At 45.0% G+C, this 50,765-nt stretch overlaps 2 protein-coding genes across 3 annotated transcripts; one reads left to right on the forward strand and one right to left on the reverse strand.

Annotated features, from left to right (window-relative positions):
* The first annotated feature begins 2,349 nt into the window (after nucleotides 1-2,349).
* LOC115100397 (nmrA-like family domain-containing protein 1) lies at nucleotides 2,350-14,767 on the forward strand. The gene is made up of 7 exons (XM_029618844.1): nucleotides 2,350-2,474; nucleotides 2,914-3,122; nucleotides 3,386-3,548; nucleotides 4,425-4,691; nucleotides 10,048-10,303; nucleotides 10,605-10,798; nucleotides 13,480-14,767. The coding sequence occupies exons 4-7, from the start codon at nucleotides 4,428-4,430 to the stop codon at nucleotides 13,675-13,677; spliced, it is 912 nt and encodes a 303-aa protein (XP_029474704.1). The 5' UTR covers nucleotides 2,350-2,474; nucleotides 2,914-3,122; nucleotides 3,386-3,548; nucleotides 4,425-4,427; the 3' UTR covers nucleotides 13,678-14,767.
* Nucleotides 14,768-25,997: 11,230 nt separating this feature from the next.
* On the reverse strand, nucleotides 25,998-32,104 carry ARPC5 (actin related protein 2/3 complex subunit 5). 2 transcript variants are annotated; one of them, XM_029618496.1, is made up of 5 exons: nucleotides 31,785-32,104; nucleotides 28,636-28,708; nucleotides 27,969-28,109; nucleotides 27,427-27,603; nucleotides 25,998-27,142 (listed from the first exon to the last, which is right to left on the reverse strand). In XM_029618496.1, the coding sequence occupies exons 1-5, from the start codon at nucleotides 31,922-31,924 to the stop codon at nucleotides 27,080-27,082; spliced, it is 594 nt and encodes a 197-aa protein (XP_029474356.1). In that variant the 5' UTR covers nucleotides 31,925-32,104; the 3' UTR covers nucleotides 25,998-27,079. The 2 variants fall into 2 exon arrangements, with proteins under 2 accessions (XP_029474356.1, XP_029474357.1); XM_029618497.1 differs by lacking the exon at nucleotides 27,969-28,109 and having other exon boundaries at nucleotides 31,785-32,096.
* Nucleotides 32,105-50,765: the final 18,661 nt, after the last annotated feature.

Below are 50,765 nucleotides of genomic sequence, written 5' to 3' on the forward strand. Positions count from 1 at the left end.
TCCTCTGGGTACAGCATTTCGAGTTACAATGTTTCTAAATTGACATCCCTTATCCAACTTACAACACTTGTTTTGACTTTGACACCCAAGCCTCACGTTGATGTGTTGATGACCATGAGGCCTGGCGAGGTGACGTCAGGGACTTCCTCACCTCAAAGCAGCGTCAGTGTTTAACCAGTCCTAGCTGCATGTAGATATCTGAGGGGAGGTTTTCTCCTGGGCCCTTTGCAGTGGAATGTGAAACGGCAGAACTGACCCCAAATACTGCCGATGATGTGGGATCACTTTGTACTACACCAGCATATATGCGAACAGTTTGCACTCAGCCATACAATGTGCACACATCGCAGGGGGGAAACTCCCCTCAAAGGGAGACCCATGAGAAGGCTGAGGAGGATGCTCTATACCCTCATTCAGTGGTATTACAGTGAGAGAAACTGCAGGAGGAATTAAACCGAATAACCAGAAATTGTCCAAATCCTCCTTCCTCAAAAGAGAGCTGACTGTTGGGTTCGGCAGCCCGTGAGTTGCCCCATCAGACCTCTGCATTCACCCCCGGTCCTGCGACGCAAGCGCCCCGTTTCCCAGTCCGGGGATTGATGTTCGGCGTGCTGCGCAGCCACGCAAGCCAGGGCCAGTGTGGTGCGCGGCTCCTCAGGTCAGGGAGTCCCTTGTGCGGGCCACCCTCGGCTCTCTCTGCCCTTCCCCCCATTCGGCACGTGTGCAGGACAGCCTAGCCTCTTAAAGGGCCACCAGCAGGGGGATGGGACCTGAAGTCCATCGCCCTTACTGATGACCTCATCAAGTCTGGGACTATTTAAGGCCAGGCCCTGCCTTCAATCAGGGCCTTGGCAACAGGTCCTACTCTCTGAGTGTGTGTTGCTGCCTGTTCTCCATCCGTGGTCCCTCTGCTCTTGGCTCCTTGCCCCTTGGATGGTCTTCTCAGTTCCGACTTTGGATTGGCCTCCTGGTTCCTCCTTTTCTGCTGCCCGTCCTGACCTTTGGCTTGCTCCTGGCTTCTCCAAGTCTGCTGCCTGCCCTGACCCTTTGGCCTGGTTCCGTGTCCTGCCTGCTCTCTGCCTGCCCTGATTTCGAGACTGCCCACGATACTTCTGTCTTCAGCCTGCCTCGACACGGACTTCCTGACGCTTATCTGCTGGTTCGCCCTGCACCAGGAGACCCCCCCCCCCACCTAATTCCTGTCGGCCCCGGCACCCAAGGGCTCAACCTGAGGGGAACGGGGTTGGTATAGGTTAAGCTCCTGTTGGGTCTCCTGGACCTGAACCACCTCCCGGCTACGAGGCCCCCTGGGGGTCAACCTCGGGGGTGTTACCAACATCTGTGCCGGCCCAGGTGTCCACAGAGCTAACACTGACAAGGCTAAATGTGTCCACATTCCAATTAATCAGAATTGGCAAAGGTGTATACTAGTGGTTACAGCAATAGACTAAGAGTCCACTTGTAACATGCTGCCGACCCCGGGCTGCTACACCAAGGTTGACATCCTATACCTTGCAGCCCTAGGCCCAGCATAGTGCCGTGACCTCTGCGACAATGCCCCGGCGTGATTCCTGGCGTCTTGCTTCAGGGCTACATCCTGTAGCCTAGACTGAGGGCAGAGAGCACTCACTGGTTTTATAGGCCCAGGACTTCCTGTGATGCAGACTAATTACATCACTACTAATCTAAACTAAAAGGAGGCACAATTCCTTGGTAAGTGCCTGAGCAATAGGTTCTGATCGTTGGTCCAGTCTATAACACTAAATGGAACCAAATCCTTGGGCAAGTCACTTAACTCCCATTGCCTCAGGTAGCCACCTAGACTGTAAGTTCTTTGGGGAAGGGACTTATACCTGAATTCTAATAATGCTGTGCTTCGAGCATCCTTTGCAAAGGTAGGCTAAAAATCTCTACATTCATATTAACTAATCACACACACACACACAAAATCACAACTTATCCAGGCCCAGTCCAGAAGCACCAGCAGCAGAACTGCTCTCTATTTTTGTCTTTGACCCTTTAGAAAAGTCGCAGCCTTAGATTTCACTGGAATCGTCCAGCTTCCCCATGCAGCTTGGACTCACAGTTCTTTAGAAAGGTTTGGTTGGCCTGAGGCAACAGCATCCTCTGGGGAAACCACTTTACTTCTCCTTTTAGTAGAAAGTGGAGGGGGTGGGGGGAGTGGATTTCATCTTCTTCATCAAGAGATTGACACAAACTTCTGTCTGCTCTGAGTTTCCACCATCAGCAGGAGCCCAAGAGACTCAGGAGGGTGGGGGCCCACGCCGAAGAGTGTGCTAGGATTTCTTTGCAACAGTCGGGGGGGGGGGGGGGGGGAGGTAAGAGGGTATGAAGTCATCTGACTTTGGTTGACGAAAGCAAGTATCAGCGAAGGTGACTGGTGACGAGACCGTGCAGCATGGAGAGTTGCGAAATAGACGTCAAACAGATTGGAAGGCAGGCAGGGACTGCGGGTGAGGGGCGTTCTGGGCTGTGGCCCTTCTTCGGGGTAGCAGGAGAGAGACAGAGTACTGGGGAAAGGACACTTGGAAAGCAACTGGTAGCCCTTGTTAACGTATTGTTCTGTGGCTAAGAGAAATGCCAACACTCAAGGAAGTCCTCACATCACTGGAGAATTTAACATTTTAAATGCAGCAATGTCTTAACGTCCCCCAAACCTCCCTCCCAAAAGAAACCAGGCTGATAAAGGGCTGTTTCACTTTCAGACAGGCAGTCAAAGCCTAGTTATGTAAGAAAGCGTCTGGGTGAACCTGATCATCTTAGTTCTTGCTGCTATGTTAGTTCATTTAGTACACTGCATTACTGTGCTGTTGAATTGTGTTTGATGGATATTTTATTGTTCCAAGATTGTATTTACCATCTATTGTTATTTATTCGGTACCTCATCTTCAGCTGCTTGGAAAGGCGAGAAATAAATGAAAATAAAGAAATAATTTGGATACCCAAAACCCTCCATGAGCTCCGATTACTAAGAGTCCTTTCCAGCAAACAGTCCCAGCTCAGGCAGGGTCGCTATAGCAACTCCTGGAAACACAGACGGCAAACCCAGTCGGGACCTGCAAAGGAGAAGGAACAAGATTGATGCCAGGAAAGTTGAAAATGTGAGTTATGAGAGGATCAAGCAGGAAAGGTGGCATGTGCTCACAGCTGTGTGCTTAGCCTATTAATCTGTAAACTTTCAGCCCACAACTCTTAACTCACTCCTTCTAGTTCCTGCTTCTATTCTTATTTCCCATGTATTCATCTTATTTTGATTCTCTTTTTATTTTTTCTCTTCAACTGTTTTACTTCCTCTGTGTTTACGTTCTTTGGAATGAGAGCTGGTGCTGAGAACCTTTTCTGTGTGTGGTTCTTTTTTTCACAGACTTTGGTGATCAGGGTCCACCACATGACCGGAACTTTCTTGGCAGGGCATTGCCTTCTGCAGCCCGCGGCTCGTGGGCCTCCTCTCAGGTGGTCTTAAGGCCAGCTTGGGAGAATCGACAGGTGCAGGCTCACTTGGGGTGGCTTTGCTGGGGAGATCAAGGGTAAGCCTTCTTTCCTCCAGTCATCACCTCACTATTTAATGTCCCCCCCCTTCCTCTGAGGTTACTTTTCCAACCGGTGAAGCTGTTTTTTGTGTGGTGGGAGCATGATTAGTGTACGGAAGTGGTGGTCCTGGAGAGAACTGGACCCTGTGCAGGCTGTGTGGTACCTTTTATTGGACCAAGAGAATGGAGATGTACAGGAGGCTGTGAGACTTTTTTGCCTCTGGGCAGGGGACCTGCATGGACTCAAAAGCTTCTGCACATCACCCTGAGTAACTTTTATAGGGGTCCAAGCTTGCAAAGAGTAAAATGTATATGGTGCCTACTTCTCTGAGGAGCAAGACAGAAACCCACCAAGGAAATAGCTGCGTACTGAGAAATATATTTCTGGGAATGCAGTGCAGGGGTGTGCAGAGCTGGGGACCTGGGACTATCGGGTGGGCGCCATGTGAGCCTGCTCAGAGACTGAGGAGCTTCAAATAATACTTATTTAACTTTGGATTAAAATAGAATGAGAAAGAAACGGCCATTTAAAGTAACTTGTTCATTCTAGCTGTGGATTACTTTTAAAAGATATTGATCAGTAATGCCACTTTGCAAGAAATTCCCAGCATGGGAAAACTGACAGCCTCCTGTTATGTCCAGCAAGAAACCATGTTTGTGGCAGCACCAGAGTCAGATCCCTTTCGTTTTGCTCAGACAGTGCACTGACCTGATAGAGAGGGGCGAGGTGAGGGACTAGCAGTGTATCGCAAGTGAGCGCACAGATAGCAAGGCAGCACTGCACTTCTTGGCACAGATACCAAAGTGGCTAGTGCTCAGAGGCTGCACTGCACTGCCACTGCTCCGAGTGTTACCTCTTTTCATGACCTGCAGGGGATGCTGACGACTGTCGTGGTGACTGGAGCAGACAGTGAGGAAGGGAGAAGTGTGGCCACAGCACTGCTCCATGATGGAGGATTCAAGGTGACAGCTGCCCTGAGAGACCTCGCTGGCCCTGCCGTCATCCAGCTGCAAACAGCTGGTGCAGATACCATCCTGCAGGATCCCAGGAACCTCTCCTGTGTGGAAACAGCTCTCAGTGTGGCCCAAAAGTGTGTGGTAATCACTACCACTGACTTCCATGATCCTGATCCCCTGAAGGTAAGGGACACTGTCCACGATAACAGATAGTAAGCAACAACCCTCACTGCTTTTTTTCTCTAGAAAGAAAAGGGCTGGTATTCAGGCGTGACAAAGGAGGAGTGTGTGGGTTGGTGGGGAAGGGGTGAGTGAGTGGGGAGGAGTGTGTATGGGGAGGGAGGAGAGGAGTGTTATAGGTGGTGGTCCCATACTCTTCCACTACCCAGGTTCTCTCTCCTGTCTTGCACTCTCTCTTCCTCTTTCCTAATCCACTCACCCATGCTCTTTTCCCTCCCCAGGCTCACACCCCAACTACTCCCCATATTCTCTCCTTTCACTCCTTCCCTTCCCTCACCCCCCCCCCCCATCCTTACCATGCAGGTCTGGATTTACACATAGGCCTACTAGGCCTATGCCTAGGATGGCAAAATTTGGGGGGAGATGGTGAAACATTTCCTGTCACCCCTCCCATGATGTCATGTGTATTTTACTCCAGTGTTTCTAAAATTCCTGGAGTATCCATAGTCAGTCGGGTTTTCAGGATATCTACAATGAATATGCATGGGATAGGTTTGCATACAATAGGGGCAGTGCAGGGGCAATTCTATAATGAGGCAGGGTGAAGCGGCTGCCTTAGACAGCGAGATTTTGAAGCAGCAAAATGTGTCCCTCAAAACCTTCCTGCTGCGGCTGCCTTTCCCTGCATTCAGGCCTACACCAGGACGCAGCTTCAGTGAAGGTGTCCAGGGAGCTCCCAACCCCTGTGAGCAGAAGAAAGACTCCTTGGCAGACCGGGGGCGTAACTCCAGCAAGATGCCCGCAGGGTTCCTAATTCCACTGGGCAGAAGAATCTGCGGTGTGTCAGTGAGGCCTCCCAGATGGCATAGCTTCAGTGACATTTCTGCAACGGCCAGAGGAAACTCGATGGAGCCTTCATGAACCCATCCTGTGGTGGCTGACCAAAGGCTCAGCGGAGCCACCATGCACTAGGAAGAGGCCCCAAACCACGGCATCCAAGAAGACCCCGCAGGACTGCTTGAAGAGGCCTACAAGAGGAGGAGACCAGGGGCATAAGAACATAAGAAATTGCCATGCTGGGTCAGACCAAGGGTCCATCAAGCCCAGCATCCTGTTTTCAACAGAGGCCAAACCAGGCCACAAGAACCTGGCAATTACCCAAACACTAAGAAGATCCCATGCTACTGATGCAATTAATAGCAGTGGCTATTCCCTAAGTAAAATTGATTAATAGCCATTAATGGACTTCTCCTCCAAGAACTTATCCAAACCTTTTTTGAACCCAGCTACACTAACTGCACTAACCACATCCTCTGGCAACAAATTCCAGAGCTTTATTGTGCGTTGAGTGAAAAAGAATTTTCTCCGATTAGTCTTAAATGTGCTACTTGCTAACTTCATGGAATGCCCCCTAGTTCTTCTATTATTCGAAAGTGTAAATAACCGAGTCACATCTTCTCATTCAAGACCTCTCATGATCTTAAAGACCTCTATCATATCCCCCCTCAGATTGGCCTATCGGGGCTTCGGGCATGCCCTGATGGGCTGGTCAGGCCAGTCACGTATCTGGTGTTTGATCGCAGCAGTCCCATACCTGTGGAGCTGCTGCGATCAATACTGGGCCCCGCAGCAGCTTTCCTGGCAGAGCGGGAGCCTCTTTGTTCACTTTTGTTGTGCCTTTTGGTTTTTCTTTTTATCCCATGGCTCCATGGATCTACCCTTTGGTTTTTTTTTTTGTTCCTCAGCTCCATGGATTGCCTTTTGGGGTTTTTTTTTTGTTCCCATGGCTCCATGGATCTGCCTTTTTTTTGTCCCATGGCTCCATGGGTCTGCCTTTTGTTTCTCCAGCCCCCACCATGGCTTCATTGGCCTGTCTTCCTGTAAGTGTGAGGGAGAGAGAGCCACTGAGTGACAGAGTGCCTTTATGTGTGAGGGAGAGCCACCGATTGTGAGCCTGTGAATTTGTGTCTGAGGGACAGACAGCTACTGAATGTGAGAGTGTGTATGTATTTGTGTGTGTGTGAGGGAGAGAGAACCACTGCAAGACAGGAGAAAGAACCATTGAGTGTAAGAGAGTGTCTGTATGTGTGAGGGAGAGAGAGCCATTGAATGTGTGTGTTAGGGAGAGAGAGCCACAGAATGAGAGAATGCCTGTGTGTGAGAGAGAAAGAGAGCCCACTGAGTATGAGAAAGTGCCTCTGTGTGTGTGTGTGTAGGACAGTGGCTGGAAATAAAAAGTTCCCAGGTATGGAGAATGGAAGATTTTTTAAATATCCTTATTAGTTTTAATTATTGGATGTTATTTGATGTGTCTGCTGTTTTGAAATATTTTATTGGTGTTTGATAATTTTTTTTTAATTTTAATATGTGTTTGTAATTATTGGATGTTGTTCTATTCATTAGATGTTTTGAAATATTCTTTTATTAGTATGGTTGATGTACTATATTTCTTGATTTTGTTGTTTGATGTTTTATGAGACATGGTATGTTTCTATTTTTCCATTATTGCACTGTATACAGAGTCTGGCTTGTTGCAGTTTCTAGTTCAGTTTTTGTGTTTCTGTTTCTATTTATACTTTATAGCTTATTGATCTATTTGGCGAAAGTCTATCTGTGTTCTGTATGTGTGACCAAGATGAGGTATTCTGCTAACATGTACAATAGTTTCTGTGTAGGGCTCTATAGCAGCCTGGCTTGTCCTGTTTTCCTAATAGGAGGTGTATTGGTGTTTTAAGACCTGGGGTACTATTTGCAGTGTTGCCTTTTCATAGATAGGCTGTTTGCATGCTGGCAGTTAATGCTGTTTTAGTATGGGGGGGTTTACTGTATTGTAATTGTAATTCAGAGGACCAAGCCCACATCCAATGTGCTTTACCTAATATCATATGGGTTCCAAGTGTATTTTTTGCAAGGTTTTCTGGTTGGTACCACAGCAGTGCATGTAAATATAATATTCATGTTGTAAGGGATATTTTTATCTCAGAAGACCGTAATTTGAATGCCATTTTTTCATGTAAAATCTCCCTTTTTGGATTGGGAAAGTGGATAATAAGACATTTAAAAAAAAAATGCGTAATTTGTAATTGTGTGTGGGGAGGAGGACTGGTGATGCAAAGTTGTAAGGGTTCACATAAAGCTCCTAATACCCTTGCACTGACCCTGAGAGAGTGGCATATGGTAGGGTTCCTGGGAGTGTGGCAGGTTCCCTAGAAATATTATCACTGACCCTTTATCTGCCATTCCTTTAGGAACCCTGAGCCCTGCTTTCCCCTGTTCCCCAGCATTTCAAATCCCTGATTGGGGGGGACTCCAAAGAAGACCCCTCCCCCAGCTCCCTCAGTAATGTGACCAGTTCGGCAGCAGTGGAAGGGGGGGGGGGGGGGGCGTTCCATCTCATTCCTTGCCTCAGGCAGCAGATTCTCTTGGGCCGCCCCAGGGCAGTGCCTCTCCATTTTGGATACTCTGAGAAAAAGAGATTGGCCGGGGCTAATGGAGGACCACCTTGAGAAACGCCGCTTTGCAGGGTGAGAGAACACTTTTTCACTTGGCCAAATTGCCCGGCTCTGGCTTTGGAGAAGGTGCAGAGGAGGCACCGTAAGTGCTTGCAGCCTGGGTGCCCCAACCTGGTTATGGAGTTATCAAAAGACTTCTTTTACAAAAGGGCAGAGTGTTAAAATGGCCTTGGAGAATGGTGATGAACGCATAGAGTAGTTAGCTAATGTAGGCAAGAAAAGGCTACCACGTCTCTAAGAAAGCTGGCTCAGGCAAAATGAAATATTCAGTTTCTTGATTTTTTTGTAGTAGATTCTTTGTCGGTGGTGATTTGATCAGTTCTTAACTACTTCTGCTGCACAGAGTGGGACATAGTCCTGGGTTCATTTGCTGATGCCATATCTTTGCAGCTCTTGTGTACAATAAAGCATGCCTCCTTTATGTTAGCTTAGTGTTTCCTACATAGAAAAAAGCCTGGCATGACATGAGCATGCACTAAGCAGGCTTCCTCCACACCTCTACCATGACTGCTGGCACCCCATGCTGTTCTGGTACAAAACCCACATGTTACTCTGAACTACTGCTGTCTGCTAATGCATTACACAGTCGCTGTAAAGTACCACCAGGGCATCTCAGTTCCTGACCATTGTCAGTTCACCTCTACACTAATTACTGCTCCCACACAGCTTCCCAGCATGCCTCAGCCCTGCTATCCCACACCCTCTACTATCCCAGCTCTGTGCTGCCAAACAGCTTCCCAGCATCCCTCAGTGCTGATATCCAACAACTTCTACTATCCCAGCTCTGTGCTGCCAGTTTACCTGCATTCCTCAGCCCTGATATCCCATACCCTCTACTATCCCAGCTCTGTGCTGCCAAACAGCTTCCCAGCATCCCTCAGTGCTGATATCCAACACCCTCTACTATCCCAGCTCTGTGCTGATATCCAACAACTTCTACTATCCCAGCTCTGTGCTGCCAAACAGCTTCCCAGCATCCCTCAGTGCTGATATCCAACTTCTACTATCCCAGCTCTGTGCTGCCAGTTTACCTGCATTCCTCAGTGCTGATATCCAACACCCTCTACAATCCCAGCTCTGTGCTGATATCCAACAACTTCTACTATCCCAGCTCTATGCTGCCAAACAGCTTCCCAGCATCCCTCAGTGCTGATATCCAACAACTTCTACTATCCCAGCTCTGTGCTGCCAGTTTACCTGCATTCCTCAGTGCTGATATCCAACACCCTCTACAATCCCAGCTCTGTGCTGATATCCAACAACTTCTACTATCCCAGCTCTGTGCTGCCAGTTTACCTGCATTCCTCAGTGCTGATATCCAACACCCTCTACAATCCCAGCTCTGTGCTGATATCCAACAACTTCTACTATCCCAGCTCTGTGCTGCCAAACAGCTTCCCAGCATTCCTCAGTGCTGATAACCAACACCCTCTACTATCCCAGCTCTGTGCGGCCAAACAGCTTCCCAGCATCCCTCAGTGCTGATATCCAGCACCCTCTACTGTTTCAGCTCTGTGTTCTTCCACAACTTTATTAATCTATGACCTGACCTGCAACTTCCCTTTTGCTAAATATTCCAATACCAGATAATGTGTCCCATTTACCCATCAACTTTCAATTGTAATTAATGGTTTAACAGTTATAAAATGTGGAAGAAGTGTCACCTTCCTAAAAACACTTCCAGCTAACTGAATGACCATGGCTGTATGTGAGCAGGAGAGAGCTGGTATGTACTGAAACTACAGTCAGGAATTTATCAGTCAGAATATAAATATGAAGCGACTACTCCACAAGGAGACACAGGCAGAGCAGGAGCTGATTGGAAATTTTGTGTTTTTATTTTTTAGAGTGAAATTCGGCAAGGGTACCAACTGGCAGACGCATGCAGAAAGCAAAATGTCAAGCAGGTGATATTCCTGGGCCAGCACCATGTGCACAGGAAATATGGCTTTCCAGCCAGACACATGGACGCCAAAGCTAGTATCAATGACTATATGGCCGAGATTGCACTGCCCAAGACAGAGATCATTCCTCCCTTTTATTTTGAGAATTTCCTCAGCACCTTCAAACCAATTGCTTCTGGCCATGACTTTTATAAATTAGGTAAGAAGGCATTAAAAAAAAAAAATTAAACCTTCCACACATTCCCAGGAAATATGACTGTTGATCAAATCATTGCTTTTTATAAGTATTGTGTGGCTGGTGTAAGACTGGAACACTTTGTAAGTAATTAGGGATTTAATAAGCTTCACTGATCCCCCGCAGTAGTCATCGCCCTCTATCCTCTCTGCTACATGGTCCCAGGCCTGAATTTCAGCTCATTAATATCACCTTTCCTGCTCCTGAACTGAGGGAGAGTTTGCTGGGCAATGCCCTCTGATGCTTTTCTCGCCTTCCCCTGCAGCTCTGCCAATGGGTGACACGGCCATGGATGGGATTAGCCTGGCACAAATCGGCCCAATAGTCGCCACTGTCCTGAGGAATCCACAGCGTTGGACTGGCAAAAGCTGTTGCCTTTCTGCCGACCGGCTGCATGTCCGCGACTACGCTGCAACTTTATCACAACTGCTGCATCCAAAACAGTTCCAGGATGCCAGGGTAAGGGCAACATTCCAGATTCAACTTTTTCAAAACGATTGGGGCTGCTCAACTCAGTACAAATGACCTTTTCCTTAGCCACAGTGAAGGAGTTTGTTCAATATTGGGGATGCTCACGCCCCCCACAGAGCTGGCACCTATGAATCCAACAGCTCCATGCAGGGAGGCATCAGATATCGCTGAGGGGCAGGAGCTTTGGAAAGGCAAGGGTCTCTCCACATACTGCTACTATTGTGAATGGTTTCTGTCGCACACGACACACACGCAGCACTGCACAGACACGCGTAAGAGACAACTGTGCAGGGGAGGCAGGCTGCCCCTGAGAAACAGCATGCAGAGGTGGCGAATTAACCCTAGGATGTGCTGTGCAGGGCATTAGATTTGCATTTGGGAAGGCTCACTTGGTAGATGCAGGGTGCCCTCTGGTGGAAAATGTATATAAAAATCAATGCTACACCTACTTGCAGTGGTGGGATCCCTCTGACAGCCCGTTACTGGTCCTGGAGAAAAGTCGATTCCGATGATTAATTGGATGAACATGAAAAATGTGTAAAGATGTTGTTTCACTGTGGATTTTCAAAACGACACAAGTCCCTTCATTTCTGAAAACTGGATCTATGAGGCCTAAAAAACAAAATCATGTACGTTGTCTAATTTTCATGTTGGAGCAATAAAAGGTATCAGAACCAGAAAAAAAAACCTATGGCAAAGCAGCAAGTCCCAAGTCTTGCCCTGCTTTTCAATTCTTGGCTTCTCTTTTCATTGTTTTCATCTTATGGTCCATCCTGAAGTCTCCCACGGCCAACAGTTATAGTCTTTTATTTTCCTCAAATGACCTTTTTTTTTTATTAATATTGTTAAGTGAGTTACAAAAGTCCATCAAGGCCCATCACACGTTCATATTGACATTGCATTGCAATCATCATCATGACATGCCTTGCCAGCCAGGAAGTTCAACGCGAGTTACAAAAGGAATGGCTGAACCATACAAAATAGTAATTCTAGCACAGGATGCACGTTATTATATAAACAAACATTGGAGTGGTAGCTTATAGTATTCAAATAACCTGTTGGCAACGTAACTGAATAGACAGTGTAATGCAGTCCAAATATAAATAATGCAAATACACTGTCGAGTATAAGTAGTGAAGCATAGTCCAAGTGTAAATAGTGCTTCAGAGTTTTTAGTAGAGTTTGTGTCACAAAATGCTGCTTCATAGATCCAGGATTTCACCCATTTTCTGAAGGAAGGGGTATCTGGGACAAGTCTGATGTGAGGTGGTAAGAAGTTGTAACACTTCCTCCAACAGTCTTGTAAATTCAGCTTCGGTCCATTCAGAAAATGCTCATATTGGGGGCAGTTTTGATTTACATGGGCAAAATGGTCCTGACATAAGACCATCCTTCCACGGCTAAAAGCAGGTGGTGTCTGTGTGTGTGTACGCGCGTCTGGGGGTTCCAGCAGGCGTGCTCGGTGCGGTGAAGGAGAGCAGCGCAGGTGCATTTCCTTTCCGTGTGCAGTTTCGCCTGCCGCCTGCACAAGGGGACCGATGCACTAAGACGCGCCCGATGTAGTCTTTAAATGAAGGGCTGAGTAAAACAAGGCTGTGCTAGGGGAGAATTGTGTGGCCTCGGTGCTCAAATGCATTAGGCATCCACAATTGCAACGGGCGCTCAATGCAAGCATCCGTTTTTATCCCGCTTCTGGCCAATTTTGCTGAGCTTGCTGAAAACTCCCATAGCTAAGCGCCACTTGCTATGGGCGACTACATTGTACATCCAGGAGAATTAAAAAAAAAAAAAAAAATCCAATATATATTTATTTTTCAACACCGCAAGCAGTAAATTTACGTGTCACCAAGATACTAAGTAGGAGGAACCACAGAAGACCGTATTTTAAAATTTCTCATAAGCCCTTGATTTGCTTTGACTTTACGTCACCTCCAGGGCTAGAGTTAAATTTGCCACATTAAAAAGTGTGCATTGGGCACCCAGCGATTTTATGCATCAGAGGGTAATAGCTAATAGCTTCGTCTACATGGAATTTAAATGTGATGGGCGCTATCGGCTACACATTTATTTGGGCACGTGTTTTGGACATGCTAATTTCCTTATTGCTTAAAGTGCTAGTCTAGCATAGCCAACCGTGCATAAACTTGTGTGCTAGGCTGGGTGCACTTTATTGCATCGCCCCCAAAGAGCAGATGTAGAGTACGCGAATGCTTTAACATGCGGTCACTACAATTGCTCATTTTCAGAGGAAGCACATGGGTTGTTCTCTTTGATCATTTGCATAGAGCATGCACCATTCAGTTTGCAGCACCACCACAAGCTGATTGAATATTGTCCCCGTTATTGTTATGGGACATGGCAGAGTTCAAGCTAAAGGAGTACAAGGAGAGGAACATGGGAAAGGGTCCCAAATCTGCAGGGTCAGTTTGACTACTGAGCAACACAGTAACATGACTGCAGATAAGGACCATTGACACCTCCCTATCCCACCAGCCACTGCCTACATCACTCTGTCTTGTTATCACCCTGCCTTGCTCTCATACAAAACTATAAAGATGTCTCAGTTTTAGGTAACCCCAAAAGATTCATAGTGTTTGTACTTCTAGCCTTGAGCTTTGAGTTCCTGAATGCAGTGGAAAACCAAACTCTCATCTTGTGTCTCTGAGCAGATCTCTCTCCGGAGCTTTCTAGAACTGTATAGAGGACCCGGAGCTCAGGATTTGGGGAACATGTTTGAGTTCTGGAAGAAGGGCAGCCAGCGGATGAGTGGGGCCATGACCTCTGAACTCTGTCCAGGACTGCAGACTTTTCATATGTGGGTTTCTGAGAACAAGGAGCGCCTCAGAAGAGCCCTGGAACACTCCTAGAGGACTGGCTGTCACAGTTCATGTTATAGGGGTTTCTCTCTGTCCTTGAGAGTCTGCATAAGAAACAAGTGCAGACCCATAGCTCCTGAACATGTTCTCATACCTTGTCTCACTTGCTCTAGGTGAGAGTATGTTAGTTCCTACCAGTAGCACTGCTAAAATATTCCATCAGGATGATGAAGCTGCACCCAGGAAACACACATAGCCAAATCAGGAATGTGAAATCTGGAAATATATTATTTCATGTGATTTAAAAGGAAAATAACAGGTGTCTAGCCTAATTTAATTATTTGTGCTTTTCAACTCATGTCAAAAAATGTGCTTAAGAGCTGGTTGGCTATCTTGAGGCACGGGCATGTAACTCCATGCAAATTCACTGATCAGATCCAGACTAGGAGGGAAATCAGAACATAGGCCTGGCATCTACCTTATTGATAATCACCTGAACTTGATAAAGGTAAGAGCATTTTCAATAGGGTAGCCTTGAAAAGGGCTAGAAAATCTTACAGAAGTTTTGTTTCACATCCTCCCTAGTTTAGTTTACACAGGGGATATAAGACAATTACAGCTGCAACATCTGAAATAATGTTAGCACACCAATATTAGCTCTCACTGTCATTTTTCTGCTTCTGTATGCCTAAAGTATATGCAACATATTGTGACTTATTAAGCATTTCCAAAAGTTAAAAAAAATGAAGGGTGAGAACTCCATCGTTCTGTTCAGAGTGCATTGGATTCTCGCATACGGAGGATCCCTCAGACTCGGCTACAGCTGTGCTGTTTATTACACTTTGGTTTTAAGTTGTGCATTTCTGGAATATATTGGATTAGTTATGTGTTGTGAGCAGACCTGAATAACTTAAATTACAGTTCTTTTCCAGGAGCATTTTTTTAATGCTATATTCAATAACAAGACATTTTAAAAGAGCCATCAGTGTATCTTTTCTCTTTTTTTTAAATCTCTCTCATGTTTCTGGCAAAGCAAAATGCGGTTGATGTTTCCCAAAGTGCCTGATTTTGGTTTATGCTAATGCTGTGTCTGAATAAATGATGGTGTTACTGGACTGTTTATAATCATGAGGCTGCATTAGCACCATGCTGATACACCCACTTTATGACCACAAGCTTCATCCTGACCACAGTGATTAGTGTTCTCAGCATCCAAGGGCAAACCTGGTTTCACTATTCAATTTGTTGGACCAGGAGAGCTTCACTCTACTCTGATGCTTTAAGATCAGTTAAAACAGGGTGACAGGTAAGCAGCATGCTGTTCTTAAGATTGCTGAAGTACTTTAGCCTATGCATGGAAAGAGCTGTGGACGTAAATAGGGAAAGACTCAAGTTCACAAGTTCAGATTACCTTTCATAGGAGCCTGGGTCTTCTAAGTTTTATGGGACCTCTCCAGGGCTGCTGACAGATAGTTGTAGGGTCCCTGCTAATGTCTCTGGTCCACAGTTTGTCTCTCCCTCCAATCCCTGGCTCCTCCATCACTCCCAATCCCCAGGCCTTCATATCTATCTGCCTCTTCTATGTAGTGCTACTCCAGAGAGACTTGTGGTTTGAACCATGCAGTGCTGGCAGCTCCCATGAGACTATGGGGACCCATGCAGCAGAGGATGCTGGTGCTTTAGGAAGTGGCAGCACTGCTTCTTCTGTCAGGGATGGGGAGGACAGGGCCAAGGATCCAGAAGGAGGGCACAGCATAAAGTCAATAGCAGTGGAACCAGAGCTGGATTACTTTGACAGGAGCTAATTAATCAATTAGCCCTGGAAACACTGAAAATTTAGGTACATTTCTGGGATAAGCTGCACAAGAAGGCCAATGGCAAAAGCCATACAAGGAAGGATAAAAAACAAATAAAATATTTTCAGAAAATAAACTGAAGAGCCCAGAATAAGCTGAATATAGCTGGAAGAGTGAGAGCAGAGAGCACATTTTGAGGAAAAGGAGAAGCAATGTTGTTCAAAGTGATAGCACTATTCTGTTACAAAAGGAATCTGAAATTTAGGACCTTCAGTCCAGGGCCCCTATTAATCGTGCTGCCTAAATGATAGATGTCCGTATGTCAACAATGTCAGGGAAACGTTATTTGATTTATATTCTGCCTTTCAGGCACTTCAAAGTGGATTAGATTCAGGTGTTGGTAGGTATCTCCCAGGCCGCAGAGGAATCATAACCTAATTTGTACCTAAGGCAATGGAGGATAAAGTCACTTGCCCGAGGTCACAAGGAGCAGCAGGATTTGAACTCTGGCTTTCCTGGTTTGCAGCCTGCTACAATAAAATGGGGGGGGGGGGGAACAGTCTGTGAATGAGGGACGTGGAAGAGGCAGGGAAAAAGTGAATGGAGGGAGGGAAAGGGATAGGAGGATGTTTGGGGGCGGGGGAGGACGAGTGTGAGTGAAGACAGCATAAGACGCTGCTCTCTTACTTTAGCACAGAATGTCTCAAGGCAGTCGGTCACTTTTTCAGTTTTATAAAATAAAGAGTAAAGAATCCAATCCACGTTCCCTGAATTTGTTGCCCTATGCCTGTACTGATTTCCCATTTAGCAAAGAGGTGCTCGTGGGTGACAGTCAGGCCAATGCAAAACCGTGCGCTCCGGCCAGGCCCTGGCTCAACATGCAATTGGATGCGGGTTTTGGACGCACATCCCTAACCCCCAATGCAAAACGGGGGTAAGCGCATAGCTAATCGCACTCATCACATGTAAATTCATGTTAATGAGGCTATTACCTATTACACCCCACCCCCATGCAAAAAAAAAAAATGTGCACCTGCCCCGCATATTTTTACTCTCAAGAATTAACGCCTACCTCGGAGCAGGCTTTAATTCTTGAGGAGCCCCAAAAGTTTACAGAAAAGCAGAAAAAAACATTTTCTGTAGCTCCTCTGACTTAAGATCATGGTGATATTAAGTCAAAGGAACCAAACAAGAACCATTTAAAAATAAAAAAAAAAGTGTACTGGACGACAGGTTAGGGAAAGGGCTGCTCAATTTTACGAGCATCCATTTTTTTTAACCTGCGCACATCCACGGGTTAGGACAATGGATGCTCGTTAATTGAGTGTCCGTTTTCCTAACCAGCTGACAGTCACCTTTCCTGGGCACCAGATGCCGAGGCAGTGCTAGGGATGCAAAGTTTTCCCTGGCGCCTCCTTTTTGTTGCAGCAGTCCATTTAAATATTAAATCTGGCACCGGCGAGAGGTGGATCAGTGCCCGTTAGGAGAGCGAACGCTCAACCATGAGTGCCCGTTTAGTGAATGCCGATATTGCGTCAGCCTGAGCGAAATGCACTCAAGTGATTAAAACAAATGCCTGTTTCCAGATAAACTCTTCAGCCTCCCATCCTTCTTTCTTATCAAAGCAGCCGCCAGTCACGCCATACGTCCTCAGGCTAGCAGCTCTTTGGAGCGGGACTGCAGTCCTATTTCTAATACAAATTTATTTAGCATACACCTTTCCCAAGGTTCAGGCAACACTATAGCAAAATTTAGGAAAAAAGAGTCGGGGGGGGGGGGGGGGGGGGGGGGGGGGGGGGGGGGGGGGAAGAGCAAGCTCAATCAAAATTGGCCATTTAATCTACATCTTGTTCTCTCCCCACACTGAAAATGGACTTAAGCAGGGCTATCATGGTGAAATGAGGTAAATGCCCTTCCAAAAGACAAAATTAGTAAAATAAAAAAAAAAGCATGGGATAAACACTGTGGATCCCTAATGGCTAGCGGTGGAAGTTAATAGTACAGGGGGGGGGGGGGGGGAGATAACCAGCATGGAGCGGCAGCTACTACCCCTAACAGAAGGCATGGGGATTACTACCCTTAACCAATGAGCTTACATGATTGGCACAACTGCAGCATTTCTCTCCACTTCGATGGCAAGGGGTAAAAAAGGGGAATTGAATTCAGACAACTAATGCTGGGCCCTGACTTTTACAGAACGGGGTACCGATACACAGACATTAAGGAAAAAGTGCAAGACTGCTTCTACAGCCAAGTCCAAAAGCAAAAAGCACGTTCAAGCCACATTGTCTGAATCATCATCAAGAAGGCTGCTCACCCTGTAAAAATGTTGCTAGCAGTAATTTTGTTACGGGTTTGACAGTTGCTTGGTTTTGATTGTTTATTACTGCCCTTAACATTGTGTTGCTTACCCCAAAGCCTTAGAGTGGCAGTTACTAGCCTAAGAAACTTGCTGGGCAGACAACAGCTTATTTGGTCTTTTTCAGATGTCATTACTATGTTAAAATATCACTAAGTACTTGCCAGTTACTTTCTCACAATGGCTCCCAATAGCTGTATCTTAGGGTAGTAATTTTATAACAGCCCTCATTTGTGCAAGCAAAAGGTTGCAGGTACTTTTTACATCCAGATTTCACACACATTTTCAAAGGGAAAGCACACATGGTGTTTCCCTTTAATAATTATCCCATAACAATTACCTGCACACATTTCCATCTGCTAATGCACGAGGGTAGATTTTCTAAGAAATGTTACCAACATTGGTTCGGATTTCCAAAACAAACCCCAGCCCTTGGGAAGTTTCTGCTTAGTGCAAGTCAATCACACATACAGCAACCCTCTGTGCATATGTTTTTGTGCAATTTTTTAAAAAGCCCATTTTCATAGGGACAACACTACTTTACTCAAAGAAGTGAAAAGCCCCTGCTGAAGATGTAAAACAATGACAAATGTTAGAGAAATGTAATTCCACTCTTTCACAAAAGTATTGTGGTGGCCATATTTGTCCATTTGCAATGCAGAGGAATAAGGGAGATACCATGAAGAAGCAGGATAGAAATCATTTGAAATAAATACTTTAGTAGATTACCTCAGTACATCAGTAACTGGGCTGATCTCTGGTATAGAAGTAGTATATTCGTGAAATGTAAAAAGTGTTTTAGCTTTATATTTAAAAAGAAAAATATGGAGTGAGCTATAGTTAATGTTTTTAAAACAGAAATGGAACTAAGTTTAACTAGTATATAAAAATAAGTATTGCATATTTCAAATTTTCCCCTGAAAATAAAAAGACCGCAGAAATAAAAAAAATAAAATAAAAAAAAACCTTTTTATCCCATCACTTTAAAACTTCTGGAGGATTTATATCTCCGTGCAGAAAATAAGTTCCACATTATCACAATGTGCCATGTCTGCTCAGAAAATGCTCACAGGCAAACAACGCAGCAAGATCTTCTCATGTTCTCAGAGTCCAAGAAACTCTACTGCTCAGCATTCTCTCTTTCCAGATCTCTCTAGTTTTAATCAGGCATGGGGGAAGTGCTGCATAGGAAAATTAGTTCTTACCTGTTAATTTTCGTTCCTGTAGTACCACAGATCAGGCAAGACCATGGGATGAGCCTCCTTTCCAGCAGGTGGAGACAGACTAAAACTGAAAAGGGTGTCCTACATGAGGACAGAGACTATCCTATACCCCTTCAGTATAACCATTGTCAAAGCAGAAAACAACAAAACCAGAATAGGATCAAGCAATTAACCAGAAAGCTCAAATGAGTAACTGCAGAACAATGTAAGAAACATGGTATGACTAAGCGCTCTTGCATATACTTGGTGCTTGAACAACCAAGGCTTCCGGTGTTATTGCTCAGCATTCTTACAAAGAAAGTAGTATCAAAATCTGAGAATCTGCAAGAACAAGCTTCGAGAGGACAGAAAAGAAAGACAAACAGGGAAGGGCATCTGGACTGATCCGTGGTACTACAGGAATGAAAATTAACAGGCAAGAACTCATTTTCCTTTCCCTGTATGTACCCAGATCAGTCCAGACCATGGGATGTACCAAAGCTTCCCTATCGCGGGTGGGACTGAGACAGTCCCGCTCGAAGCACTTGCCGCCCAAAGGAACCAAAAATCGGCGCTTGCACATCCAGACGGTAGTGTCGAGCAAAAGTATGAAGGGACGACCATGTGGCAGCCCTGCAAATCTTTTGCGGAGAGACCGAGTGGCTCTCTGCCCAGGAAGTAGCTTGAGAACGTAGCGAATGAGCCTTTAGGCCCTCCGGAATCACCCAACCTTGCCAGAGATAGGCCGAGGAAATGGCCTCCTTCAACCATCGTGCAATAGCGGTCTTAGAAGCCGGTTTGCCCCGATTGGGACCACTCCAGAGGACAAAAAGATGGTCCGAGACCGGAAAGTCATTGGTGACCTGAAGATACCCGAGTAGAACTCGCTTGACATCCAGTTTACGAAGATCGCCTCCAGTGGTACCTGTAATCTCATTTATTAAAATTTATTAAGCACCTAACACTGATATACACACATAATAAAAACAAAATTAACAAAATACAAACAATAGATTTGGTTTCACAGAAACTAAATAGCAAAATACCATAAGTTAATGGTAATTACATGTCATAATAATATCCAAGTACCATGAACAATAAAGTTTTTAGACATCATAGCATGTTCTCCAAAAAGAGAATCTCCACGTAATAGCACATCTATATTCACATCCTCTGGAGAGAAAGCTGGAAGCTCTACCGACTGGTTGACAAGGAAGGTGGAGACAACCTTCGGCAAGAAAGGAGGCACAGTCTTGAGGGAAACACCTGAATCAGAGAAGTGCAAAAAGGGTTCCCGACAGGACAACGCTTGAATCTCGGAAATCTACCGAGCGGAGGAGATAGAAAAAAGGACCTTATGCTCAAGGCGGTTTTCCTTGAACGTAGCATCACAGAGGGCCCAGAGGACCAGATTGAGACTCACGACGGGCAAGTATGGCGAGCAGGACGACGCAGGTGTTTTGACTCCCTTCAGGAACTGAACCACATCCAGGTGGCCTGCTAAGTAATGACCCTCGACCTGACCAGGAGAGAGCAGAGAATGGAAACGTGCACGTGCAGGGAATTGAAGGAAAGGCCATTGGAGAGACCCTTCTGTAGAAAAGAAAGAACCAAGGAGACTGGGGCGGAGCGTGCAGAGACACCTGACTCCTCACAAATGGTCTCAAAAGACCTTTCAAATGCGCACATAGGCTAGAGAAGTCGACTGCTTCTGGGCTCACAGCAAGGTGGAGATAACCTCCTCCCTATAGCCCTTACGCTTCAGGGGTTGCCATTCAAAAGCAAATCGGCCTGGTTGAAAAATACGAGCCCCTGCCGGAGCAGACGAGGAAGATGGCCTAACAGAAGAGGTCTGTCCTTCACCAGGTTGACAAGATCCACGAACCATGGCCTGCGAGGCCATTTGGGTGCTACGAGAACCATGGGTCCTCTGTGGAGTTCTATTCTCCTGAGAACTTTGCCCACCAGGGGCCACAGAAGAATGTCCGTGGGCCAGGGGAGAGCCAGAGCATCCATGCCCTCTGAGCCATGTTCCCTCCAGCGGCTGAAGAACAGATTGGCCTTGGCATTGCGCAGGGGCGCCATGATGTCCAGGTGAGGGGGACCCCACCTGTCGACAATCAGAGCCATGGCTGCTTCCGAGAATTCCCACTCTCCCGGATCAAGCAATTGGCGACTGAGAAAAATCGGCCTGAACATTCTCCTTGCTCGCGATGTTAGAGGCCACCAGGCAATCCAGGTGATGTTCTGCCCAGGCAACTGCGGGTGCCCCCCTGACAATTGATGTAAGCCACGGTGGTGGAGTTGTCTGACCGCTTTGCCGCATATCAGGGGCAGGAACTCCTGCAGAGCCAGACGCACCGCCCGAGCCTCCAACCAATTGATGTGCCAGCGAGTCTGAGTCGGCAACCAGATCCCCTGGGTGGATTGGGACAGGCAGACTGCACCCCAGCCTGAGAGACTGGCATCCGTAGTTACTATCGTCCACTGTGGAACTTGAAGGGGCATTCCCCGGAGAAGACGAGGAAGCGAAAGCCACCACTGCAAGGCGGTGACAGTAGAGTCCAAAAGCGGGAGGACGATGTGAAATTGTTCCGACACCGGTTGCCAACAGGATAGCAAAGCTTTCTGTAATGGTCGCATATGAGCAAAGGCCCAGGGAACTAGGTCAATGGTGGAAGCCATGGACCCTAAGACCTGCAGGTAGTCCCAGGCCGTTGGGAGAGGTAGTGAGAGAAGATTCCAAATCTGGCCAATCAACTTGAGGGCCTGCGCACGAGGTAAGAAGACCTTGCCCACTCGAGTGTCGAAGTGGGCTCCCAGGAACTCTAACTCCTGGGAGGGCTGAAGATTGCTCTTGGAAAAATTCACTATCCACCCGAGGGATGCGAGGAGAGCTAATACCCGATCCACTGCCTGTCGGCAAAGAACCTCCGACTTGGCCCCGACAAGCCAGTCGTCCAGATAGGGCTGGACTAGGATTCCTTCCCGGCGAAGGTCCTCCGCCACCACCACGACCTTGGTGAAGGTGTGGTTGCGAGGCCAAAAGGCAGCGCCCGAAACTGGAAATCCCGGTTGAGGATGTGGAAGCGAAGATATTTCTGGTATTCGCGGTGAATTGGAATATGGAAGTACGCCTCTGTCAAATCGAGTGAGGTGAGGAAATCTTCAGGGCTAACTGCCGCGATGACTGCTCACAAGGTTTCCATGTGAAAATGTGGGACCTTGAGGGCCCGGTTGACCCTCTTGAGGTCTAAGATTGGTCGAAAAGCCCCATCCTTCTTGGGGACCACAAAATAGATAGAATACTGGCCTGCGCTGAGCTCCGCTTTCGGGACCAGAACAACTGCGCCCAGACCCAAAAGTCTGGTGAGGGTTTGCTCTACCGCCTCCCGCTTGAGCCGACTGCAGGGGGAGAATACAAAGAGCTATGGTAGATCGCGAACAAGTTTGAAGGCGTAACAGTCTCGGAGAATGTCGAGGACCCACTGGTCCAACGTGCATTTTGACCCATTCCTCGAAGAAAAGGGAGAGGTGGCCGCCCAGAAAAGGGACAGAGGAATGGGTTGACTGAACTTCATTGTGTGGCAGGCTTAGGGGTGGAGTGCAAGGACTGGCCCTCGCAAAAGGAACGATGCCCCCGAAAGGGCTGTGACCAAGATTGAGTCCGAGAAGAATAACCCCTAGAGGAGCCCCCTTGTCCGCGGGGCGTATACCTCCTCTGTCCCCGGACGCGAGGGAGTAAAGGAGCTTGATTGTTTCGGACAGTCCTCCAGAAACTTATGAACCTTGTTTTCCCCCAAGGAATCAATAAGCTTCTCAAGGTCCTCTCCAAAGAGCAACTTACCTTTGAAGGGCAATGCGCCTAGCCGCGCCTTGGAGGCCGGGTCAGTCGAGGCCATCGCCTGGATGCAGAGGTCGTAGACCGCATCAGCTCCATATGCGATGACGGCTTCCAGACGTTCAGCCTGCTCCGCCTCTGCAGAAGGGAGGTCCTGGGTGCCGAGTAATTGTTGAACCCACCTGAGACCTGCCCGCTGCATGAGACTGCTGCAATAGTCGCCCAGACCCCCAGAGCCAGGACTTAAAAAATACGTTTCACATGGGCCTCGAGCTTGCGGTCCTGTCCATCCTTCAGAGCCATCGATCCCATCACAGGTATAATGCTGTGCTTGGTGACTGCAGAGACCAAAGGAGTCCATGGTGGGAATTTTCGACACGTCCAAGCATTCCTCTGGGAGGGGGTAGAGCTTATCCATAGCCCGCCCCACCCGGAGTCCCGCTTTGGGAGCCTCCCATTCACGCAAGAGGAGAAACCTGTGCATGGGATGAAAAGGAAAGGCGCTTGCCGGAGCCCTGAGTCCCAACAGGACCAGGTCCATATTCTTGGGCAAAGAGGCTGTAAGGGTAACTGCAGGGGGCCCCTCCAGCCCCAATTCCTGGAGGACAAAGGGGATGAGGGGCTCCTGCTGGAACATGAAGAGAAGCCTGGGATTGTCCCCCTCCGGGGGGGGAGGGGCAGGGACAGGGGCCACCCCCGGAACTACCCGCACCAACCCCGAAGGCTCCGTGGCTGGGCAAGCAGGCAACGACATGGGGTGTGGAAATTTAGCCAGGGGGTGGGATGACCTTCCTCCTCCAAGCTAGCCAGATAAGATTTCTGCAGGTGGACGACAAAATCAGATGAAAAACGAGTACTGGATTTCCTAAGGGGGGGGGGGGGGGGGGAACGCGCAAAAATCCGGCTCCCCTGCTCCAGGCAGCTCCGAATCCCAGCAGGCACCCAGCAGGCAGGCTGAGCCGAGCCCCTCGTGCGATAGGCACGATGAGGGCTGCCCACAAGCAAGGCAGGCTGCTGGCCGCGGCATCCGCGCTGAAGAAAAAAAAAAAAGCTAAAAATAGCCTTGATTGGCAGCCCGCCAGCAGGAGCGGAGGCAGGGGAGTGAAGCCTGTTCGCTCCTGCCTGTCTGGCTGCCGGTTCGATCCCAGGTAATGGCCAAAGAATAAAAATTACTAATTTTAGAATTTATCAATTATTAATTTATTTATGTTTTAACTCAGACTGAGCACACAATGGAGCCCTATGCTCCCTAGGCAGCCAGAGGGGGGAGACGAAAGACTGGACCACCAGCCTCGGTCCCCACACCTGGAAGCAATCACGGACTCAGGCTATGCACTGCACAAGGGGTGAAGCCCCCTGAGTCCACCAGGAGCCGGGACCGTCTCCTGCACAGAAAAAAAGAAATTTTTTTTTTTTTTTTTACACAGAAGAAATCCAATCAAGATCCCTAAGGAAGAAGTACTTGCTTGATCCAGAAGAAAGTAAAGAAGGCTGACTAGCCTAAATCAGGAGACCGAAGGGTGAGCTGATCCACCTGCTTGAGGCAGACAACTACTGAAGGGTTACAGGATGGGCTCTGTCCTCATATAGGGCACCTCTGCAGTTTTAGTCTGTCTCCACTTGCTGGAAAGGAGGCTCAACCCAAGGTCTGGACTGATCCAGGTACGTACAGGGAATTTGCATTTAGCCTCAGCATTGTCGGCACAACTACACTCTACCTTTTTGCACATCATTCATTAAGCATACAGCTAGTCCCAAACTTCTGCTGATATTAGAATCACATGTGGAAGAACATTTACATTTTCATTTTTATCTTCAGCTAAAAGTGCTAGGCTCTAAAACACAAGCCCTAGAACCTGTTTTATCTTTGAACAGTTCAGCTGACAGATACTAGGATCACCCACGGGATGCACGACAAACGCCTTGGGGTAGGTGAGGAGACCTGAAGACTTTAAAAGCAAGAGTAGTGGCCACTAGAGATGTGAATCGGAACTGAAATCCGAACCGATTCTGGTTCCGATTCACATCTCTAGTGGCCACACTTTAGAAGAACCTGTTGCTGGGAGTAGTCCATGGATCCAGCCCATCTCTACCTTGCTGAACTACCTGCTGGAAGCAGTCTGGAAGCCAGGAATACAGATTAACGTATTTTTCGCTCCATAAGACGCACTTAGAATTCAGAGCGGGAAAATTAAAAAAAAAAAAAAAAAAAAAAAAGTGCGCTAAACCAGGTCTGTTCCCGGGCGTCTGTGTGTCTTATGGAGCAAATTAGGGGAGGGCATAAAATGTTTTTTGTCCCCATCCCAACCCTTTATATTCAATTAACTACAACCCCCCACCCTCCTGACTTGTGCTCCTACCATGTGACAGGGACTGACCAATGGCACCAGTAGCCCCTGTGACATAGTAAGGGCAAAGGCTATCTGTGCCATTTTGAATACTGGCAGCCGACGGCGAGTGCAGGAGATTGCTCCTGGACCCCCGCTGGACCACCAGGGACTTTTGGCAAGTCTTGGGGGGGGGGGGGGGGGGGGAGGAGGAGGTTGTAGTTAGTTTTTTTTTTTAATATTCGCTCCATAAGACGCACAGACATTCCCCCCCCCACACACACACACACACTTTTTGGGTGGGGGGGAAAGTGTGTCTTATGGAGCGAAAAATACGGTAATTCTCCAGCTGGCAGAACTGACATAGAAAAAAAGGTTACAGTCATTCTTCATCTTCCTGCTTAGTGTGAGGGGGCAAGAATAGAGGGATCAGTTTCTCCTCTTCCTTAGGTCAAAAGGAAATCTGATTCTAAAACATGAAAATTAGTAAATTAAAAAAAGTGTTAAAATCTTTATTCACACTTTAAACCATAATTTTGCTTTTAATTTTTTTTTTTTGCTAATGGTGCTTTAGAAACAAGAATATGGACATCTTTTATTCCAAAAAAATCCCACTAAGAATAAAATATGTTCAAGAAAATAAACAAAATGAGAGCCATAAATAATAGAAAGAAGCAAGAGTGCTAAGATCACTCCTATTGTAAGCCACTGAGCTGGTGCTGCCATCACCAAGAACTAAGATGAAGGTGCACAGACCCAAACTGAATCCTTCACACCCACTACTACTATTCAGGCAGCCACACATATACAACTGTTATTCGTTTCTTAAAATAAAACAAGTATGAATACTTTTTTAAAAAATTTATTTTGCAAAAACATTTGCAGTTATCAATATTGGTATTTTTCTCAATTGCTGCACCACTTTTACCAAAGAATACTGTAAAAGGCAGCGTGTGTAAAACATTAGCATTTCCCCAGGTTACACTTCCAGATTCTTACTCAATGACAGTTACTTAAAGTCAGCTTCTAAGCTACTGCCACACTCAAGATCCAAGAGATGGCAGAGGGAAGAGGTACCTTATCTCAACACCTAAGATATTTGGGATCCCCAGTCCCTGCCACATTCAGGCTTCGTGGATGGAGGAGGGAATTTATTCTCCCAGCTCTTGCCATGTTCAGACTCACAAGGGTATTTGATCTCAGATCACTAAAGCCTAGGATCCCTGAAACAGTTAGTGTGAAGGGTTTCCCGTTTAAAATTTAATGTATTTGCTGTTACACTTTGCCACGGTACCCAAGCGACCATGTTCTGAACAACTCCTCAAGAGTTAGCAGAATGCAACCTAGAAAGGTTGCAACACCTCAAAAAATGGCATTTGAATTCTATGCATAAAAAAGGAATGTAGGGGAGGAGGAATAAAATTCTAAAATGACGAGATGAAAAACCAAGGGCATTAGAGGAAGTCTGAAGGCTCATTCCTTGCATTTCAAAACGTAACCTGCTAATAGGTGAGGAGACAGGCCTTTGAGGTTTCTGCCATAAAACACTGCTTGCTGTCAGAGTCAAATTGTCCTTAAGTTCTTGTTCAATCTCAGAGAATTAACTTGTGGGTTCCTGAGGTTTCAAAAGTGGCAAAAAAGTTACAGACAAAGCCAAGATCCCTGCACAGTACAAAAATTCTGAAATGCCGAGTACTTAATACTCTTGTTATAAACAACATTGCACTACTTGATTACTCTTAACCAAAGTAAAAAAAAAAAAAAAAGCATTATATCCATGTTATCTGCTCATACAATATATATAAAAAGGAAGCGAGCTGAGAGACAGAGAGAAGTGCTGCCCCCAGGGCAGCTGTGGCATTTGCTTCATTTGGTCTTTGTACCAGCAATTCCCACTCCTATGGAGGACCAACCACCTTATGCAAGGCTCAAACCGTTTTCCTGGAGGTCAAGACCCGGACAATGCATCCGACCCCTCCAGCTGACAGGGCCTGTGATGAAAATAAGAGAGCAGGTTAAAAGATACAGAACTAAACCAGAGGCAATGTAACCAGAACTAAAGAACAAAAAACTTCTTACAACAGCATCTTCTATACCATCTTCAAGAATGCTAAAGCAATCATCCCTGCCCAAGTCAGAAAAGAGATGGGGAGAAGGAAGAAAGGAAAACAGACAAAAAAGGGCTGCAACCTACCGAGATTGTGCTACTAGACATACATTATGATCTGATCATTAAGACTGCTTTCCAGGCCTTGAAAACAGGAAGAACTTGTACCTTTTCATGCCACTGCAGTAAGACAGCGCTACTGTTATCGGATGGGCTCTCGAAACCCTTGTAGATGTATTTCATCAGAAGGTCCACCCCACTCTTATCGAGAGACTGAACGGCCTTCTCAATCTCATTGGCTTTAAAGGCAACGAGGACTTTCAGCACCACGCTCTCAGCACGATCCTGGAACAGATCAAACCAACTATCACAGCCAGACCAGTGTTGCACAATAATATTGGGGCCAGGTCAGGGATGAATGACAGAATGCATGTTTCTCTATGCCACAGACTGAAGGTTTACCTCATACCAGAACTAAAATCTATTTCATGCTGTTTTACTTCCTTGGTTTACCACAGCTGTGTGGCAGCATAAATACCTATTTTAGGAATGGGATATATATCAGCAAGCAGTTAGTATAGCTGTGTTTAAAAAAGGATTGGATAAGTTCTTGGAGGAGAAGTCCATTACCTGCTATTAAGTTCACTTAGAGAATAGCCACTGCCATTAGCAATGGTAACATGGAATAGACTTAACTTTTGGGTACTTGCCAGGTTCTTATGGCCTGGATTGGCCACTGTTGGAAACAGGATGCTGGGCTTGATGGACCCTTGGTCTGACCCAGTATGGCATGTTCTTATGTTCTTAAGCATTAACACTTCTTCCCCACCTGGATACCCCAGAACTATGAGCTGTCATTTTAAAAAGAGAAAAGCCAGCATAAGGCCTGTATCTGCTATTCAGCACCAGAGAAAACTATTCTCTACAACTCCACTTCTTATTATTCCAGAGCCAAGTCCGTACTACTAAATGATATTACAGCTCAATCTTTCCCTAGAAAGTCAAACTGTGATAGTCACATTCCTGCCCATGAGCCCAGAGTGAACATGCAGACAAGCCACCATAAGAAATGTCAGCATATTAGATTGTTAAAGGGACAGTATTTTCCATTCTCTCTCCACTGCAGAGGCGATACACATTTGGGCACTAGGGAGGAAGGAAAAAAAAAAGTTCTGCTTCAGGAGTGGCCCCTGCTGGCACAGAATAGTTCATCCTAGGGGACTTCCCTTTCAAACCCTCTACAGCAAACAGTGCCTCAACCACTAAAGATGAGAAGATCAGAACAAAGAAGGCAATCCAAAGAGCAACCATATGTATGAACTTCACTATTACAGCAGCAGCAGGTTTTCATACTCAGCAGAGCTCCATCTATCTCACCTTTGCAGATTGATTCTTTGTGTTAATTGGGGGATTCTTCAATGCTGCCTGTAACGCAGCCATCATGTTTCCTGTAAAGCAGATTAAGGAAACCAGCAAAAAAAAAAAAAAAAACACCCCAAAAATCTACATCTGTTCTAGAGTAAGAATCAAAAGCAATACACTGGGATGCATGACCAGGATTAGAGAGGAGATAAGCATCTCAGAAACTCAACACTGACACAGGACGAAGAGTCTAGTGGTAATAGCAGCAGGCTGCGAACCAGGGAAGCCCAGAGTCAAATTACTCTTTTGTGATCCTGGGCAAGTCACTTCACCCTCTACTGCCTTGGGTACAAACTTACAAGCCGATACAGAAAGGTGCGTTCTGGCCAACACACTGCTTTGCCCAGATTTAAATGCTCATTTTGTGAGCGTAAACTTTACTGCCGATGAAGCAAGGAGTTTTATGCTCATAAAATGAGCATTCTAAAATGGGAGTACTACTAAGTACTCTTGCATGGAAATCCCATACAGATGACATTAAGCAGAGCAGGGTGTTGGCCTGGTCGATATTTTCTTACGGGCCGATTCAGTAAAGTCCGCGGGAGAGCGGACAAACGCCCACTCGCCTGTGCGCGCGATTCTGTATTTAAATTAGGTGGTGCGGTAGAAACGGGCAAAAGGAGGCGCTAGGGACACTAGCGCGTCCCTAGCGCCTCCTTTTGACCCGGAGCAGCGGCTATCAGTGGGTTTGACAGCCGACGCTCAAGTTTGCCGGTGTCGGTTCTCAAGCCCGCTGACAGCCACGGGCTCGGAAACCAGACGCCGGCAAAATTGAGCGTCCGGTTTTCAGCCTGACAGCTGCCGGCCCATTGTAAATTTTTTTTTTTTTTTTTTTTAACTTTTTTACTCTTTGGGACCTCCAACTTAATATCGCCATGATATTAAGTCAGAGGGTGCACAGAAAAGCAGTTTTTACTGCTTTTCTGTGCACTTTCCCAGTGCCAGCAGAAACTAGCTTGGCTGTACATTTTACTTTCTGTATCGTGCAGGCATACCCAATAGGGCCATCAACATGCATTTGCATGTTGAGGGCGCTATTAGGGGCCGCAGGTTGGACGCGCGTTTTCCGCCCCTTACTGAATAAGGGGTAAGGGAAAACGCACGTCCAAGGGCAGGTACTGTATCGGCCTGTTAGAGAGGGAAACCTAACTCAAGGGTCAGAGATTTAAGTTTCCAGTGCTACTGCACTGGAACTTAAAATCAGAAAAAAAAAAAAGTCAAACACTGTGGATAAGTACCAACTTTTCCAAGTGGCAGCAATGAACCTTGCCAGGTGGACAGTCAGTACTGATCAGTTAAGGAGCCACTGGCTGCAGCTATATGATCTTCCAGTGAGGGACCACCCCCTCCCTTCCAGCATTGTATTTATTGATTTATTTTCTGTTTTTCAGCACTTCAAAGCAGATTATATTACTATAGTATAGGTATTTCCCTATTCTCAGAGGGCTCACAAACTAAGTTTATACCTGAGGCAACTGAGGACAAAGTGACTTATCAAAGGTCAGCAACAATGGGATTTGAACCCTGGTTTCCCTGGTTCATAGCCTGCTGCTTTAAACACTAGGCTACTCCTCCCTTCAGAGTTAAAATATGCATCCGGCCTGGGCATACCTGCTTTGAAAATGTCATGAAACATGGAATATAAACTAAAAATTAAGTTAAAATTAGGTGAGAGCTAGCCAAGTGAGACTAGCTAGCAAACTGCAGTCATCATCATTTTTAGTTAACAAAAGCAAAGATTAGAACCTAAACAAACTAGAGACCACCTTCCTACATTCCCAGACTATTAACAAGCTAGAGAAGAATGCATCCAGTAACATCAAGTAAGAGCATTTCAATATATTGATCTTTCAGTGGGTGTGGGCAGAGCTCTGGATTGAATGAGAGAGGTTAAAAGTGACTTGAGCAGCAAAGATCAGTATATGCAGTACTTTATAAACATAAAATATAGCCAACTAAATAATTTTAGATACGTTTTACAAATATTAATAATCTAAAATTTAATTTCCCACTAAATTCTAGTTTCCCATTTTCTCTTACAAAACTAGACACTAATCCATTGAAGGAGGTGTGTGGAACAAAGCAAGCTATGGACACACAGACAAACTACCAAAATCTATAGATGCTGTCATACATGTGTCACAGGTAATACTGCAGTCAGCAACATGCTGGACACACAAAAAGAGAGCTCTTCCATCACTTTTATACCATTGGGAACCTGCAGAGGGAGACTGCTGCCAGTAACATATAAGCCAGACCCTAGTTACCCTGTCCCAATTGCTTTCGGGATCCTGCCTCCTTCTACAGGCCTTGATTTCCTTATTCTATTTCAAGCTTCCCAAAACTGTCCTGGTAACCTGTCAGTCATATCAGAAATTAACTTGTATACAGGTCCATTCTGGATATCCTGAAAACCCGACTAGCTATGGGGTCACTAGGTCAGGTTTGAGAAGCCTGAAGTAGAAAAGGAGCTCAAGATCTGCCGGAGGTAGGATTCTGAAGGCACATAGGTCAAATACAGGTGAGTGGAATTTAAAACTTCGACTTGAAAGCACTTGAGACGATACTGGACAGTTGCCTCTACCTGTTTTCCTTATAAGGTTAATGCTCTCTAAACAGGCAGATCGCTCATTTCCTCTCTGCCTTTAGAAACGGGAAGTGGTAGGCACTTCTCATTGGCTATGAAGCAAACAGGGGTATCCCTACAGACACTGTGAAGGCTCATCACAGAGCCAGACTTGTATGAAAAACAAATTGTGCTCTAAAACAAATACTCTAAAAATGCATCAAATTTACACGTGAACCACTTGTATTGCTGGGCTGTTCTTCCCCAGCCTTTTTTCCCCCCTAAACAACAAAACGTATAGAGAACACCGTCAATCATCCCCATAAATAATAGTCACTTCATAAAAGTTTCACTAGGAATATTAAACTACAAGATTTTCTTTAGACTTCCGAAGCGGAGAGTATGTAGCATTTACAGATCATCCCCTTTCCGGTGTACTGGCCTCGCAGCCCGGTGACCAGCGACTGACAGGCTCGGTACTGTCCCTTCTCTGCGACCCTGGTACTACTGATTATTCACACACACACACGAAGGATATCCCCGGATAGCGGAGTCCACCTCGCCCTCATCCGGCCCGGCCTGGCCCTCCCCAGCCTCCTCCTCGTCCACGAATTTATTCTCGTCGTATTCATCCACATCCACCCTCCGGAAGCGGGCAGACACCGTGTTCTTAGCCATGACGAGTAACGGAAAGGAGCGAAGACCGAACTAGACCGAACCGGCACTGGGTCCCTCCGGCCCCGCCCGTGACTGTCGCCACACCTTCACTTCCGCCTTTCGGCAAGCTCCGGGCGGTGCCCGCTGCCACCTTGCACCTGCGCAGAAGTTAGAAGGAACGAGGAAGCAGTTGGCCGTCATAGCGCCTGCGCACCCTAAAGAACGCGCGGAAAGGGGGTGGAGCGCTTCAAAAAGGAGCGGAAGGGTGGTGGGCAGTCGATATGCGCGTGCCTGTAACGTAAGCCTGCGTGCGGAGGAGAGGTGGAAAGGACCAGTGGGTGGGTGATGCGTGGTTGCGCAAGTGGAGAGCTGATGTTAATGTACGGGTTGTATAACGATGGTTCAGTTTTCCCGACGAGTTTAGGAGTACATTAGGATGGAGGTTGTTTGTTTTTTTTTTCTATTTATACACCAGACTTAGGCTTAGAGATATAAATGAAATGATCTGCTCGGGAGTTGTCGAGCACCATTATGCTGTGGCCTCCTTACATAAGCATAAGCCAGATATCAGCAAGGTTATACTGCTGCCCTAGGGTACAAGAGATGGAAGTAGAATGGAGAATGCTGGAAAGGGGTGGAGAGGAAGAGCAACCTCAGAGTAAATTCTTGGAATAGCACTAAGTGGGAGGATGAAGCGGTGATAACAATCAGCCGTGGGGTTAGGATTTACGGTGGTAATGATAAGAGCAGGGATACCAAAACTTCCCAAAGGAAGGGATACATAGAGAATTTTAAGTCACGGAGAGGGCTGGGGTGTGGCCCCTCTCTTCTCCCTTGGAGTTTAAGTTGGTTGAGTTGTGGTTAAGGAGGTTTTCACTCATCCCCTATGCTTTCTCAGTCTTCAGCTAAGGGGGGCCTAGTAGCCAATTCCTGTTCTGCTATCAGAGCCTAGCCTTCCTGTCAGTGGTGCTGATAAGCTTGCTCCTTTTCTCCTGGTGGGGCCTGGGAAATCCTGCCAGCGTTTCTGCTGCCAGTGATGCCAGGTGTGCAAAAAAAAATGTTCACAGGCTGGATCCTGTCACAGTAGGCAAAGGATTGTGGGCTGGAAAAATTAGTTCTGTGGACCTGGTTTGGTCCACAGGCTGTAGTCTGGGGACCCCCTGCTCTGAAACATGGCCCTACTGCAGAGAGAGGGCAAATTTAACTACTTATGAACCTATTGTAGGAGGCCTTGAGAACGTTAGAGTGATACAGCTAGAAAGAAATTTAAAAATAGTTTGGGGCTATTATCCTCCGGGTCTAGTGACTCATAGTGCATTACAGGGGGTCATCAAGAACTTTTCTTTATTTTATTTTAAAACATTTATAGCTGCTTATAACAAACTAGTTTCACAATTAAACACAAATTTCACAATTAAAAGCAACCACAGGAAAAAAAATATATTCTTCAATAAAAAATACAATCAAAGGATAAACTTCACAAAAGCAAGCACTTTGCTCTACCAATAAATTTGACCTTCCCAAACGCTTCTTCGAATAAGTAAGCTTTCGCTTGCCTCCAAAATATTTTTATATCATTAATCGTTTGCAGAGCACTGGGCAGGGAGTTCCAGATTGTGGGCCCGACTATGGAAAATGCCAGATTTCTGGTTTTCTTTAGTCTGTGCATGGCGGATAGAGACACACCCTGCTACCTGTTCTTGTGGCCAGATTTTTTATTTAAATTTTTATTTAAAGTTAACCATATTAGAGCTTGCTTTCTTGCTCATATTAATTCTTCTGTATTTCTGTGTTGCATGGTTTGAAATCTCTCTCTGTTTTTCCAAGCTATAGATATCGCTAATCTTTATTAAGTAACTAACCGTTTAATTTAAAAAAGGCTGGTATCTACAAGAGTTGTTTATTCCCTCCCACTCTGCCTGAAACCCAGCCACCCCTAGGGTGTTTTTTTCTTAAATAGTTCTTCCAAGGACTTAGATACCAACCTAACAACTTGTGAATTAGTCACTATTAGCAGAACGTCTTTGATTCTGTGTAACAATTGTGGTTCTTATGACAAAACAATAATATAATATAACTTGTAGAATAGCATAGCGCCTCCTAGTGGAGACACCATCATTACTTTATAGATTGCAACTATTGTTCCAGGTTGCAATCAATAATACTCTGAGCTTACTTTCAATGTGGAATATCAGAATAGAATTTCTTCATATAATTATTAGAATAGGAAATTAAACACGCTGTTCAGTAATCTCAGTTCAGTATTAACGAAGTTTGAGAGTATTAAAAGGATTAAAGACAGATTGAGAGGAAGGGCTAGTACAGGAATGCTGAGTTATAACATATAGAAACTAGAGAGAGAAACTGCAGTACTAAGTCCAGTTTTTTTTCTTTTCAAAAGTTCTCCCTCCCTCCCCCATGAGTGGCAAGCAAGAGTTAACAGAAAGACAGTAAAGGGGGGGGGAGGAGCAGTGTTTCTCAAAAGAAAAGAACTGCACCCAAGGAATTAATCCTTCAGTCAATAGGAACTGAAAGATAGCATTGTTTAACAAATCAACCAGAGACAATGGCTTGGCAAGGACTTGCTGATTCCTTGCAGATAGATACTATTTTTTAAAAATCTGTGCGCTGGCAATTCAAGCAATTGCTTATAAACTTAAATCTCAGAGAAATGGAGTCATTTTAAATGTGAGCCAAATTAATTTTGCAAGAAGTGAACATTTCACATGAAATCCACACAGCAATTGTTGAAATTTCAGTACGGTTTTAACATAAGGTTCTGCATACACTTTGTGGGGGAAAATACTCTCAAAGTATGCAGATTTTTTGTAACTGAATTCAAAGACTAATAGAAACCATTTTTTCCAAATTTGTACTGTTTGTTAAGAGAAACCATTTTTTCCAAATCTGTACTGTCTGTTCAGTTACCCTGTTTAATCTGGTCTGCAATAGGTCATTGAAGTGTATAATTAAATCAATTTTTTCATAGTGATATTTTCTTGCTTGTAACGCAGGAGTATAATTAAATCCTTTTTTTCATAATGATATTTTCTTTGCTTGTAACGCAGGAGTGCAGCTGCCTGGCCCAAGGTCTTATACGCTGATTTCTTGGAAGACCTGTGGTCATAGCCACTGCTCATGGCACTCAACTCTATTGCTGCCACACCTAGTTCTTTGTTTCTTTCTGTAATGGGAAAGGCTTGAATCCCTTTCAATAATTCCTCCCTTGTGAGATTTCCATGTTCTAGGTGAAATCCCATGCTGACCGCGGCACATAAATTGTTACCGGGAGTAGTGGTTTGAGATGGTAATTTACCTGGACAAATTGATGATGCAGAATCAATGACTGTCTCAGGCAATGGCAAATGGGGGTACAGGGAGTGGTTGGTGGGGGAAGGGGGTTGCAGGCAAGATGGAGGAAGGCTAGTTTTTCTGACCTCAGTGTTTTCAGTTTCCTGGGGCCTTTTCTCTGAGGTGGACGCAGAGGAAGCCACAGGAGCCATGTGAGTGTGTGTCCCCAGATGTTCTATTTCATTTTCTGTCCCCCTTTGTTCATGGTTCTTTTCTGTGATGGGGAAGGCTTGAAGTCCTTCCAACAATTCTTTTTCTGTAAGGTTTTCTTTCTGCTGAAATTCAATGCTAATCGTCCCACCCAGGCCAGGTTGTGGCTCAATTGTTCTGAAGGACTGCTTTTCTAAAGAGGTGTGAATGGGCTTGGGTGTAGGTATGGAGAGCTGATACCAAGAATTTGCTGTCTCTGAGGGAGACTGAGCATAAGATGGGGGAAGGGTATTCTGATTGAGTCTGCCTGCTTCTAAAAGCACATGGTTTGAAACTGCTGTCTTTAAACTTTTTTTTTCTATGTGTTCGATGGCCTCTGTACATTTTTGCCAGATTAATCTTTGCTTTATGGGAGCTCTGGGAGCCGTATGAAGACAATTGCCGATTAAAATCCAGTTCTGGGTATTTAGAGTTCCAGCCTCCATTGAATACCAAGGGCAACGGCAAGCTATTTCACTTATTAATTTTTCTAAGTCCCCCAGGCTGACTTGCGCTATTTCTTTTCTTCTGGTGATGAAATAATGATTATTGATGATTTTCTGCAGCTCCCTGGCATGTAGCCTCTGCTGTACAGTCAAATCATTGCTCATGCTCACGAATGTGGGGAACAAACTTGCTGAGAAATACTTTAAAATTTACTAAGAAGTACTTTTTTAAAAAATATGACCAGCCGAAATGAGCATGGAGTTTATCATCACTGTCGGGCTCACCAGATGTTGAATATGGAGGCATAGAACACACTTGAGGCAGCTTTCATCGCAGGCAGGAAGAGAAGGGGTGAGCCCTCACAAGGCTCTTCCTTTTATTGTACATTCATACAAAGGCAGATGATGTGTCATTACATGATTGGCTACTTTCCCATAGCAACAGACGAGTCCCTACACTATTGGCTTTGGCTCAGGGGGTGTGCACGGATCATCTCATTGGCTGCTGAAATCTATACCTCCTGACTTTGTCCTGCCTCTGACTAGGGAACACCCAGCCCCTCTTTCAGGCTAACAGGATTAATTATAAGCCAGAGAAATACATGAAGTCAGGTATCCTCTCCTTGGCAGAGACTTAAGCACAAGTGATGCTTTTATTCAGGCAAAGGTCAGGGAAGTTAGTGTTTAAACCCCAAATTGGCCTGCTGGCAAAGCTTATATTTCCCACACAAGGCCTGCCATTTGGAGACTTAAGGGATGTTCAGTTTACTTTCAGCTGACTCATCTTAAAGTGGAATTTCTCAATTTTCAGAAAACCTCCCCTTCCTGGTAGCATCCAGAATATCTCCCCCAGCTCCCTCAGAGGATTCAGAAACCCAAGAATAAATAGTTTACAGTAGGATTTGGTAGAACAAGACATGTGACACCCAATTTTCTGAACTGTGCAGCAACCTGAATATCCACCCCCACTTCCACAAAGAAGTCAAAATTCCAGGATTCAGAAACCCAGAAATAAATGGATTACAGTGGGTTCTGGCAGAATAATGCCTCTGATGAAAAGATATCCACTTTCCCCACTTTTACCCTTTCTGCAATGAATAATGAAGAAGCTCCAGGAATGGAAAATGAGATGATGTTTGAAAGGGATGTATTCACTCAGTATACCCAGAAACCCTTAAACATCAAAGATCATACAAGAAAGCTGATTCTGCTGGGAGTGTCGGTCATCAGAGAAACCAATTTGGGAAATACTTTTGATGGGACACACAATTTAATGCCTTCTGGGAACATCAGCCAGTAGAAATACCAACCAGATAGTGTAATTATAGAAGAAAATAGAGACTCCAATATCAATGTTATCCATCTGGGGACCAATGGCCTTGCTAGACATGGTATCCTTACAGTATAAAAAGATTTTCAAAATTTAGGGAAGAAAATGGCAAAGTCCACTCAGTATACCCAGAAACCCTTAAACATCAAAGATCATACAAGAAAGCTGATTCTGCTGGGAGTGTCGGTCATCAGAGAAACCAATTTGGGAAATACTTTTGATGGGACACACAATTTAATGCCTTCTGGGAACATCAGCCAGTAGAAATACCAACCAGATAGTGTAATTATAGAAGAAAATAGAGACTCCAATATCAATGTTATCCATCTGGGGACCAATGGCCTTGCTAGACATGGTATCCTTACAGTATAAAAAGATTTTCAAAATTTAGGGAAGAAAATGGCAAAGTCCATTGCCTTTTCAAAAGTATTACCTGTTCATGGAAAGGGGAAGGAAAGGTGCTGCCATATAGATAAATTCAACGTCTGGCTCAAAACATGGTGTAAAGCAAGTGGTTTTGGTGGCTGGGGCCATGTATGCAGCAGTAAAAGTTGTAATGGATGGTCTGAATTTGTCCTTGACTAGAAAGAGGATACTTTTTTTTATATCTTTGTTTTACACAAGAAGGGATACAAAAACAGCAATTGAATACAAAAGGTATACCATAACATGACTAATGAGAACAATACAACAATGGTAAGCAGAGCAAAGTCACCATGAGACTCCATAATATCTCAATCTTGTGTTAAAACTTTTTCTCACTTTTCCCTCACTAACATTTATACAAACTCAATCATTGACTCCACAGTCACATGATCAGACTCCATGCTGCATTATGACTGGTAAACCAGAACCATTAAAAAGACAGTTTAAGTGCAAGTTATACAGAGAGCATCCTATTAAGTATATTTTCCATTTGGTGGAATATCCATTAGCTAATAACGTCTGTCCAAGTGCCAAGGGTAACAGATTGCACGTCAATTCCCATAGCTTCATATATTCTGCTGATACTCGCCATTTGGTAAAGTTAACATCTAACCTTTCTATTTGTATCCAATCTGTAAGTTTTTGATACCACTGTGATGACATAGGACTTACTGGTTTGAGCAAATTTAAGAGCACACATGCTTTAGCCAGCAACATCACAATATATAAATATTTCACCACACTCTTGGTTGAAGTGGAAAGCCGTAGAGCCAAGTAATAAAAAGTCCCCAGTAAATGGTGGCTTTTGCTGAATGATGTTTTCAATAACGCTAAGCACTACTTTCCAAAATGAATAAATAACCAGACATAGGATAAATTTATGAATTAATGTACCCCATTCACTATGGTACTTAAGACAGGCATCTGTCTCCTGGATATGCATTTTATTGGCACGCACATAACAATATACATCATGGGGCGGATTTTAAGAGCCCTGCTCGCGTAAATCCGGGCGGATTTACGCGAGCAGGGCCTTGCGCGCCTATTTTCCATAGGCCCGCCGGCGCGCGCAGAGCCCCGGGACTCGCGTAAGTCCCGGGGTTTTTCAAGGGGGCGTGTCGGGGGCGGGGGCCAATCAGCGCTGCATTTTGGGGGCGGGTCCGGGGGCGTGGTTTCGGAGCGGTCCGGGGGCGTGGTTTCGGAGCGGTCCGGGGGCGTGGCCGCGCCCTCCGGAACCGCCCCCGGATCGCGTCTCTGCGCGCCAGCAGCCCGCTGGCGCGCGTGGATTTACGTCTCCCTCCGGGAGGCGTAAATCCAGGGATAAATGTAGGGGGGGGGGTTAGGTAGAGGAAGGGAGGGGAAGGTGAGGGGAGGGCGAAAGGGAGTTCCCTCCGAGGCCGCTCCGATTTCGGAGCGGCCTCGGAGGGAACGGAGACAGGCTGCGCGGCTCAGCGTGCGCCGGCTGCCCAAAATCGGCAGCCTTGCGCGCGCCGATCCAGGATTTTAGCAGATACACGCGGCTACGCGCGTATCTACTAAAATCCAGCGTACTTTTGTTTGCGCCTGGTGCGCCAACAAAAGTACACGCTCGCGCTGTTTTATAAAATCTACCCCCATATGTAAAAGTTTGTATTGTAGTTTGATGAGTGTACCTGAGCCTGAAAACCAACCCAGAATCCTCTGCTCTCTTAGCATATGTGACCTCAAAGTGACTTGCTGAGCCTGACCTACAAGAATTCCCAGGACAGGCTGTTGAAGCTGTGATGCCTAATTATAGGGTCATAAGAACATAAGAAAATGCCATACTGGGTCAGACCAAGGGTCCATCAAGCCCAGCATCCTGTTTCCAACAGTGGCCAATCCAGGCCATAAGAACCTGGCAAGTACCCAAAAACTAAGTCCATTCCATGTAACACAAAGCAGAAGCCAACGGAGGGAACTTCAGGCTATACTGTCATAATAAGAGGCACTATTCTCAGAAGTATCTGAAAACACAACTTCAGATGTGTTAATTACCCTGACCAGCAAGATTCTAACAGAACAAAGGACTATCTAGAGAGTGATGGTAAATGGGCCCCATCTTGGAGAAATACTCAGGGGTAGCCAGGGATGATCTTATCATGCTGTTGACATGACAACCTATGTAAATTATCCTCGAGGTAGTCACACACTCTAGAATCTTCTAACCCAGTACAATATTGTATGTTATCTATTTTATTTATTTATTTATTATTTATTTAAAATCTTTTCTATACCGTCGTTAAGCGGGTGCCATCACAACGGTGCACAAAAACTATGTTGTATAAAGTGTTTAGAATGCTAACTCTTAAACAGGTGCCATCAAAAATACTGTAACATAATATCATAATAAATGCTATTTGGTGAGTGTTATAAGTCATGTCCAGTTTTTCTAACTCTGTTATAAGATTGGTGTTACTTAACTTTAGTTCTTTGAAGTTTAAGATAAAGGTGGAGATTAGAATATAGGAGAGAAGACACACTTTAAGAAGGAAGGAGTGTGTGTGTGTGGGAGTTTGCTTGACCGCAACTAACAGTTCCCTGGGTTCTACTCTCGATTCTCTTTGTGGTATGCTTGCTTAAATAGCCATGTTTTTAAATTCTTTCTGAATGTTTTGATGTCTCTTTCCAATCTGATTTCCACCAGCATGGTGTTCCATATTATAGGTCCTGCTAGGGATAGGGCTCTGTCCCTTACTTGTGTTAATGCCAACTGACCTGCGCCAAGAAATATGCTCAAAAAGTTTCAAACAAAAACTCAAAACATGGCTTTTCACACAGGCCTACACCTAATAATACACCCCGGCTCCCTAGCCCTCCTCAATCAAACTCATTCAATCTTTTCTTCAGCCTCTACGCATAACGCTGTTCTTTATCCTGTACATATCACCCTGCACTGTTATATCTTCACACCGTTGTACGTTATCCTGTATATATTTTTCCTGTACCGTTATCCTTAAAACATCCTATATATTAATGATTCTACCCTGTAAATCTATTATATAATTTCTTAAATAATGTTGTCCCCTAGTTTACTCCCATTTATTCCAGCGAGTTTCTTGTCAAAAGTCTTTGGCGTAATGTTCCTGTTCAATGTACACCAACGTGATATCTTTGATGAATGCCGGTATATAAAAACTGTTAAATAAATAAATAATAAATAAGTGGTTAGGAGAAATAAAAGCCACAGAAAGGAGAAATAGGGGAGAGGAAGGGAAAAAGAGGGGGAAATGAAAAGGGGCAAAAGAGTGAGGGGAAAGTGGGCCTGGAGAAGAAGGGAAAGCAATGGCAGAGGAAAGGGTGTGAGGAGGCATGAAAGGGGAAAGGGATAAGAGGAGCAGGGAAGAAAGATTGATAGCAAGCAAGGGAAGGAAAATGATTAAAGGGAGGAAAAGGAGAATATGATAAGAGTGAAGGAAAGAGATAAGGGGACAGGAAAAAGAAAGGAGGGAAGATAGGAAAAAGTAAAGGATGGAAGAACAATGAAAAGAGAATGTAGGGGGAATAGGGAGAGGAGCAGAGGAAAGGCAAAGAGGGGAGGATAGGGCTTAAAGGGACAGGGAAGAATGAGAAAAAGAAAAGACGAAGAGATGAGATTAGTAAAAGAACAGAAGAGTTTGGGGAGAATGTAGAAGAGAGGATGAGGAAGGGCAAGGGAACAGAAAAGGCAAGAGATAATGAGAGAGAAGCAGAGGAACAGGGAATAGGGATGTGCATTCGTTTTCAACGAAACAGACAATGGCAATGAAATTGTCTTTTTCATCTTGTTTCAGGATCACCACTAAACGAAAAAAATGATGAAATTTCGGAAAAATTAGTATTTTGTGCTAACGGGACTTAGGCCTAGATTTACCAACGTCACAGAGCTCCCTGAATCGCACGCTAACGGGGGGCGGTCCTGCGAGGCACACCGTTAGCCCCCGTTTGGCAGCGTATTTTCAATGCGCTATTTTTACCCCTTATACAGTAAGGGGTAATAGCGTGTGGAAAACGTGCGGCGAACCCCCCCCCCCCCCCCCCGAAACTAATAGCGCTCATCACATGCAATTGCATGTGATGAGCCTATTAGGTATTCACCCACAATACAGAAAGCAAAATGTGCGGCCAAGCCACACATTTTACTTTCAGAAATTAACTCCTGCCAAAGGCAGGAGTTAATTTCAGATGGCACTGGGCAAGTTTACAGAAAAGCAGAAAAAACTGCTTTTCTGTACACCCTCCGACTTAATATCATAGCGATATTAAGTCGGAGGCCCCAAAATTAAAAAAAATAAAAATCTTCTAAAAAAAAAAAAAATCTGCCTGCGGCCCGTGGGTTAGAAAACGGATGCTCGATTTTGCCGGCGTCCGTTTTCCAAACCCATGGCTGTCAGCGAGTTCGACAACCGACACCGGTAAAATTAAGCGTCGGCTGTCAGACCCACTGACAGCCGCCACTTCCACCAATAGGGAGGCGCTAGGGATGCGCTAGTGTCCCTAGCGCCTCCTTATTAGCGTGGGCCCTAATTTAAATTCCGCATCGCGCGCCCAGGAGAGGTGCCTGGGCGCGCATTGGGAGAGCGGACGCTCGCCTCGGAGCGCCGGCTCTCCCGCGCAGTTTACTGTATGGGCCTGTTTGTTAGCTAGAGGTATGGTTTTGCATTTCCATTGGCTGCCCCTTAGTTACTTGTTTGTGTTGCCAAGGTTAAAAGGTGGTATTGGTAGGGGGATGGCCAGTGCCTGGTAACAAATGTAAATAAACAAGTGGTATAATAATACCATCATATTCTAGTCAGAATAAGAAAAAGCATGTAATGCAAATGTACTTTTTAAAATTTGCCAAACCCTTTGTGTTTTAGGAAAGGGGTCCTGGCATTTTAGGATATGCATACTTTTAATTTCCCTGGTATCTGTCCATGTGTTTGGGTGAGGGGGCAGTAACTAGTGAGAGGGGAAGTGACTGGAGTGAATGTATGGGGTGACAGGTGGGAGAGAGACTGGATAGAGTGATGACGTGAGAGAGGTAGCCTGGTATGTGTGTAGGGGTGTAACTAGTGAGAGGGGGAGTGACTGGGGTGACTGTATGGGGTGACAGGTGGGAGAGAGACTGCAGTGGTAAGAGGTGGTGAATGGGGTGACAGGAGAGAGATTGGTTGGGGTTGTGACTGGTGAGAGAGAGGCAGCCTGGTGTGTGTGGAGGTGACTGGTGAGAGGGGGAGTGACAAGTCACCCCACACCCACACCAGGTTGAATTTCTGTTTCTAGTCACCACCCCAACTAGTCTCTCTCCCACCTGTCACCCCATATATTCACCCAAGTCACTGACCCTCTCACCAGTCACACACACCCCCACCCACCCCAATACACAGACTCACACCAGGGGAATTCAAAGTCTGCATATCCCAAAATGCCATGTCCCCTTTCCTAAAATACAAAGGGCTTGGCAAATTATAAATATGATTTGCATTGCATGCTTTTGCTGACTAGAACTTGATGCTATATTATTACATCACTTGTTGTTTACACTTGTTACCAGGCACTGGCCATCCCCACACAAACACCACCTTGCAACATTGGCAACACAAACAAGTAACTAAGAACATAGCCAATGGGAATGCAAACCATATCGCTAGCTAACGAACCGCACCCTAGTTGACACTTTTTAACTTATTGGTAACATTTTTAGTTAGTGCGCACTAACAATAGTTAGTTATTACGCACTCACCAACCAGTGTTTCTCCCACCTGTCACCCGGTTAGTGTGCACTAACTCCAAAATTAGGGAAACCCGAAATAAACACCTCCCGAACCATTTTACAAACAAAATCAAACAGATAATGATCCAAAACAAAAACGACATGAAAAAAAATCAGTGCACATCCCTAATGATAGCACACAGAAGAAGAAGAGAAGAGGTGATAAAAAGTGTAGAAGAGGGAAGAGGATGGGAAAGAGGAGTTAGATGAAAAAATGGAGAGAAAAGATATAAATGGGGGGAGAAAAGGGAGAATTTAGGGAATAAATGAGGTAAAGAAGGGCTAGAAATTCTAGTTTTTAGTTTAGTTCTGCCCTGCTACCTCCTATTTAAGTTTAGTTCTATCCTGCTACCTCCTATCATCTGTTGCTTGTAGTTCAGTCCCAGTAGCCTCAAGCCCCGATATCTAGTCTCAAAATCATCAATGATGCTTCCTGCTCACTGTCCTCCTCTGAAATGCTGCTGTTTCCAGGTTACTCAGCCCTTTATAAGCAGCCACTGTGACATCATTGTGACATCACACCAGAGTGGGAGAGACTATCTGAGCCTGGGAGGGGACAGAGGAGGATGTATTCCCAAGTAGGCTCACTGTTATTCTGTAAAGTAATAAGAAAACTCTGAAATAGATTTTTATACTCCCTGATCTCCCATCTGTACAGTTTTCTCTGTCTCTCTGTATCTAAACACTGGTGTCCCTCTTTGCCAGGTTTTACATGGTTTAGGCTCATGCTGACATCACAGAACAGTGCTGGTGTCATTGATGGCAGTTGTATACACCGCTGATATGCCATTATCCCAGCTCCATGTATCTGGCTTTTCTGAGTTTGGTTCACATCTGTGAAAAATAAGGATTCTCTCTCGATTGTCTCTCTCCCTTCTCATGTCCTTATCAGTGAGGAGGTGTACAGCAAAATCCACAGATTCATAGGACTCTAACAGCAGCCATAGTGTGAATGTTTCTACAATAACTCGTGGAGCTGGACTGCTCTTTTCTCCTAGGTCCAGCTCATTTTACTAGGCTACCTTTTAAAGTTTTTACCAACCTGAGCTAGATTTGGACTGGTTATCTAGAGATGAAGGGCTCTGTTACAGTCAGGATTCCCTCTTGAGCTATCCATTTATACCTTGTATAAAAATGATAGAACAAACAAAATATTGTTTACAGTAAATGTGAAAAATAATACACCAGCAGGTCCTTAAACCCTTTGTTTTTTTTGCATTTAATGGGTACACTGGCCAGTATGGGATGCAATCAATCTTGTTATGTAAGCTAACAGTTTAGTAATTATTCCTCTGTTTCTAGCAGGATATTTTTAGCTTATGAATAAGAATGGTTCAGTGAACTGTAAAAAAATATCTTTCACGTAGCTTAAGAAGGATTCACCTTGGCTCTTCCCTCAATTGCATTGCCAAGGGACCCATCTGCAGAGATTTGTGGGGAGGTAAAATGTAGTAGGGAAAAACTGTATTCATATTGCTTTTTTGTTGTTGTTGCATTTTTAAATTTCATTTTGCTTTGCATACATATATAAAATTGATTTTATGCACATAAAGTCATGAAATGAAACAAAACGAAGACACATCCCTAAGAGGTAGAAGAGACAGAGGAGGGATCTTGAGTGTCTGCTCAATCATATGAAACTTTAAAGGGCCAAACCAGCAGAATGCAAGCCAGTGGTCAGGTGGTGATGGTACAGCTGCACCAGACTGGGATAACCTCCACAGGGAGTAGCCATTGTTACTAGAGATGTGAATCGGAACTGAAATCCGAACCGATTCTGGTTCCGATTCACATCTCTAATTGTTACAACCCTAATATTTGACTATTGGCTGCATCAGACTTCCAAGAGGGTTGCGGTAACCAGTACGGAGCAGGGTCAGTGCATGGGTATTAGGTGCCCTAGGCCAATCAGGCCCTCACCTCCTCCTCCCTTCCCCCCTCCCAGCCATTCTCCTACACATATAATTAAAAATTATGCATTTATAATAATACATTTTATATGAAAAAGGACATTCAAAGTATAGTCTTCTGAGGTAAAAATATCTTTTACAAAAACATGTACATTATATTTACATGCATTGCTGTGCTGCCAAACAGAAAACCCTGCAAGAAAGATACTTGGACCGATATGGTATTAGGCCTATTGTAACATGTTGGGTGTGGGCTTGGCCCTCAAAAGGTCATGAATAAACTGAATTACAATTACAATATAGTAAACCTCCCATACCAGAACAGTATTACGGTAACTGCCAGCACTCAAACAGTAAGAGCCCTACCTATGAAAAGCAACACTGCAAATATTATATCAGGCTCTAAAACACCAGTACACTTCCTATTGGGAAAACAAAACAAGCTAGGCTGCTATAGATCTCGACACAGAAATTACATGCTAGCAGAATACCTCACCTTGATCACATGTGCAGAACACACCCAGACCCTCACCAAATACAGAACAAAGAGTCCACAAAGTATAAATAAAAGCGTGCAGACAAAAACTGGACTGGAAACCGCAACAAGCCATAATCTGGGCCAGAAGCACCCTCCACTCACCCTCTTTTAGTTTCTTTACATAAGAAGTTCTAGATATGTTTTCCATGCACCACTGCTTTTAAACAGTTCCAGACCACAACTGGGGCAGCCTCTCCATTATCGTTAAGGTCTAAATAATCTTGAATGTCAACACTAAGTTGTTCAATGAAGGTTTCACCCTCCAGGGGAGCGTCATGTAACCGCCAATACCTTTGACCCACGGCATAACTCAAGAAAGAAATTGTGAGCCACACAGGAGCATGGTCGGACCATGTCACAGGCTCTATAGCCGTCTCCATTATCCGATTAATGACCCCCTTATCAACCAAAAAGAAATCCAAGCATGAATATGATTCATGAGGAGAAAAAAAAGTAAAACTCCTAGATTTAGGATTATGAGCTCTCCAGATGTCTACTACATTCCCCTGAGACATTAATAGTTTTAGGGCATCTCTGGAATGCTTAGACCCATGGCTGCGACCTGAAGAGTTATCCAAGACAGGGTTCAAAGTAACATTAAAATCACCCCCAATAAGCAGAAACCCTTCAGCTTTCTCCTGTAAAAGAACTCCAAGGGAGTAAAACAAAAAAGTTCCCTTTGAGAATTAGGGGCATATTAATGTATAAGTTTCACCACCTATTACGAGAATAAGAATGATATATCTCCCACGAGGATCAGAATAACAGAATTTATATTCAAAGATAACATCCTTTTGAATCAAAATACCCACCCCAGCATATTTTGCTAAATGAGAACTGGCCACCCAATACCTGAAAGGAAATTTATCAGAGCGCATCAAGGATTCATGCCTATGTTTTAGGTGTGTCTCTTGTAAGAACACTATAGTGGCTTCAAGCCTGTCCAGTTCTTTATAAAGGAGGTGTCACTTCCTAAAAGTCTTTAGACCCTTTACATTTAAGGATACAATCTTAAAGGAAGCCATGAAATACATATTAGAAAAAAATAAAATAACTATGGCACCATTGATATAACTGAGCACCCACCCATACCACCCCAACTAGAAATCCAAGTGCTAACTTGACCTCTGAAAAAAGTACATGAAAAAGAAAGGAAAACCCTGTTCCCCCTTTTCCCCCCATTCCCTCAACCCTCCCCCCCCCTCCGCAAATCCAAAATAACCAAACAAACTATGAGCATAATATAATGCTATGATGCAATAACTTATGAACTTAGGCAAAAGCCTTCTCTTATGGCAAAGAAAATGTCTTCAACCCATGAAATAAAAATGTTACCAGAAGAGGCATAATGCAAAAAAAATTAATTTTTTTTTAAGTCTCCACTGCAGCAGCCTCTCAAGCAAAGCCATTCAAAACTGTTCCAGAAACCATAGAATGTTAATAATAAACTCCCCCGTGGTTCAGGTTGCATCCTTAAATGAGGTTGAGCCCTCAGGGTTCCCCTGCAGCCGCCCGCCGCCCTTCTCAACACGCTGCCAAAGGGGAAATTCCTCTCAAGGCTGCAGCAGCACTTTCGAGTTAGGCCGGCCAATGGTAACGGAAAATTCAGTATCCTGTAGAATCACTGAGGCTTCTTCCAGTGTCTTCACCCGATGCGAAATTCCATGAAGAGAAAACTAAAGTCCAAAGGGGTGAAGCCATCGGTATCAAACATTTTCTTTTCACAGCAGACTTGTTATCTCTCGTAACTCCTGTTGTTTTCATAACTTAGTGGGCGAGATGTCAGCAAAGATGGCAATCTCTTGTCCCTCCCACTGCCAAGTCATTTGCTTCTGAGCAATGTTATAGATTTGCTCCTTGATAGCATATGAATGAAAACATGCTATTATGTCCCTGGGTTTGTTTACCATTTTTGGACCTAATGAACAATACGCTCTCTCCAACTTAACGGGGAGCTGCTGAGCATTATTGGAGCTATTCCCAGAGGAAAGCAAGATTTGGCAGATCTGGGTAACTACTGCGACATAGTCTGAATACTCTGAAGGCTTGGTACGCTGAGGAAACCCAAATTGCTCCTGTGAGACCTGTTTTCGATATCCTCCAATTTGTCAGATAGAAACGTGCAATCTGCCTGCACGGCAGCTTGCTCTTTCTGCAATCGCTTCCAGTCCACTGCCTGTGAGTCAACTCGTAGATCATTTTCATTGATCCTGAGTCCTAGGTCTGAGATCTCTTCTTTCATTTCAGACAGCAGAGCCATCATTTCCTGCTTATATGATTTGATGTCTTGCCGCAGATCACAGAGCCAACTGCAAAATTCTTCCCGAGTAGGTAAATTGGTGCCTGTAAAGGGAGGCCCTCCCTCAGGGCCTGCTTCTGGCTCAATACCATCACCTACCGCCATGTTCTTTACTGACATTGTCAAGCGGCAGGGCTCAATTCTGGTAAGTATATCAAATAATTACAGACATATGCTCAGGATATCATTTAGATTAGCTCGCCTGATGGAGAAGCTCAGTTTCAAGCTGCTAACCACAGTGATGGCATAATTTCATCCAACCCTGCTACGCCAAATTTTGAATAAACTGACAAAGACACTCTTATCAGACAGAGAGGTATATAGATGAGACCTTCAGGGACATAGTAGTCAAGTCCCAATTTCAGACTGGCAGCCCTGGTGCTGCCTTGAAGGAAGAGGGTCTTATGATGGGAGAGCACCAACCAGGTGCAGCAGGAAAAGGATCCTGTAGCAAGGACCTGCTCTCCAGGTGATGCATTGTCCTTTCGCACTGAGGATATCTCCCCAAGGCCTACTGCCCGGGAGGGAAGGGTTAGGACGGCCGTCATAGTTGGTGATTCGATTATTAGGAATGTAGGTGGCTGGTGGGCGTGTGGATCGCCTGGTAACATGCCTACCTGGTGCGAAGGTGGCGGACCTCACGCATCACCTAGATAGGATTTTAGACAGTGCTGGGGAGGAGCCGGCTGTTGTGGTACATGTGGGCACCAACGACATAGGAAAATGTGGGAGGGAGATTCTGGAAGCCAAATTTAGGCTCTTAGGTAGAAAGCTTAAATCCAGAACCTCCAGGGTAGCATTCTCTGAAATGCTCCCTGTTCCACATGCAGGTCACCAGAGGCAGGCAGAGCTCTGGAGTCTCAATGTGTGGATGAGACAATGGTGCAAGGAAGAGGGATTCAGTTTTGTTAGGAACTGGGGAACCTTTTGGGGAAGGGGGAGTCTCTTCCGAAGGGATGGGCTCCACCTTAACCAGGGTGGAACCAGACTGCTGGCACTAACCTTTAAAAAGGAGATACAGCAGCTTTTAAACTAGAACAAAGGGGAAAGCCGACAGTCGCTCAGCAGCGCATGGTTCGGAGAGAGGTATCTTCAAAGGATACTAATGATGCATCAGAATTAGGGCATCCCGACAGTGAGGTTCCGATAATTAGAAAAATAGTCCAAGTGCCTGTAACTAAAAACTCACCTGAGCTAAAAAATTCTAACTTATCTCTATCAATTAAAAAGCAGAATGAAAATACAAACAAAAAACAAACTTTGAAATGTCTGTATGCTAATGCCAGAAGTCTAAGAAGTAAGATGGGAGAATTAGAATGTATAGCAGTGAATGATGACATAGACTTAATTGGTATCTCAGAGACATGGTGGAAAGAGGATAACCAATGGGACAGTGCTATACCAGGGTACAAATTATATCGCAATGACAGAGAGGAGCACCCGGGAGGAGGTGTGGTGCTTTATGTCCGGGATGGCATAGAGTCCAACAGGATAAACATCCTGCATGAGACAAAATACAAAATTGAATCTTTATGGGTAGAAATCCCTTGTGTGTACGGGGAAGACTATAGTGATAGGGGTATACTACCGTCCACCTGGTCAAGATGGTGAGACGGTCAGTGAAATGGTAAGAGAAATTAGAGAAGCTAACCAAATTGGTAGTGCAGTAATAATGGGAGACTTCAATTACCCCAATATTGACTGGGTAAATGTATCATCGGGACACGCTAGAGAGATAACGTTCCTGGATGGAATAAATGATAGCTTTATGGAGCAATTGGTTCAGGAACCGACGAGAGAGGGAGCAATTTTAGATCTAATTCTCAGTGGAGCACAGGACTTGGTGAGAGAGGTAACGGTGGTGGGGCCGCTTGGCAATAGTGATCATAATATGATCAAATTTGATTTAATGACTGGAAGAGGAACAGTTTGCAAATCCAAGGCTCTCGTGCTAAACTTTCAAAAGGGAAACTTTGATAAAATGAGAAAAATTGTTAGAAAAAAACTGAAAGGAGCAGCTACAAAAGTAAAAAATGTCCAAGAGGCGTGGTCATTGTTAAAAAATACCATTCTAGAAGCACAGTCTAGATGTATTCCACACATTAAGAAAGGTGGAAAGAAGGCAAAATGATTACCGGCATGGTTAAAAGGGGAGGTGAAAGAAGCTATTTTAGCCAAAAGATCTTCATTCAAAAATTGGAAGAAGGAACCAACAGAAGAAAATAGGATAAAGCATAAACGTTGGCAAGTTAAATGTAAGACATTGATAAGACAGGCTAAGAGAGAATTTGAAAAGAAGTTGGCTGAAGAGGCAAAAACTCACAGTAAAAACTTTTTAAAATATATCCAAAGCAGAAAGCCTGTGAGGGAGTCAGTTGGACCATTAGATGATCGAGGGGTTAAAAGGGCACTTAGAGAAGATAAGGCCAAAGATTAAATGAGTAAATGATTTCTTTGCTTTGGTGTTTACTGAAGAGGATGTTGGGGAGGTACCCGTAATGGAGAAGGTTTTCATGGGTAATGATTCAGATGGACTGAATCAAATCACGGTGAACCTAGAAGATGTGGTAGGCCTGATTGACAAACTGAAGAGTAGTAAATCACCCGGACCAGATGGTATA

The sequence above is a fragment of the Rhinatrema bivittatum genome, chromosome 10 (assembly GCF_901001135.1).
Source record: "Rhinatrema bivittatum chromosome 10, aRhiBiv1.1, whole genome shotgun sequence".
NCBI classification, from domain to species: Eukaryota; Metazoa; Chordata; class Amphibia; order Gymnophiona; family Rhinatrematidae; genus Rhinatrema; species Rhinatrema bivittatum.

Bases quoted from the DNA above. Each gene is read 5' to 3' on its own strand.
- ARPC5 (XM_029618496.1), bottom strand. From the start codon at position 31,924: ATGGCTAAGAACACGGTGTCTGCCCGCTTCCGGAGGGTGGATGTGGAT. The intron at 28,709-31,784 runs ATATCCTTCGTG...AATCTGCTTTAC, and splicing joins GTGGACTCCGCTATCCGGGG to AGGAAACATGATGGCTGCGT. The intron at 27,143-27,426 runs GTACAAGTTCTT...TTTTCATCACAG, and splicing joins TACTGCAGTGGCATGAAAAG to GCCCTGTCAGCTGGAGGGGT.
- LOC115100397 (XM_029618844.1), top strand. From the start codon at position 4,428: ATGCTGACGACTGTCGTGGTGACTGGAGCAGACAGTGAGGAAGGGAGA. The intron at 4,692-10,047 runs GTAAGGGACACT...TTTATTTTTTAG, and splicing joins ATGATCCTGATCCCCTGAAG to AGTGAAATTCGGCAAGGGTA. The intron at 10,304-10,604 runs GTAAGAAGGCAT...CTTCCCCTGCAG, and splicing joins CCATGACTTTTATAAATTAG to CTCTGCCAATGGGTGACACG.